This window comes from Megalobrama amblycephala, linkage group LG2 (assembly GCF_018812025.1).
Source record: "Megalobrama amblycephala isolate DHTTF-2021 linkage group LG2, ASM1881202v1, whole genome shotgun sequence".
NCBI lineage: Eukaryota > Metazoa > Chordata > Actinopteri > Cypriniformes > Xenocyprididae > Megalobrama > Megalobrama amblycephala.
This window is the reverse complement of record NC_063045.1, coordinates 58,534,928-58,607,016: the sequence shown is the minus strand read 5'-3', so window position 1 is coordinate 58,607,016 and position 72,089 is coordinate 58,534,928. Positions and strand designations below refer to the sequence as shown.

Below are 72,089 nucleotides of genomic sequence, written 5' to 3'. Positions count from 1 at the left end.
TGCTCTGTGATGTGCCACGCATTGCATAATCACGTTGGAAAGGTCACCCGTGACATGGGTGGAAGTACCGCGGTAGGGCGAAAACCTCCATCTCATTTTCTCCTCCAACTTCAAAATCGTCTGACATTGTTGTTTTACCTTTTTTTGTAAAGGGCATTTGACTTAGTCTTTGCACGTTTGCTTTGTAGACACTGGATCGGTACTTCCGCCTACATCACACGTGACCTTTCCAACACTTGAAGTCCAATATATAGAGGAAAATCCTGGAATGTTTTCCTCAAAGACCTTAATTTCTTTTCCGACTGAAGAAAGAAAGACATGAACATCTTGGATGACATGGGGGTGAGTGAATGATCAGGAAATTTTAATTCTGAAGTGAACTAATCCTTTAAGAACAAGTTTTGCATGAAAACACAAGCCAGTGGATAAATTCACAGGGGCGTGAGAGATGGAAACACAGTGCGAGTGGGAGTGAGGCAGACAGAGAAAGAGTAGGAGTGATTGAGACAGCGTGGACACCGTGAGATTGGTGTGGGGGTTTGGTGGAGGGTTGAGACCAGAGGCCTGGGATAATTACTCCAGGAGATCCTGCGATCCATCACTCCCTCCATCTCTGGGATTACACTCCGTCTAAGCTCCCTACACCTTGTTTCCCTCCAGGCTGGAGTTGTATTTAACACAGAAGAGCTTTAGACGCTGTGGATTATGGGCTTCTTAATTAACTGTTAGTTCATGAATCACACCAGTAGTGATGCAACAGAGCCTGACAATATCCTAAGGGCTCTGGGTCTTTGACTCAGAACGTTTCAATTCTTTGTTTGTTTTTATTCTTTTTTAAAGTATAGGGTGAATTCAGATTGATTGGGACACTTTTTCCAAGTCATCTCAAAGTGTCCCAATCAAACTGAATTCACCCTATATGTAGTACATAAGTGACGTTTTGAAGTGGAAATGATGAAATCCGGTCCGGTCGAGACAAGTAATCTCCCCTTCAGATTCCAGGTGGACACGTAGCTCTCACAAATGGAAAGCTTCTTCAGTTGACACAGTTTGAATCCCTGAATAAACTTCACGTCTGTCAGCATATTTGACAGAGAATCCTGTACAAACTGCTTTCTCAAAGACTGTAAATCCTCCACACATATATTTCCCAAGGCAAAGCAGATAAACATTTTTTTAATACCTTAATAAATACATATTTTAAGTGGTCTTATTATGCTTACTATTATGCATACGCCCAAGGCATGGATGAAGCGACCCCAAATAAAGTGAATTTTAGCCCCTGGAATGGGAATTTTATCTGGGGAACCCCGTCAAAAAGTGCATTTTACTCCCCGGAACGTGATTTTTACCTGGTTTTGGGCTAGTTTTGAATAGCAATTGGGCTGATTTTGTTTGAAAACCTGGCAACCCTGTGGTAGAGACCATTGGTGGCAAGGGTTCCACAATCTACTGATGATGTTTTTTGGAATTGCAGTCTACAAAATGGGAAGTGAGGTGCTGCAACAATGTAAAGTATGTGAAAAATTGGTGGTTTTGAACATTCAGGCATAAAAACCTATTATAGTAGCCCCAAAAACAAAAGCAAGACTTTAAAAAAGGGCATTTAACATTTTTTTTATTATATATTAAAATGCACACATATACAGTTTGCTCATTCATAGCTCACCAGGTTTAAAAGTGCTCTCAGTTATGTTTCATTGACATACCAACTTCTTCTGAAAGTCAGATTTCTTTTCTCTTTTTTTCATGGGGAAATGGAAGAGACTTAATATAGAGATTTAAGGAAAAGTCTCCATTTGTCCTCCGTCTAACCTCACAGCTGACATGGAGACACTTATTTTATTTATTTATGCATATATGTAGGCCTATATGTGCATTTATTTATGCATGTATGCGTGCACGCATTTATGGTTCTCTCTCAATTTGTGATTTTTCTTTCATATTGGTTTGCAAACACACATAGTCAATGTCTGGTTGTTTTCTAACTACCTCAGAGTCGATGTAGCTCATCTGTCATTAACGCACTGTGTGAGTTTGCAGGTCACAGAATCTCACCTCAACCACACGATCCCAAACCTGATCGATTCGACAGCCGCTTCCCTTCCCTGCAGCTCCGACGGGAGTTCATTAGAGCTGTTAGCAACCCAAATCTCAGCAGATTGTGAGAATCAAACATTTGTCAAACACAACAACAGCATGCGACAGCATCGAACCCGTGTCTTCAAACGGAATCTAGTTCTGTTAACGATCTTTAAGTAAAGATAAAAAGGTTTACTGATAACCACCGAGGGCTCTTTGGACTCAAGTCTCCTCTATTTTTGGAGACAGATCACTCGGTCAGCTCTGGCTGTTTCCATTTTGTCAATAAAGTCGCCGCACCGGTCTCTTTGTCTGAGCCTAATATCCACTTACCCCGAGGCGGCACGGATCTCAAGAGAACATCTCCTCAGGGGGACACGTGTCTGCGGGAGCTATGAAATTCACAACTTCTATCACTTGAACCGTACAGCATGTTATAACCAGCACACACAGAGGTACTGACACCACATTTGGTGATTTTAAACTCAACAGCGTGTCTAGAAAAGACATTTCCACTGAGCAAGAGAACAAAAACCAATGCAAAATGTGTCTACAAATAGCAGTAATCATTTATGAAGCAAGTGAGAACGAGTGCGTTCGGAATAGCATACTAACATACTATTTGTACTAGTTTGCATACTGTGCACAGTAGGCACCTTTTCTGTATGCAATGAATGCTCAAATGAACTGCTAGCCTACATCTGCCAAAATATACGACGCTGTGCATTGATGATTTCACACAGTATCACACAATGCACCCTTCTTTTACATTGTGATGAAATATGAACATTTTAACATTCTTCTCCTGCTGAATGTGAATTGGATTAAAAATGTATAATGATAACTGGATGATGACACTTGCTGAATTAAACATGCAACACAATGACATCATGCGACAAAAATGCATTTTTCATTTCATGTTACTTATACTATTTCTTGTACTGCATGAATCAGTGAGCAGTTCACTAAGTACTTCATCTAAGGGGGTTTTCAGTGGGTTTCATAAGTCTGGATGCAGTACATACCATATCGGTTTGTCATCCTGAAATGTAACACTGCCATCTAGAGGTTGGACTGAAGCGTGATTTAAGATAAGGATCGTGTTTCTGTTGGGTGTAAATGAGAACATGTCCTGTTGAATATCTGCCCGGCTGCCCTTGGCACTGCTCTGCTCTGGTTTAGCATACAGCTGGGGAGATGAATTTATGAGCGCAGGTCATGGTGACTTGCCTTTGCAGCTCTGCACATGAAGAGAAAGCAGGGGGGGAAAGAGAGCAGGAGACATCAAGAGAGTTGCTTAGTCACTTTTCCTCTGCATTTTATAGAAAAAAAAAGACCTAGAACAAGAAAATGTATAGTAAGAGAACGAGCAACCATAACTATAGAAATTTGTTTCCACCATGGAATAAAACAATAAAGGATAACTGCGACTTTTTATCTCACAATTCTGAATTTTCTCTCAGAATTGCTAATTGCGAGTTATAAAGTCAGAATTGCGAGATATACACTCAAAATTGTGAGAAAAAAAGTCAAAATTGTGAGGAAAAAAGTCAGAATTGTGAGATAAAAAGTCGCAATTACCTTTTTTATTTTTATTCAGTGGCGGAAACAAACTTCCATACATTTGTGTGATATAAAGTCAGAATTACGAGATATAAACTAACAATTCTGAGAAAAAAAAGTCAGTATATCTCGCAATTCTGACTTTATATCACGCAATTTTGACTATAACTCGCAATTGTGAGTTTATATCTCGCAATTGTGAGTTTATATCTCGCAATTCTGACTTTATATCACGCAATTCTGACTTTATAACTCAATTGTGAGTTTATATCTTGTAATTGACTTTTCTCACAATTGTGAGTTTATATCTCGCAATTCTGACTTTATATCACGCAATTCTGACTGTATAACTCGCAATTGTGAGTTTATATCATGCAATTCTGAGAAAAAAGTCAAAATTGCAAGACAAAAAGTCACAATTACCTTTTTTATTTTTATTCAGTGGCGGAAACAAACTTCCATACATTTGTGTGATATAAAGTCAGAATTACGAGATATAAACTAACAATTCTGAGAAAAAAGTCAGTATATCTCGCAATTCTGACTTTATAACACGCAATTTTGACTATAACTCGCAATTGTGAGTTTATATCTCGCAATTCTGACTTTATATCACGCAATTCTGACTTTATAACTCGCAATTGTGAGTCTATATCATGCAATTCTGAGAAAAAAGTCAAAATTGCTAGATAAAAATTACCTTTTTTATTTTTTATTCAGTGGCGGAAATAAGCTTTCATACAATTGCGAGTTATAAAGTCAGAATTGTAAGATATAAACTCGAAATTGCAAGAAAAAAAAGTCAGAATTGTGAGTTTAGCTATATCTTACAATTCTGACTTTATAACGTGCAATTGTAAATTTATATTTTGCAATTCTGACTTTACACACAATAGCTTTTGGCTACTTTGTCTATTTTTGTTCCGCCAATGAAAATAGTTACAAATGTCTCCGTGTGACACAATAGAATGATTCAGTGTTTTTGAGCAATTCAATGACTCAGTCATAAAAGCATGCAGCAACTGTGTTCTTTAACGAATCAACATCATTGAACGAATCGGTTGAGTTAATAGGTGTGTTGGACTTGAAGAGGAGCTGCGCAGATCCCCATCACTAATGGAGCATATGAGCAAATAGTTCTTTATTTCCATCCTGTTCATTTTCTTGTCATAGTGTAATTATAGTTGTGAATTAATTAAAGTTTTATAAAGTGTCTGGGCACTTTTTCTGAAAGTCTGCTGATCCCAAAAGGCTCTTCACCGCACGGATGACCATTGGATAAGCTGGACTAAAGTTTTTGTAGCTTTGGATTCAGTGGGAGCTGTTAGTTTTAAATGGGCATGAAATCTCTGCTCTTTTTATAGTGCAATGGAAGCGAGACAGATGGACAGTGATTGGCGTTTCTTTATCTTGCAATCACTCTTCCATCTCTAAGCGTGTCACAACAAGCACAACAAAATTGAAAAATGAACAGGAGTGCAGGACGGATTTGCTGCTCCGTAACACAGTTTCTTCCAGAGTAGTGTGTTCAACAGTGTGATGTGTTTGACAGCAGCCCTTACTGTCATATGAAACTCTCAAGGGAGAAATTTCAGCAAAATACTTTTCCAAGCTACTTCTGTTCCCACTTTCAGATTCGAGGTGGATTCAGCAGGCTGAGAGATGGTTGATTAATTCCTGGCAGCAATATAACCTCTCAAATGACTGGCCGAAATCTTCTAAGCATGCATATTGACTCCTCAGCTATAACATTTACTAAAGGACTTAAGGAAAATTAATTAAAAACGATATTATTTTAGGGTGGTAGGCTGAGGTTGAACCATCAAGCTTATGGACAGTTTTACGGCCAATTAAATAACACCAATTAAATCAATTATAATAAAATATGAAGACTTGATCTGTGTATATTAATATAACCTTCCCAAAGCACCTTTTCTAAAACGAGCAAATTAACAGTTTCAGCGATAAAAAAACATCTGTCTTACTCTAATTGTCTTACTCTGGTAGTATTCTTGATGCACTGCATTAGCAATAAAACTTTTGAGAGTCTCAACTTCACTCCCTGGTGTTTAAGAGAGAATTCATTTACCAAAGCACTTGAACAGTTAGGACTCTTCTCTCTTGTGTTTGATGAGTGTTATTAAAAAAAAAAAAATCTTAAAAGGTTAAAAAATTTGTGAAAAATATGTATTTTCTTATCCATCGTTTTATTTTATTTTATTTATTTTACATATAAAATTGTATCTTTCTCATGTACACTACCATTCGAAAGTTTGTGGTCAGTAACATCTTAAATAAATTAAGCAAGGACACATTAATTTGATCAAAAGTGACAGTAAAGATATAAACTCAAAACTGTGAGTTATAAAGTCAGAATTGTGAGTTATAAAGTCAGAATTATGAGTTATAAAGTCAGAATTGAGTTATAAAGTCATTATTTAGTGTTATAAAGTCAGAATTGTGAGTTATAAAGTCAGAATTGAGTTATAAAGTCAGAATTTAGTGTTATAAAGTCAGAATTGTGAGTCATAAAGTCAGAATTTAGTGTTATAAAGTCAGAATTTAGTGTTATTAAGTCAGAATTTAGTGTTATAAAGTCAGAATTGTGAGTCATAAAGTCAGAATTTAGTGTTATAAAGTCAGAATTGTGAGTCATAAAGTCAGAATTGTGAGTCATAAAGTCAGAATTTAGTGTTATAAAGTCAGAATTGTGAGTCATAAAGTCAGAATTGTGTTATAAAGTCAGAATTTAATGTTAAAAAGTCAGAATTGTGAGTCATAAAGTCAGAATTTAGTGTTATAAAGTCAGAACTGTGAGTCATAAAGTCAGAATTTAGTGTTATAAAGTCAGAACTGTGAGTCATAAAGTCAGAATTTAGTGTTATAAAGTCAGAATTGTGAGTTATAAAGTCAGAATTTAGTGTTATAAAGTCAGAATTGTGAGTCATAAAGTCAGAATTTAGTGTTATAAAGTCAGAATTGTGAGTCATAAAGTCAGAATTGTGAGTCATAAAGTCAGAATTTAGTGTTATAAAGTCAGAATTGTGAGTTATAAAGTCAGAATTGTGTTATAAAGTCAGAATTTAATGTTAAAAAGTCAGAATTGTGAGTCATAAAGTCAGAATTTAGTGTTATAAAGTCAGAACTGTGAGTCATAAAGTCAGAATTTAGTGTTATAAAGTCAGAATTGTGAGTCATAAAGTCAGAATTTAGTGTTATAAAGTCAGAATTGTGAGTTATAAAGTCAGAATTTAGTGTTATAAAGTCAGAATTGTGAGTCATAAAGTCAGAATTTAGTGTTATAAAGTCAGAATTGTGAGTCATAAAGTCAGAATTGTGAGTCATAAAGTCAGAATTTAGTGTTATAAAGTCAGAATTGTGAGTCATAAAGTCAGAATTGTGAGTTATAAAGTCAGTATTTAGTGTTATAAAGTCAGAATTGTGAGTCATAAAGTCAGAATTTAGTGTTATAAAGTCAGAATTGTGAGTCATAAAGTCAGAATTTAGTGTTATAAAGTCAGAATTGTGAGTTATAAAGTCAGAATTTAGTGTTATAAAGTCAGAATTGTGAGTCATAAAGTCAGAATTTAGTGTTATAAAGTCAGAATTGTGAGTTATAAAGTCAGAATTTAGTGTTATAAAGTCAGAATTGTGAGTTATAAAGTCAGAATTTAGTGTTATAAAGTCAGAATTGTGAGTCATAAAGTCAGAATTTAGTGTTATAAAGTCAGAATTGTGAGTTATAAAGTCAGAATTTAGTGTTATAAAGTCAGAATTGTGAGTTATAAAGTCAGAATTTAGTGTTATAAAGTCAGAATTGTGAGTCATAAAGTCAGAATTGTGAGTCATAAAGTCAGAATTTAGTGTTATAAAGTCAGAATTGTGAGTCATAAAGTCAGAATTGTGAGTTATAAAGTCAGAATTTAGTGTTATAAAGTCAGAATTGTGAGTCATAAAGTCAGAATTTAGTGTTATAAAGTCAGAATTGTGAGTCATAAAGTCAGAATTTAGTGTTATAAAGTCAGAATTGTGAGTCATAAAGTCAGAATTTAGTGTTATAAAGTCAGAATTGTGAGTTATAAAGTCAGAATTTAGTGTTATAAAGTCAGAATTGTGAGTTATAAAGTCAGAATTTAGTGTTATAAAGTCAGAATTGTGAGTCATAAAGTCAGAATTTAGTGTTATAAAGTCAGAATTGTGAGTTATAAAACCAGAAATGCATGATATAAAGTCTTATGAGATTTAATCTCACAATTGCGAGTTATAATGTCCAATTGTTAGGGAAAAAAGACTGGCGTTTTTTCTTAGAATTGCAAGTTTATATCTCACAGTTCTGACTTTATAACTTGCAATTGTGGGTTTATATCTCACAATTATGACTTTATAACACGCAATTACGAGTTTAAATCTCACGATTCTGAGAAAAGCAGAATTGTGAGATAAAAAGTTACAATTACCCGTTGTTTTTTAAATTTATTTAGTGGCAGAAACAAGCTTCCATAATAGACTTTTATTATGTTATAAAAGATTTCTATTTCACATTAGAAAAAAATGTATTCATCAAAGAGGGGGGGGGGGGGGGGGGTGATCACAGTTTCCACTATAATGTTAAGCAGCACGACTGTTTTCAACACTGATAATAATAATAAATGTTTCTTGAGCAGTAAATTGGCATTCTGGAGTAATGATGCTGAAAATTCAGCTTTGATCACAGGAATAAATTACATTTTACAATATATTAAAATAGGAAACAGTGGGAACATCAACCAAACGCCAACCATTATATCCAAGGAAAATAAGATACAGTTCACTGAACACAAGTTGACCTTTTGTGACCCAAATCAATTTAATTACTTCCAATATTGCTCTTGTTCTATGAAATAATGGACTCAGTGGACCAATAAAGGCCAATTCACACCACACAGACAAACAAACCATACCCCTTCATACCCCTTTTGGCATCTGTTGCCGTTGGTCGGGGTTTAGTTTCACCCGACTGAATATGTTCAATCAGTGATTTTGTTGGTGTCTGTTGGAACAGTGTGAACATGACAGTTATTTTTCATAAAAGTCCAACGGCCAACATGTTTGTTGGCGTTCATCTGTGCGGTGTGAATTGGCCTTATGAGAGATTAAGATCATCCACACAAAGCCTTATCAATGCAATTGATTAAACGGATCAGTCCTGAGCCGACAGACCTATACGTACTATCGATAGCACTTAATTTCCTTCATTTGCTCCTGTTTGTGACCTGATGATGGTGAAGGCTTGGCCTTTTCTCCCTCTGATTCAACACTGATGATGTCAACATTCTGTTAACCGACCTGTTTTCTCCATTCCCTGATCCGTCTCTCCAGCGGCCTCATCTTACCCTCTATTCCCAACAATCCCGCTCACTGCCGGCCCTCTCTCCTCTCATTAGCCCCTCTGACAGTCCTGATCTATGTCTGTGTTCTGTCTATCAGCTTGTGTAAAGTCCACTATTCTTAGGTCATAGTTCAGGTTTGTTATCCGCCTTACTATAGCCGCAGTTAAATTGGTAATGACCTCCCGAGCAGCAGCGGCTTCTGTTCCCTGAGGCTCCTGCAGTAATGAGCAATGGCGGCATTTTTTCCATGAGGTCATTTTCAGGGGCACTGATGCTGCCGGTCCAGACGGATTCAGCGCAGCTCATGGTTTGCTGATGGATGGGTTTAGTCAGAGACTGTGCAGAAACATTTTTCATCAAACACTTTTGGAATACATTTGCTTTGGGACACTCCTGACAGGATAGATGGTTAATAACTCTTCTTCTTGAGCAATTTTCATTATTTACACTGTAACTGTACATATGGGGTTTTTTTGTTTGTTTGTTTGTTTGTTTTTTGTAGCTATATTATCGCACAGCTTTTTATATATGTGTCGATGCGCTGCCCACAAGGCTATCGGCGCCAACAAGTCATCAAATTTTAACATTTATTTTTTGCCGTTTTTGTCTTTTTATTGAGATAGGACAGTTAGTTGACATGAAGTGAATGGGGAGAGAGAGAGGGGAAAGGGATCAGGAAAGATCCAAGATTCGGGACTTGAACTCGGGTTGCCTGAAGCGCAACCGCGCTTTGTGTCGACGCGCTGCCTACAAGGCTATCGGCGCCAACAGGTCATCAATTTTTAAGATTTATTTTTTGGTGTTTTTGTTTTTTATTGAGATAGGACAGTTAGTTGACAGGAAGGAATGGGGAGAGAGAGGGGAAAGGGATCAGGAAAGATCCAAGATTCGGGACTTGAACTCGGGTTGCCTGAAGAAAAAGAATGGCATCTACGCTAATATTAGTCTTTCTGTTTATCCCGAGGTTTACCGTAGTCAACCGGATTCGGGGCCGTTTCCAGATGAGACCGAGGACCGGTGCCTTGATACGACCACAACGCAGCCCTGAAGTATCAGCCGAGATCGAGTCGACTAGATCATCCATTGTGAAGACATCATCAACACGACAGCCAGTGCCACAGTTTCCTCAAAATTATAATCACAATTATTAATCATGTTTATTCTATCAAAAGAGTAATGAAACTATGGCTATTTTGCAAGTTCTTTACCAACCTACACTTCACCCAAAAGGCCTGTAGGTGGCGTGGCACGAAGACTTAAATTTAACCAACTATGATAACTTCGTTAGATGGTAAATCAATACAAAACATGGTTTTGGTGAGCGCTTTGTAATGTGTATTCACATTAGATTTTAAAGCAACACAATTCGTTTGCAATAAGACAAACCAGATTCAAATTGCCCGGCAAATTCGTAAAGCAAAGAAAAATCATTTCTAGCTGATCAACATTATGAAAACTGGTAAAACCTTTAGGAACTTCAAAAGATAAAACAGCGAAATTCCTAATATTACTTCCAATATTTCCAAATTATGTTCATTTTCATAGAGCGGGCCAATATCGTGACGATTATTTAAAATCAATAGAGAGAAGCAGATATCGTTATCGTGATAAAATACGATTAATCGTGCAGCCCTAATTTAATTTAATTTGACTTGACATTTGATATTCAACAGTATCCTTGACATTTATTCAACAGTGCTTTTGATCTGCCTGCATTGACACTATTCTTTAAAAGGAAAAATTATATACCAATTATCAATGTAAAGCTGCTTTGACACAATCTGCATTGTAAAAAGCGCTATATAAATAAGGGTGACTTGACTTAACTTGAAGCGCAACCGCGCTTTGTGTCGACGCACTGCCCACAAGGCTATCGGCGCCAACAGGTCATCAATTTTTATCCATTTTCTATACAGTCAATCCACATTAATAGTCCTGCAGTGTCACAATGAAACTAAATGAACGAATAAAAAGTAAAAATAGTCTAGTCTCTTAATTAATATGAGGTCATTAACATGCATGTATTGTAATTATAATAGAAAAGCCATAATCACATTAAAGGATTAGTTCACTTCAGAATTTAAATTTCCTGATAATTTTACTCACCCCCATGTCATCCAAGATGTTTATGTCTTTCTTTCTTCAGTCGAAAAGAAATTAAGATTTTTGAGGAAAACATTCCAGGATTTTTCTCCATATAATGGACTTCACTGGGGTTCAACGGGTTGAAGGTTCAAATGTCAGTTTCAGTGCAGCTTCAAAGAGCTCTACATGATCCCAGACGAGGAATAAGGGTCTTATCAAGTGAAATGATTGGTCATTTTCTTAAAAAAAAAAGTAAGTACATTTATATACTTCTTAACCACAAATGCTCATCTTGCACTGCTCTGTGATGCGCCACGCATTATGTAATCACGTTGGAAAGTGGAAAGACGAAAGTACCGCGGTAGGGTGGTCCTCAAAAACCTTAATTTCTTTTCGACTGAAGAAAGAAAGACATAAACATCTTGGATGACATGGGGGTGAGTAAATTATCAGGAATTTTGAATTCTGAAGTGAACTAATCCTTTAAATATAATGTAAAGTGTAATGTAAAGAAAGATCCATACATACACTTTTCAAGTGAAACATTTCACAAGTACAAGTCTTGCTTTCATATTTATCATATAATAAAATGAAAATCACACTATTTTTTGTCCAAACTACTTGTTATCTATGTATCTTAGATCTCAGTTTGATCTGTAATGATTCGTGTGACATCTCATATCTCACAGTCAGTTGCATATACTAGTACTCCTGTTAAATTAACGCGAGGACTGTTTATCACTTCAGTAAGTCCAGGCGTAAATCCCAGCACAGCTGACAAGTCATCCTGACTGTTCTCGTGCCAGACGTCAGAAGGGAATCTGGGAACTGTCAGTATGTGTTTGTGTTTTTGGGTGCTGGGACGTCTCATGTTGTGTGAGGGTAAGTCTTGCAAGACCCTCTTCACTGCCCTCTGTGGCAGCGTCACGTTTTATTGGACCGTAATGAAATTCCCACGCATCATAAACCCTGTGATATGGCCCTACATGAGTCCCGCAGTAAGGCGGAGATGCCCTAGAGCTGCTTGTCTATTCCAGTTTACGGCTCTTACAGATATCTGAGTTCAGACCTGACGCTTCATTTCAGAGCTTTTTAATGGTGAAGATATCAGCCTCTCTGAAGAGATGCCTTTAACACACACACCGCAAGTGTTTACTGCTTCCACAAAATTCCCAGTGACATTATTAGTGCTGCTTCCTGAGGCAAGAATCATTATTAATATTGCTCAGTTATAATTAGTGATGTGTGTGTGTGTGCATATATTTAAAATTTAATTGAAAAGTTTAATTGAAAAGTTTAATTGAAAAGTTTAATTGAAAAATGAAAAATGAAGTTGATCAATTACAAACTTTCTTCGTAATATCTTGTTCTATCATATTTGTTTTAAACCTTAAAGGGATAGTTCGCCCAAAAAGGAAAATTCTGTCATCATTTACTCACCTTCAAGTTGTTCCAATCCTGTATGAATTTCTTTCTTCTGCTGAACACAAAAGACGACATTTTGAAGAATGTTGGTAACCAAACAGTTAATGGACCCTATTGACTTGAGGTCCATCAACTGTTTTGTTTCTGACATTCTTCAAAATATTTTCTTCTGTGTTCAGCAGAAGAAAGAAGCGCATACAGGTTTGGAACAACTTGAGGGTGAATATTTTTGGTTGAACTATCCCTTTAAAGGTGATACAGAGGATCTTTTCATCGACTGAGAAACCAAAGACGGTTAGTGAGTTTTTGAAATGAGCGCATGCGTAAGAACAACCCCCCTCCTTCACAGCTCTTTTCGAAGGAACGCCTCCCAAAACTCGTGCACGAGTATTGGAACACGAGTGTTTACCACCGGCATTCGCTGTATCGTGTTAGTGGATTCATTATGTCGGACTCACCGCAGGTAACTCATAATCTGCAGTTGTTACTCCTGTCTCCTGACAAAAACATTGCATGCGGCGCCTGTAGAGTGTGGAAAGTTACTGGAGAGCGCAGCCGCGCTCGTCTCTCACAAGGAACGTCATGGCAGTGATTGACAAGCCAGAGGGCCAATCGTTTACGCGATGATCACGTAAACGATTGGCTGATGTTTTTAAGGCCCTACCTCGTGCACAGATGATGTATATTAATATTATTCCTTTCAGTGCACCTAATAAATAGTCTTTTATCAGTTAGTAAAGACAGTTTCAAGTAATATTGCAAAAATGTATAAAACAAAACATCCTCTTTAGCACCTTTAAGGCCAATAATTGCTAAAAAGCTAAAAGAAAAACCAGCCATAATCTACTGAATGTAAAATACAAATAATTAAACACCATTAAATATGACATTTCTGTAAAATTCTTCTTTATTAATATGTAATGCTTGTTTTGTATATTTTTGTATTATTAGGCAGGGTTTGTCAAATTAGGCCAATTAAAAACAATTACCTCCTTTATGTATTACATGCATAAGTAGTAAAATTCATTAAATGAATTAAAAATAAACCTACATTATAAAACTGACCCGAGATCAGTTAAAAACACTAGAGTAGACACTTGTTCATGATGTAATACTGAACTGTCCCAAACGGATCCCTAAGCCCTCGCAGTCTTCCTCTGACTCAACACTTTTGTGACATAATGCCGCTTTGACTGTTGGGTAGCAGTCTGCTGTGGAGCTTGCAGGAATTGGCAAAAGTAAATTTAGGAATGACAGATTCAGGGTTTTAGCGCTAGTTTATGATAAACATTTTGTAAGCTTTATATAACACATGCAGACACACTTTTGGCAGAGGTCTAACGTCCTTGCGTTATTCAGCCTGAGGGTGGCGCTCTAATTTTGACTGGCAGGCATGCATAGAATGCCATCTTAGTATTTCCTTAATGTGGTATTTTTTGCCTCCGAATGTTGTTTTAGAATGTTACAAATTGTGGAGGAATTCCGGTGAGGAAAAGAAAGTAAACATAAAACAATCACCACATAACTAAGGCTATTCACATTAGCACGTGTAAATTAGACACGAAGAACAGACATGTCAACTTACTGACCTGATGCAGACCAATATACTGAAGCTGCGGATTCATATTGTCTTGGTCTGGAAAAGGTTGACGTAAGGCAATGTGAAAATAAGGAGATTCAAATCAGACCTTCAGACTGACGGCAGAAGGTCTGGACTCTAGCACAGCTTTCATTGGTCAAGGACTGGCCAAGAGGATGTTTGACTGACATGTAACGTAACCAATCACAGTTCATTTTGTTCCGCGTCATGTTTAGGGGCATGAAAATGTAAAGTCGATGTCCCTACAATAACAGACCGGTGTGTGTCTAATAAACTATTAATTCAAGAACCCTGTGCAAGTTTACTGCAACAATGGTGCCATGAACTTCACAAACAGTATGTTTGAAGTTTAATCCAGAGTTTAGCTGATCCTGATTAGCGCTCATTGTCATAGTTGTACATTTTCTTCTTCCACGATGGGTTTGGCATCATTGCATTTGTTTCCAGGCGAACCAATAAAGAACCTGTAGAATTCAACCAACCAGATGACGGCTTTGAAAATCCCGAAGTGTTTCCAGTTAAGTGTGCCATATGCATCAGATGTTCAGTCAACGGTCTGTGGGCAGGAGACTAGCTGAAATCTGCCTTAAAAATTAGAGTGTGCTGCAGTTCCGTTTTTCACCACCGATTTACTTTGGGAAAACTGTGGGGCGCTGTTAGAGCTGGAGAGGGCTCTGAGACCAGCTGCCCTGCTTAGTATCATAATGCACGCCTGTCGAAGCCATACGCTAAATTTTAACATATCCTGCTCACGTTATGACTTATTAAAATAGTCTAGAAAATCTGAAAATGTTTGTTACAGAATACTGAACACATTTATTATTGATTCCGTTTATATAGAGGTCTATGTTTTGAATGAATATTTTGGACTCACTCTAAAGAAAAATGGTTCTAAACAGTACCAAATTAGGGTTCTTTGGCTTGTAACAACTTTTGGTGCTAAATAGAACCCTTTTTATAAGGTTCCATAAAGAACCATGCAATGAAAGTGCCGCGGCTGGCATCGAAGGAGCATATCAGCCTAAAAGAGGGTGCTCTCGAGCAACATTCTGAAAGCTAAGGCCCTGTCCTAAATGTCACACTTCATATGTCTTGTGGACTTACAGTGGCCACTGCGTGCATGTGATCGTGAAGTCCACAAGACCATAGGGTGTCCCATTTGTCATTTTAGTTTCCAGAAGGGTGTTCGTGAACACACCATTTGCCCTCGATGCACAATTTTGTTGAGCCCGCACTGAAGCGAGCTCTACAGCAGACTTCTTCCTGACAGTCAAAGCGGCATTATGTCACATAGTGTGCCATTTGGGACAGAGCCAGTATGAAGTAACGAAGCCTTGGAACCATTAATTTGAAACAAAAGATTTGTAAGTGTTTCCAAGCTTCATGAAGCAGGGTTTCAATCACTAAAAGAAACAAATATAGCATAACCGCACACTGCGACAGAAGCAAAACAGAGGTTAATTGAGCGACGCGCGTAAAGTACAGTGCCGCTTCCCTGAGCTTTGTCGCGTTAACAGTTCTATTTAGAACAACTTAAAAAGTGCATAGCAACACCCTGGCAACCACTCACAACACTGCATATAACAGTGCCATATGCATCTGCATCATCTTTGACCTTTTGCTCCGTGTCATCCTGGTGTATACAGTATTGTGAAGGGCACGGCGGCAGGTGTAACATGTTTTACTTCTGTGCATTCACACACTGGCTCACAAATCCTCAGTGCACGTCATGCTGGCTCAACACAACACATCTCTCACCCAGACGACTGTCCGACAAATCCCAGCAGGCAGCTGCCCAGAATGTCAGAGCAGAAGTTTGTCATGCTTACAGAGTGACTGTACGCTCTGAGATTACACAGACGAACGAGAAAATGACAGCGCTTATTAAACACGCTCCCTCGTTGCTTGACGGTTACGGATACAATGAAGAATATTTAGCACAGTTACGGCAGTAATGATGAATGTGTCTCCTGCACAAATACTGAGAGTTTCTTTTACCATATAACCATAAATCATGGAGCAAAATCTCACAGAGACTGTGGATGTGTCATAAAAATGCTTTGATGGGCAATATATGAGCAGATCCATAGATAACTGAGTGTTATAATCTGGATGAGATTTTATGGATTAAATACTGAAATGTAAGATAAAATGACATTTCAAACATTCATTTGCGTGTATATATATGGTACGAAAAGGTGATTCTCACAAATTACATTCTTTAAAATGTCACTGTCACTGTCAGATGACCTCTATGGCTATATACTGTAGTTATTTTTATTAAATATGCATAAACCCAGACAGAGGTCAAAAGAGGTAAAATCAGCAAGGAAACATCTACAGCATGGTTTAATTTTTTTTCCAGGTTTTTACAAACAAATTTTTAAGTTAATGTTTAAAATGTCCCAACATTTACTAGACAATAGTTATATCCACTACAGTCATAAACATCAAATTAATATGAATTCAATTACATTTAAATAATTTACTTATTCTGTGAGTTTCACCTAAAACGTATTCATTTTTGTTGAAATATATCTTAACTGCTTCAGATTTGTTTTTTTAAATGGCTACATTTGCATGCTAAATAAATTACTTTTTTACTAAATATAATGTACAGGAGAAACAAGTGTAAAGTAATCAATCACTGCAATATTAGCACAGCGATTTCTCATCGAGTTACACATGCATTATAGACCAATTTGGAGCAGACATCACGGTTACGTCACTTACAGCTGTGTTCAGAAAAATAGCAGTAGCAAGTGGAGGAAAATGGGCAAATCCACAGAATAAGAGAAAATGATTTGTTGTGCCTTTGGGTGTCAAAATCAGAAAGCAAAAAATATAGTCTTCACTTTTATAGAATACCGTCATAGAAGACACCCATTTGAAGCTAAACAGACGTTTATGTTGCAAGTCAGAGACGAGTCACAGATGAATCCTGCATTGATTAGTCTACTATTAAAACATGAATATTCACATATGCAGTTCATAATGGACATAAATAAACCTATAACTTTTAAACATAGCCTATAATATTTTTATCTCACAATTCTGACTTTTTTCTCGCATTTGTGTATTTATATCTCCCAATTCGGATTTTACAACTCACAAATTGTGAGTTTATATCACAATTCTGCGGGAAAAAAGTCAGAATTATGGGATATAAACAAAAAGAGTATATCTCACAACTCTGTTTTTCCCTCTAAGAATTGTGAGATATAAACTCGGATTTGCGGGAGGAAAAAGTCAGAATTGTGAGATATAAAGTTGAAATTAACTTTTTTTTTACTCCATGGTTTCCACAGACTGTCACCACAGAACTGCCATTTTCTGCCACCAAGTAGGCTCCGCCCACAAAAATAACATCCCTGCTGTTTGCAAACACAAAATAGGTCTATAGGCTTCATTACAGCCGCTCACAAAATAAACACCAAATCTCCAACTTGACAGAAGACTGAACACTAACAAGTCTTCCTTTGCTCAAAAACACAAAGAATTATACTTAATTTCAGCATTTACCCTCCCAATCCAGCCCAAGAGAAGCATGCTGGGAAATCCTACACCCAGTTTCAGTCATTGCCAACCAAATTTATTTATGTAGCTCCAACAGAAAAAGACAAACCAAACTAATTTGAGTGCATGTTTATCCGTTTATCAAACCCATGACAACACTAGCTAATCCACAAGACCAGAAGCACTTTTGACCCTGACATGGTAATTATGATCACAATGGTACATTTTGTTCGCAGCATTCTTCTAAAGAGAGCCGGTCACTGAGGAGATTGACGTGTGATGGGACTGGCCTGCTTTCCTCTAAACCCTGTAAGTCCACAAGTGCCGTTTGGTGTGGTAAGTTGCCGACTCCAATGGGAACGGTGGCATTCCTCTTGGCTTAAACACACCAATACTGCAGTTCAGAGCTCCATTTGTCTTTTGTGTTTTTGCTCCAGAAATAAACGATGATGAGACTGAAGGGAAGAGAAAGGGAGGGAAACTGCCAGATCACCCAGAGAGGCCGGGCAGGATGGCCCGTACCTGAGTGCCTACGCTTCAACCAGATCTTCTGTGAGTCATCCTTCAGTTTCGTCCTTCAGAGCAAATGTTTCTTTCAGGAATTTCTCCAGCATTCTGATGTTTTCTCTTCACAGAAAGTGCAGGACTGAAGCTTGTTTGGAGGTTAAATGGTCAACACCTGCACAAAAGGTACTTCCAATGAGTTTTATGTTGCATGCAAGTCATATCAGAATGATCATATTTAGGAAATGAGTGGATTTTCTTTTCAATTTGAGGGCTTGCCAAGTAAAGAATCGGTAACTCTTTAGTTTAAGGTCCAATTCTCACTATTAGGTTGTTTATTTGCATGCATATTACTAGGAAATAGGCTGTTTATTAATACTTATAAAGCACATATTATTGCCTTATTCTGCATGACCATATTCTACATCCCATAATGAATACCTAAACTTTCTTAACAACCTTACTAACTATTAATAAGCAGTAATTAGGAGTTTATTGAGGCAAAAGTCGTAGTTAATAGTGAGAATTAGACCCTAATCTAAAATGTGACCAAAGAATCACATTGGAAGTTAATTGGTACTGATTGTAATAAACTCTGATTGTACATTTGCACTAGATAATGTAGTTTGCATGCATTTTGTGTACTTATGAAGAAGAATAGCAATAAAGCTTACCAGAAAATGCTATCATCTGTGCTAAAAAGGTAAAAACTTGTAAGTAGGAATTTGCCAGAAGAGGCAGAAATTGTGCTGCATGTGCATTTAGTAACATCTAAAATTTAATGCAAAGTGTCGTGGAAATGTTCTCATTTATCTTGATTATGAATTACGTGTCAAGAGCAGTTGCTTTGTTTTGTCTTAGTTTGCTTGGAATACAATCATTCCCTGTAAAAAATGGTTTGTCCATGTTTAATAAGGATCTACAGATATTGCATGCTCCAATGAAAAATTGTGATTCGTTTTAGTTTGGAGGAATACCAGAAGCACTGATGCACAGCTATCAGTCACCTTAAGACATTCTGGTTTCATTGTTTCAGATGATTAATTTGGCACGCATTCATGATAAATACGGGCTGAAGAAGTTTTGGGAGGAGAAGATTGAAAGCCACGTTCAGAGGACGGGAAATGAGGACTCAAGAATGAAGAACAGCGCTTTATCAAAGTGTGTAGTCAGTCACGGGAAGTCAAAGCTCTCCTCAGATGTACTGCTGCTACAGAATAACTTTATCCAATGTGTTGCTTTTCTTTCCATTTCGAGGTTATTTTCTGGAGCAGTAATTGCAAAGAAAGATTAGGTCGAATAATCTGAAATGAAAAGATAATTTTGATAAACGACCACAAGTCACAAAATCAAACTTGCAAGAATGGACCTCTGGGAGAAAACAGAAGAAACTCATAATTGTTTTTTCTGACCTGGTTTAGGATCCATAAACAGTGTCTTGCTTTTGGAAATGAAAAGCATCCAAAGGTTCTTGGGTAATTCCAGACAGGCTTCTGTTGCTTGTTTTTGCTGCCCTCTAGTGTTTCCTCACTGTCACTTCAGGAAGGTCAGGGTGGATTAGCACAGAACATGGGTACAAATCTCCAGGCTTTGGACCTCGTTCAAATCAATGTGAGTGCGCTGCGGTAGAGACAGCTGTAGAGACGAGTGCGGCTTTCTGAGTGCGTAATGAATATATAGATTGTTGGTACAGATGAACCGCAACAGGCTTCAAAGCCAAGAGTTTATTAATACAGGCGCCAAACTCTGATCAAATACCTGGAGAAGCTACTTTGAACCTGCAGTTTGCTGGTGTTAAAAGTCATAATTTACAGCAGTGTCAACATTTTATGAAAAATTTAGTTAGTTACACAACAGTTGCTACCTCAAAGACCAGAAAGGGAAATGCTCATTAAAAGTTACACTCTAAAAAATGCTGGGTTAAAAACAACCCAAGTTGAGTTGAAAATGGACAAACCCAGTGATTGGGTTAAATGTTTGACCAACGTGATGGTTAGTTTTATTGAACTCAACTATTGTTTAAAAATGACTGAGTTAAAATGAACCCAAAACAGGTTAGAAATTAAAAAGCAGACACATAATTACTAGAGGCAACAATAATAATCAAAAGGTGAAACATTAATTAATAAGCAATTTAATAAATGTTTATTGTTTAATTATTATTCATTAAACATTAAAGGGTTAGTTCACTTTCAAATTAAAATTTCCTGATAATTTACTCACCCTCATGTCATCCAAGATGTTCATGTCTTTCTTTCTTCAGCTGAAAAGAAATTAAGGTTTTTGAGGAAAACATTTCAGGATTTTTCTCCATATAGTGGACCTCAATGGACCCCAAACGGTTGAAGGTCAAAATTACAGTTCCAGTGCAGCTTCAAAGGGATCTACATGATCTCAGACAAGGAATAAGGGTCTTATCTAGAGAAACCATCGCTCATTTTCTTTATAAAAAAAAAAAGAAAGAAAGAAAATGAGCAATGGTTTCTCTAGATAAGACCCTCATTTCTCATCTGGGATTGTGTAGAGCTCTTTAAAGCTGCAATGAAACTGTAATTTTGATCTTCAACCATTTGGGGTCCATTGAAGTCCACTATATATGGAGAAAAATCCAGGAATGTTTTCCTCAAAAACCTTAATTTCATTTTGACTGAAGAAAGAAAGACATGAACATCTTGGATGACATGGGGGTGAGTAAATTATCAGGAAATTTTAATTTAAAAGTGAACTAATCCTTTAATAAATATTTGTTTATTAAACATATTATTAAATGTTAATTTCCAACATACTTTGGGTTCATTTTAAATAAGCAATACAGTCATTTTTAAACAATAGTTGAGTTAAATAAAACTACCCAGCAGGTTGGTCAAACATTTAACCCAACTGCTGGGTTAAAACAACACAATCACTGGGTTTGTCCATTTTCAACCCCACTTGGGTTGTTTTTAACCCAGTATTTGTAGTGTGTTACTAAATGGATTAATCACATAGCCTTTATACAACACTCAAAAAAAAATGCTGGGTTAAAAACAAGCCAATTTGGGGTAAATATGGACAAACCTGTTGGGTTAAATGTTTGACCCAACCTGCTGGGTATTTTTATTTAACTCAACTATTGTTTAAAAATGACTATATGGCTGGTCTTAAAATGAACCCAAAAGACACACAATTAATAGAGGCAACAATAAAAATTAAAAGGTGAACATTTATTAATAAGCAATTTAATAAATGTTTATTATTTAATTATTAATTATTAAACTTCTTAATAAATGTTCATTTGTTAAACATATTAATTAATGTTATTATGTAATGTATTCCGAGCAATACAGTAATTTTTAAACAATAGTTGAGTTGAATAAAACTGCCCAGCAGGTTGGGTCAAACATTTAACCCAACTGCTGAGTCAAAACAACCCAATCGCTGGGTTTGTCAATTTTTTAACCCAGCATTTTTTTTTTAGAGTGTATATATATATCAGACTCGCCAATGTAAAGTCTGCATGAAAATACAGCAGTAAAGCACTTTTATCATAAAGACTCAATGTTTTCCTTCAGGTTACGTGAAGAGTGGGTCCAGAGGCTTCAATTCCGGAACCAACACGTGATCGAGACCATGAGAGAGGAACAAATAAGAAGAGCTCAGAGGGTTCAAGGGATTTTAAGAGTTTAGACGTCAGCATGAAAACTAAAAGCACTTCTCTAAAGCATTTTACATTCATTATACAAAAGCTGTCACTGGAACGGTTACCCTTTAAAAAGGTTCTAATATTTACACTTTTGTTATATACTTTTGATGTACTAATAATATGCACTCTTTAGGTACAAAGGTATACCTTTTGAAAAGGTACCACCCCAGTGACAGCTTTTACCTTTTTTCTGAGATTTATATCTGTATAAAAGTCGGTCTATTTCTTTAACTTAACTAAATAGTTTTCTGATGTAGTGTTTGAGTCAGAAAGATGCTGTTGCAGACATGCAGGTACCATACCACTAAATGTGATCTTTCCTTCCGGCGTCTGTCTTTCATATAAGGCTCATTGGGTTACATAATACATTCTTACCGATTTTTATTTTTATTAAAATGTAAGTATAATTATCATATTTTCACTGTGTAGTTTTTTTTTTTTTGCTTTTACTGAGAAAGAGCACATGCATAATGTCATGGTCGCTCACTTTCTGTTCAACTCTGTTATAACATTTCCCTTTTTGAAAATAAGCTTGCTTTTTCTGACATCATATGAGATTTGACGTCAAACACGTGTAAGTTTTCAGTATTTTGTTATGTTAAGACTTACATTGGTCTTGTCAAGCTCAATATAATTACACCAACACTATTTATACTACAAAAGGTCATGTGCAAATGTAAAGAGAGAGAGAGAACATCAAGATAACATTTTCCATTTTCACTTTTTTCATTTACATTCACAATAATTCATTAGGCATGCAAACCTTAAAATCTGCCAGCTGTCTTTTCTATTGTGATGAAAAAGAGGAACTTGTTTAAGTTGCAGTGGTCAGTTTTCTTAGTAATTGCCAGGAAACTTGTCTAAATATGGGGGGGGGGGTTTACCAGTTGCAAGTCTGTTGTTTATAGAGGCTATTGCTTTTCACAATATAATATTGTTTCAAAAAAACCTTTAAATAATATTATAATGTTGATGTTTTATATCCATATTTACCAGTTTAGAAATGGGCGACAATTAAATGATCAATCAGTGGAGATTTTTCATATAGTATTGCTTTATGAGAATATATGTAAGCAGTAAAGTTGGATATACAGGTGCTGGTCATATAATTAGAATATCATCAAAAAGTTAATTTATTTCACTAATTACATTCAAAAAGTGAAACTTGTATATTATAGTCATTCATTACACACAGACTGATATATTTCAAATGTTTATTTCTTTTAATTTTGAAGATTATAACTGACAACTAAGGAAAATCCCAAATTCAGTATCTCAGAAAACTAGAATATTGTGAAAAGGTTCAATATTGAAGACACCTGGTGCCTACAACTCTAATCAGCTAATTAACTCAAAACACCTGCAAAGGCCTTTAAATGGTCTCTCAGTCTAGTTCTGTAGGCTACACAATCATGGGGAAGACTGCTGACTTGACAGTTGTCCAAAAGATGACCATTGACACCTTGCACAAGGAGGGCAAGACACAAAAGGTCATTGCAAAAGAGGCTGGCTGTTCAGAGAGCTCTGTGTCCAAGCACATTAATAGAGAGGTGAAGGGAAGGAAAAGATGTGGTAGAAAAAAAGTGTACAAGCAATAGGGATAACCGCACCCTGGAGAGGATTGTGAAACAAAACCCATTCAAAAATCTGGGGGAGATTCACAAAGAGTGGACTGCAGCTGGAGTCAGTGCTTCAAGAACCACTACGCACAGACGTATGCAAGACATGGGTTTCAGCTGTCGCATTCCTTGTGTCAAGCCACTCTTGAACAACAGACAGCGTCAGAAGCGTCTCGCCTGGGCTAAAGACAAAAAGGACTAGAAGTGGTCCAAAGTTATGTTCTCTGATGAAAGTAAATTTTGCATTTCCTTTGGAAATCAGGGTCCCAGAGTCTGGAGGAAGAGAGGAGAGGCACACAATCCACGTTGCTTGAGGTCCAGAGTAAAGTTTCCACGGTCAGTGATGGTTTGGGGTGCCATGTCATCTGTGTTTTCTGAGGTCCAAGGTCAACGCAGCCGTATACCAGGAAGTTTTAGAGCACTTCATGCTTCCTGCTGCTGACCAACTTTATGGAGATGCAGATTTCATTTTCCAACAGGACTTGGCACCTGCACACAGTGCCAAAGCTACCAGTACCTGGTTTAAGGACCATGGTATCCCTGTTCTTAATTAGCCAGCAAACTCGCCTGACCTTAACCCCATAGAAAATCTATGGGGTATTGTGAAGAGGAAGATGCGATATGCCAGACCCAACAATGCAGAAGAGCTGAAGGCCACTATCAGAGCAACCTGGGCTCTCATAACACCTGAGCAGTGCCACAGACGGATCGACTCCATGCCACGCCACATTGCTGCAGTAATTCAGGCAAAAGGAGCCCCAACTAAGTATTGAGTGCTGTACATGCTCATACGTTTCATGTTCATACTTTTCAGTTGGCCAAGATTTCTAAAAATCCTTTCTTTGTATTATTCTATAAGTAATAAGTAATATTCTAATTTTCTGAGATACTGAATTTGGGATTTTCCTTAGTTGTGAGTTATAATCATCAAAATTAAAACAAATAAACATTTGAAATATAGCAGTCTGTGCGTAATGAATGAATATAATATATACAAGTTTCACTTTTTGAATGGAATTGGTGAAATAAATCAACTTTTTGATGATATTCTAATTATATGACCAGCACCTGTATGTGTCAGTTGAAGATATCAATTCATGATATTGTGGATTATGAAAAAAAATAATTTTGAATTTCAGGTTCATTATGCAAAATAGATCAACATTGTTGGTAGTTTGAGTTAAAATGGCTTTTAATAATGTGAGTCACTTAAAGATTTTCAAACATTATTATTTTTAAATACTTTTATCCAAATCTCTTCTGCCATTTTCAAAACAAATAAAAATTCCTGTGATGTCACTATGGGTAAAGAGATTACATGGTGAGAAAGCTACTTGTGTGAGGGATGAAATATCTTGAGCGACAGAGAAACACATCCAGCTGACTAAGGGAATGTCTCAATCAGCTTCCTAGTTCATTAGTTCAGTTCAATTTATTTATATAGCACGTTTAAAAACAACCATGGTTGACCAAAGTGCTTAACAATGTCCAGAAAATAAAAATAAAGAGTCACACACAAATAAAACAAATACAATAAAAAAACATCACAATGTCACCGCTCGGCTAGATATAAAAGCCAATGAATACAAATGTGTCTTAAATAATGACTTAAAAATTCCAACAGTCTGAGCAGTTCTTATGTGTACAGGTAAACTATTCCACAAATTAGGTGCCACCACTGAAAAAGCTCGGTCACCTTTATTTTTTAACCTAGTTCTTGGAACATTGAAGAGCACCTGATTGGATGACCTCAATGCTTTACCGGGAGCGTGGACATGTAAAAGCTCTGATAAATACTCAGGTGCCAACCCATTTAAAATCTTAAAACAAACAATAAAATCTTGAAATCAATCCTGAAGCGGACAGGAATTACACTTTCAAACTCCTTACGTGGCAGGATAGGGCTTGACTTTAGCCAACAGTCTCATTTGAAAGAAACTGGCTTTTACAACAGAACTAATCTGTTTTTCAAATTTAAAAGCACTGTCAAAAATCACACCGAGATTCTTGGTAAATGGACGAACATATGAACCTAAATTACCAAGTGCATCTACATAAGCACTTAAATCCCCAGGACGACCAAACACAACAATCTCAGTCTTATTTTCATTAAGACAAAGAAAGTTCTGATCCAACCATACTTTTAAATCTCTCAGGCAATTAAATAATGACAAAAATGAAGCTTTGTCATTAGTTTTGACAGGCAAATAAATCTGAACATCATCTGCATAACAGTGGAAGGTAATATTCTGCTTTCTAAAAATATACCCCAAGGGCAGCATATACAAAGAAAACAACATGGGGCCCAATACTGAACCTTGAGGGACGCCACAAAAAAGAGGGGCAGCAGATGACGAAAATTCACCAAGGTGAACAGAAAAACTTCTGTCAGTCAAATATGATTGAAACCATTTAAGGGCTATGCCCTTAATGCCGACACACTGTTCAAGTCTAGATAAAAGAATAGAATGGTCGACCGTATCAAAGGCCGCAGTCAAATCCAAAAGGACTAAAACAGCAGAGTTACCAGAGTCCACAGTTAAAAGAAGATCATTAAAAACTCTTGAAAGAGCAGTTTCTGTACTGTGACAGGGCTTAAAACCAGACTGAAAAATTTCATTAATTCTAAATTCATCGATAAATGACTGAAGTTGATTAAAAACAACTCTCTCCAAGACTTTCGATAAAAAAGAGAGTTTAGATATAGGTCTGAAATTAGACAAAATGGAAGGATCCAAGTTATTCTTTTTTAGTAGTGGTTGCACCACGGCATGTTTAAAAACAGCTGGTACACACCCTGAGCTGAGAGATACATTGACCAAAGATACAATGCTTGGCCCAACAGTGTCAAAGACATCTTTAGCCAAACGTGCAGGAATACTGTCAAGGGGGCAGTTTGTGAGACGTAGCTGTTTAACTATGTCAAAAAGATAGGAGAATGTAACCGGCTCAAACTGCTGAAAGACAGCTGGGCAAAAGGAAAAATCAGGGGAGTTACTAATAACCGTAAAGGGTGGAAAACTGAGACCAGCAATTTTGTCCACAAAATGCTTCAAAAAGTTTTCACATAATATTAATGATGGCACAATACAATCAGAATCACATGGGTTAACAAGAGAATTAAATACATTAAAAAGAACCTGAGGCCGCTGGCTGTTACTGGCTACAAGGTCAGAAAAAAATTGTTTTAGCCGATTTAACTGCTCTCTGGTATTTACATAATGTGTCCTGCATCATTTCGAACGAGATTTTAAGTTTATCTTTTTTCCACTTTCTCTCAGCTACTCTGCAGGCACGTCTGAGAGAGCGGGTGATGTCATTTAACCAGGGTTCTGTCCGAACTTTAGGACGTTTTTTCCTCAACGGAGCAAGAGAGTCTAAAGGCATCTCTACACAGCCGATTTATGGCTGCTCTGAAGCGGGTCTGTATCTGCTCAGAATTCAGTGTAAAGACGCAATGCCATGTTAAAGAAGACCTAAAATACGCCGGGTCTGACCCACTTCAGCCCCTAGTATCAAAGGCGAGTCTGATACTGTTCTGGTTCAGTGTAAATGAACGCGAAGTATAGCCGCTCTAAACTACGTCATTGTCATGACAACCAAAAGCATTCCAGTCAGCTTAGGCGGCGCGAGATTCAAGAAGCAGGAGACGAAACATATAACTTAGGGCAAATAATAAAAATAATGTCTTCCAACAAGGGGCATTGAAGTAAAAGAGTCCTGTACTCACATCGTGAAGCAAACCACCAAAATAACAGCAGAGAATCGTCGTGTGTCATAAATTGGCTTTTGCCGTTTGTAATCTTCCTATGAAGAGACTGTCAGATCAAAGCGCTGCTACATTTCTCTCAGATAAGGTAAATGCTTAACACAATCGGCGTCACTTTGATTGTGTACTGTTATATTATCTTCCAAAAATCATCTCCTTGAGGACGATATTTCACCCACACACGACGGTCTGGTGATCTGCTGCTGCCTGATACATGCAAATGCTAACATCATTTGTTGTTTCTGTCTCTTTGGAAAAAAAAAAAAAATAAAAAAAAAAAAATAAATAAATTGTTCGACCTCTTTTAATCCCGTTGTGAACTACCCGGTGTAATAATGAATAATTTTTTGTTGCATGTTCCAACTGTAACAATTTTTATTATGACAAACATCAAAGCGTGAGATATAGCACGCAGTTTAGCCTACTACTTTAAATTTTCGTTTTTTTTTTTTTTTTATTTCGAGTTATATTTCATATATTTAATTATTTTTAAATTAATTTTGTTAAAACTGTTAGTTTTGAAATACTTATGTTCAAATGTTATGGTTAATTCCTGTGTAAATGCATTTATGCCGCTTCAGAGGAGCATTAAACAGTCTGTGTAAATGCACATTTTTGTGATTTTATTCCACTTCAGAGTTGGTTTCTGTGCCGCTTTTTCTGTGTAAAGATGCCTTTAAAATCTCAGTACAAGTAGAGTTAAATAAGACCGTGAATTCTTCTACACTGAGATTACAGTCATCAAGATTGTACAACAACGAGTCTTTAAAAACACTAGAAAACTGTGAAGCAGTTAAAGGGTTAATTGCTCGCACACTGGGTTGCGCAGAAGCACAGGTTGAAATCTCAGAATTGGGAACAACCAGAGTAAATAAAACAGGCAGGTGGTCTGAAATACATGTGTCACATATTTCACTGATAGTAATACATAAACCATACGACAACACAAGGTCCAAAGTATGCCCTTTTTCATGGGTCGGACCAGTGACTGACTGCGTTAGATTAATTGAATCAATTAGACGGAGAAAATCTTTAACCAGAGGTTTGGATTCACAGCACACATGTATGTTAAAATCACCAATAATTAAAAAACGATCATATTTCAATGCAATCCCCGCCACAAATTCTGCAAAATCCTGGATAAAATTCTTATTATACTTTGGAGGTCGATATACCACCGCACATAACACAGTTGTGGGAAAACTGGTCTCAAAAAGCTGCAATTCAAAACTGTTGCAGGCGTCCACCCCGACAGTGAAAAACTGATTTAAATACAGTAGCCAGTCCTCCAACTTTACCGGTGGTTCGAGGGGAGCTAAGAAAGTCACAGCGGGGAGGAAGAAGTTCGGAGAAAGAAATTAACTCACCAGCATTAAGCCAGGTTTCTGTCAAAAACATGAAATCCAGCTCACGTGAAGTGAAAAAATCATTCAGCAAAAAAGTCTTATTAGCTAGTGATTAGCATTTATCAGAGCCAAACGAAGGGTGTAATTCTCTCTGGCCGACCGCACCGCACGGTTCAGCGGGCGAAAGTTCGAAGAATCCACACCACTTCTGCGGACCCGGACCCGAACTCGCATAGGAGGAGAAGACACAGGTGACAGGTCGGCCTCGGAAGTCACCGTCGGGAAGACAGGACGGAGCCACCTCCCTCTCATTTCCAGCGAACACCGAGCAGCAGGAACGTAAGATCCATCATGACGTGCCGTCACAGATGTGGACACCAGGTAAGCCTTGAATCTGACAAGGACACCTCCACGCTTCCCCCGTCGTCTCCAACGCTTCTTGCGAGGAATAACATATGGTGATCCGCGTAAAAACGCCGGTATATCTGCCAGGAAGGGTGGAAGGCCCGTAGTCTGGTGGTTTCCCGACACATATCTTCCAGACATGGTATCATTACTCAGAGCACTGATCAGGGACTCGGCCATTGTCTCAGTGGCAAAATCTTTCCAGTGGAAAGAACTGAAATGTTCGCTCCCTAAAAAGTTCCACAATGTTAAGTGAAAACCAGGGAACACTGAAGCTTACTATGTTCCCTTAATGGATGTTCTGATGCAAGAAACATAAATTGCACAAGCCAACTCATACTAATTAACAGCCTAATAACACGCAAAAGATGTTTTGAAAACGAAAACAGTTGTTTAATGTTATTTCAGCATAAACTGTAGTGATGTTTCAGGATTGGGCGCTACACGATATACTGATTAACGACCAAAGGAGTTAATTGAAATGCACCCATATGGAAAAGGTGATGCACATTAAAGTTCATGTCAGCAGGTACGAGATACTGACCTCTGGTGGTGAAAGGATGGTACAGCAGCATGTGTTAGGCCCTATATTGAGGAGAAATTACAACTCATAATGGTGAGATTTGTACAAAGTGGTCAGAGAAAAATTTTATTTTTATATAAAATTGTTTTATGTTAAGTTATACCAACAGATTAGGCACATTTGTCAACTGCAAAGAAAATCAAATCAAGTCCCCAAGTCTCTTAAAGGGATAGTTCATAGTTATAAGAACAGAGTAAAGGGATAGTTCTGTCATCATTTTCTCACCCCCAAGTTGTTCCTGTAAGAATTTCTTTCTTCTGCTGAACACAAAACAAGATATTTTGAAGAATGTTGGTAACCAGTTGATTGGCCACATTGACTTCCATTTTATTTTATTTATTTTTTCTATTTGGTTACCCATATTCTTCAAAATATCTTTTTTGTTCAGCAGAAGAAAGAAATTCTTACAGGTTTGGAACAACTTGAGGGTGAGAAAATGATGACAGAATTTTCATTTTTGGGTGAACTATCCCTTTAAGCTTGATTTTTGGATAGTTTTACTTTTGCAAATGTTGACATATCCTGAAATGCTAAATCTATCTAACCATCTAAAACTATTTTAAACAGCTAATCCCTGGGTGGGGAACGTTGTTCCTAGAGGGCCATTGTCCTGCAGAGTTTAGCTCCAAGCCTGAAAAAAAAAAAACACTCACCTGCCTGTAACTTTAGTAATCCTGGAGACCTTGATTAGCTTCAGGTGTGTTTAATTAGGGTTGGAGCTAAACTCTGCAGGACAATGGCCCTCCAGGATAAACGTTACCCACCCCTGATTTATAGCCTAAATATCATGCATTTATGAGCTCATATTGAGAGACTTTGAAATATTAGTACACTGCAGGATGACTGTTAAGATGGTAAATGGTTTTAAAATGGTGAATTTATTACAAATGGTGACCAGTCGCAGGACCTGAGATAGCCTACTTTCCATATAGGCTATGCTCATAAAAACCTATAATCTTGATGTTGATAAAAGAAAAGGCCATTATGAATAAACTGGTCTTTTACTTATGAGAGTGCGATGACATAATGCATTGAAAGAAGAGGAACATGTTTATGGCAATTATCACTGAGATCAGCTTCTTCTTCTGAGAAATAGTCAGTAAATATGTATCTTAGAAGTGATCGCTTATTTTAGCTTTTATTCTCTAAATGTCTAGTAGCTACTGAAAGCAGTGACGAAAACGACTTACCGTTTGATGAAATTCACGGTCTGAATACAAAAAACTTCATGAGGGTTTTTATTAATTTACACTGATAGTAGCGGATGTCCAGTCTCATAATAGTTAGTTATAATCAACATAAGACCCGTTTCCCCCCACTTTTGAGCATTTACTAGTAATTTCAACGAAAAATAACCACAGTTCTTGTAGTTATTTCATGGTAACCACGAATCACAGTGTCAACATTTTTATGAAAAATTAGTTAGTTCCACGACAACTCATAGACCAGAAAGGAAAATGCTAATTAAAATATAAATGTAAAGTCTGCATGAGAATACAGCAGTAAAGCGCTTTTATCATAAAGACTCAATGTTTTTCTTCAGGTTACGTGAAGAGTGGGTCCAGAGGCTTCAATTCCAGAACCAACACGTGATCGAGACCATGAGAGAGGAACAAATAAGAAGAGCTCAGAGGGTTCAAGGGATTTTAAGAGTTTAGACGTCAGCATGAAAACTAAAAGCACTTCTCTAAAGCATTTTACATTCATTATACAAAAGCTGTCACTGGAAGGGTTCCCTTTAAAAAGGTTTTAATATTTACACTTTTCTTATATACCTTTGTTGTACTAATATATGCACTCTTTAGGTACAAAGGTATAGCTGTTGAAAGGGTACCACCCCAGTGACAGCTTTTTACCTTTTTTCTGAGATTTATATCTGTATAAAAGTCAGTCTATTTCTTTAACTTGACTAAATAGTTTTTTGATGTATGTTTGAGGCAGAAAGGCATATAAGGCTCATTGGGTTACATAGAATACATTCTTACCGAGTTTTATTTTTATTCAAATTTAAGTATCATTATCACACTTTCACTGTGTAGTTTATGTTTTTACTGAGAAAGAACATATGAGTAATGTCATGATCGCTCGCTTTCTGTTCAACTCCGTTATAACATTTCCCTTTTTAAAAATAAGCTTGCTCTTTCTGACATCATATGAGATTTGACGTAACGTTTTCAGTATTTCGTTATGTTAAGACTTATATTGGTCTTGTCAAGCTCAATATAATTACACCAACACTATTTATACTACAAAAGGGCATGTGCAGATGTAAAGAGAGAGAGAACATCAAGATAACATTTTCCATTTTCACTTTATTTCATTTACATTCACAATATAGGCATGTAAACCTTAAAATCTGCCAGCTGTCTTTTCTATTGTGATGAAAAAGAGGAACTTGTTTAAGTTGCAGTGGTCAGTTTTCTTAGTAATTGCCAGCAAATGTGTCAAAATGTGGGTTTTTTACCAGTTGCAACTTGCAAGTCTATTGTTTAAAGAGGCTATTGCTTTTCACAATATAAATTGTTTAAACAACAATGTCTGCCTGGTTAATCTACCAACAGGAATGGAAGGGGATGATCCTGTCGGCTTTCTACAGAAAATGCTACCTAAATGGATCCCCGACCTCACGGCGCGCTCAAGCCTGATCGAGATCGATAGAGCTCATCGTGTTTGCTCGAAAAGCAACTCACCTAAACCACGATCGTTGATATTCCGGCTCCTTCGCTATCCTGACAGGCAGGCCATCCTCCAAGGAGCAGAAAAAAAAAACTTTAAATAATATTATAACGTTGATGTTTTATATCCATATTTACCAATTTAGAAATGGGCGACAATTAAATGATCAACCAGTGGAGATTTTTCATATTTCATATTTATGAGAATACACTCACCTAAAGGATTATTAGGAACACCATACTTAAGACTGTGTTTGACCCCCTTTCGCCTTCAGAACTGTCTTAATTCTACGTGGCATTGATTCAACAAGGTGCTGAAAGCATTCTTTAGAAATTTTGGCCCATATTGATAGGATAGCATCTTGCAGTTGATGGAGATTTGTGGGATGCACATCCAGGGCACGAAGCTCCCGTTCCACCACATCCCAAAGATGATCTATTGGGTTGAGATCTGGTGACTGTGGGGGCCATTTCAGTACAGTGAACTCATTGTCATGTTCAAGAAACTAATTTGAAATTATTCAAGCTTTGTGACATGGTGCATTATCCTGCTGGAAGTAGCCATCAGAGGATGGGTACATGGTGGTCATAAAGGGATGGACATGGTCAGAAACAATGCTCAGGTAGGCCGTGGCATTTAAACGATGCCCAATTGGCACTAAGGGGCCTAAAGTGTGCCAAGAAAACATCCCCCACACCATTACACCACCACCACCAGCCTGCACAGTGGTAACAAGGCATGATGGATCCATGTTCTGATTCTGTTTATGCCAAATTCTGACTCTGCCATCTGAATGTCTCAACAGAAATCGAGACTCATCAGACCAGGCAACATTTTTCCAGTCTTCAACTGTCCAATTTTGGCGAGCTCGTGCAAATTGTAGCCTCTTTTTCCCATTTGTAGTGGAGATGAGTGGTACCCGGTGGGGTCTTCTGCTGTTGTAGCCCATCCGCCTCAAGGTTGTGCATGTTGTGGAGACTTCCGGTGGCGCGCGCTGCAAGATGGCTGCACAGCACTATACTCCTGATTAAAACCTCCTAATTGAAAGTATTTTTTCACATTGAGGAAAGATAACGTCATTGTTTTACAACTTGACAAGTCCAATTCTAGAATGGCAACTAGTAAAAAAAAAAAAAAAAAATATTCGATGTCTCCCCTAAAATTGGCTGTTGGTGACAAACGAAAAACGCGAAATGGTCTCCTGCATGCTGACAGAGGCAATAAAATCCGCTCTTAATCCCTTTAATGACTTTATCAATGAAAACAGGGCTGTTCTTCGTTCTTTGAAAGAAGAAATGGATTCATTGAGTAAAGGTATGGCGTCGATTACAACAAAAGTGGACGATCTCCAAGGCAGTTTACGCAAAACAAAAAAGGATACGAACTTTTGTCTCCTGTCTCAGCTTGACCAGATGCAGCGAAAATGTAACGATCTCGAAGACCGGTCACGACGCAACAATGTCTGCCTGGTTAATCTACCAACAGGAATGGAAGGGGATGATCCTGTCGGCTTTCTACAGAAAATGCTACCTAAATGGATCCCCGACCTCACGGCGCGCTCAAGCCTGATCGAGATCGATAGAGCTCATCGTGTTTGCTCGAAAAGCAACTCACCTAAACCACGATCATTGATATTCCGGCTCCTTCGCTATCCTGACAGGCAGGCCATCCTCCAAGGAGCACGGAAAGCGAAACCCACTCTGCCCGGAGGAGCACGCCTGGAATTCTATGCTGATTACAGTCATGAGACGGCGCAAAAGAGGAAGGCGTTTTCGGCCGTAAGATTCAAGCTTCACCAGAAAGGCGCCGAATCTTTCCTGATCTACCCAGCATCGCTGCGAGTCACACATAAGGGTCAGAAATACTCGTTTAAATCTCCGGAGGACGCTGAAAAATATCTCGTGGGTCTTGATGCCGTTACAGCACCTGCTGCCCGAAGATCTTTAAACTTCCCGCTTCTAGAGGAAATGGAAGAGGCCGACTAAAGAGACTTGCAAGTTCTTTGCTGATAAACCTGTGCAATACACTGACCAAAGACTCTTTCAGCATACAATTGTGTTTCAGTTCACCAAAGTGAAATGGTAACTACTTTTTATTTCTATACAATTGCATTTTGTTTCAAAATCTCGTTCTAGACGGGTTCTAGATCTCTTACACAGGAAAAAAATTGATGTAGCGTTTCTTCAGGAAACCCACCTTACCGCCAGAGACGATTCTTTTCAAACGCAACTCTAACTTTATTATTGAGCACTCAGGGTCTGATGATGACGGTAGAGTAGTATATTGCTGTACGTCAATAGAAGGAAAGAAGTTTGCATTTGTCAATATATATGCTCCAAACTCATATGACGCTTCCTTTTTTCCAAATGTTTTAAAAACCCTACTACCTCTCCAAGGCTATTCAATTATCATTGGATCTGACATGAATGCCGTGCTTGACACAGTTTTGGATCGTTCCAATCCTGCAGTTTCAGTAGCGCAATCTCAGTCTTCTTCCGCACTAAGGTTGTTCACTAAAGATTTAGATGTGTGTGATGCTTGGCGAATATATATAATCCAACAGCTAAGGATTACACCTATTTTTCCCCAAATCACAAATCATTCTCAAGAATTGATTATATTTTAATTTCATCTTCACTACTTTCAGGTCTTATCAATATTGAATTTCTACCACAAAGTGTTTTGGATCATAATGCTGTATTAGCACACTTTCAGATAAATACACCCTGTAAACCATCCAGATGGAGATTTAATACTTTTTTGCTGCAAAATGAAGACTTTCTTAAGCAACTGAGAGCAGGATTGATTGAATTTATTAGTTTGAACCAGGACTCTGTTTCCAATCTTGAAATGTTATGGATGTCCATCAAAGGGTTAAGGAACAATTCTATCTCCTTTTCCGCTAAACTTAAAAAGAATTATCTTGAGCAATTATTAGTATTAGAGAGAAGATGTGGGGAACTAGAAAAGGAATTAGGGCATCAATTTTCCAATGACACGCAACAAAAATTAAACGTTGAAAGGGCTGCTCTTAATGATTTACTTCGAAGAAGAGCAGAATATTTAATGCACATTACAAAACATAAATATTACATAGATGGAAGCAGACCAAGCCGACTCCTTGCGCTTACTTTGAAAAAACATGAGCGACGTTTTAACATCCAGGCAATTAAAAGTTCAAAAGGCGGTCTCACCTCAAACCCCACAGATATCAATAAAACATTCTTGTTATTTTTTGAAAGATTATATACTTCAGAAAGGCAACCCAGTACTGACAATTTAAATACGTTTTTTGACCAGTTGAATTTAAATAGACTTTCCAAGGAGGAAGCTGACAGCCTCGACTCTGAAATTACTTTAGAAGAACTGCATAAGGCAGTGTTATGTTCAAATAAAGGAAAGTCCCCGGGAATCGATGGCCTTCCAATAGATTTATACCTGGCGTTGTGGTATCAACTTGGCCACATTTGGTTACATACTATCAATGAGGCCATATCCAAAGGCCGTTTTCACAAAGATCTCAATACAGCTCTAATTACGGTTTTACCTAAACCCGGCAAAAACCATTCAGACTGTTCTAACTACAGGCCCATCTCCTTGATTAACGACGACGTTAAAATCTATGCTAAACTTGTTGCCAAACGTCTACAGTCAGTAATACATAAATTAATTGACCCAGATCAATCAGGATTTATTACGGGTCGTATGGCTTCAGATAACGTTCGTCGAGTACTACACATCATTGCCGAATCCGGGAAATTAGAATCACCCAGTGGCCTGCTATTTATTGATGCCGAAAAGGCCTTTGATCGGTTGGAATGGAGCTATTTATGGTATACATTATAAAAGTTCAATTTTGGTGACCAGTTTATTAGTATGATAAAAACACTATACAATAACCCTATGGCCAGAGTATCTACTGGTGGACTCATCTCGGACACTTTTAATATCTGTAGAGGCACGAGACAGGGTTGTCCGCTTTCCCCCCTCATGTTCAACTTATCAATAGAACCGCTGGCGCAGTTCGTTAGACAGTGTAAACGTATTACCCCAATTTGGTTAGGCTCATCAATCCATTCTATTTTTCTATATGCAGATGATACTTTATTATTTCTATCTGATATACAACACTCACTTCCTATTGCTCTCCAAATCATAGATGAATTTGGCGCACTATCTGGATTTAAAGTTAATCACTCGAAAACAATTTTGATGCCTCTCAACTCGAATGGTTTTAATTTTTCTATTCCAAATAATATTCAAATATCAACACAAGTCAAATATTTAGGGATTGAGCTGAGACCCACTTTACCCCTCATTTCAAAAGTTAATTACATGTCAATTTTTGGAAAGGTTGAGTCTGATATTCAAAGATGGATGTGTCTGCCTTCATCACCATCTGCCCGAATATCAACAATCAAAATGAATATTCTACCCCGTATTAATTTTATTAGCTCTATGCTTCCTCTCCCCCCACCAGTAAACTATTGGAAAAAGCTAGATTCTTTATTGATAAAATATATTTGGAATGGAAAACGTCCCCGCATCAAGTGGCCTACACTTCAAAGAAGTAAGACAAAAGGTGGATTGGGCTGCCCTAATTTTAAATTGTATCATTGGTCCTTTATCCTGCTCTCAGTTACAAAATGGTTTGATCCTAGTTCACAGTCTTCATGGAGTCTAGGAGTCTTAATTGAAAGATTTAACATTTCACTTAACACTTTATTTCTATATTTTAAATTGCGTGCCGTGTTAAAAGCCCATAAGGTACCATGGGGTAAAAACCTTCAAACCCACCCAGTGGTGAACTGGATTTGGAATGCACCAAGCACAGGAATTGTTTCATATTTTTATTTTTGCTTTTTAAATCTTAACACAGATAAGGTCCCTAAAGCTAGAGCTTGGTTATCGGATCTGAACATTTCTAATAGAATCATCGAATGGGATACAGTGTGGGATAATACTTTCCATGCATCCACAAACCCTAATCACCAATTCATTCATTTTAAGGTTATTCACAGGGCATATTTAACTACACGTATACGGCATGTCATGGGCCTATCACCCCACCCGTATTGTAATTTTTGTGGACCTGGTTGCCTGGATACTTTGATGCATATGCTTTGGGACTGTCCTGATGTGCAAAAATTTTGGGATATGGTGGTTGACGTGTTGTACAAAGTGAGAAAGTACGGAAATTTTGGCTGGCTGCCATGACTGTTGCAAAAAAAAACTACTTGTTCAACGTTGGAAACCACCTCATGACCTTTCCTCTAAGCATTGGATGCATTCTTTACTGGAGATACTATATCTGGAACTGTCATCTGCACGGACAAATCATGCTAAAACTGTAACTTTGTCTAGCTGGAAGAATTGGATATCTACAGTCAAAGAATTGTTAGATACTTAATTTGCAGCTACTGCTTTTGTTGTTATCTTGTATTAGGTTTATTCATCCAAGTCCTGAGTGCAATGGGATGGGTGAGGGGAAGGGGGGAGGGTATAGGGGTAATAGGGGTTTAATAAGTTTTCTTTATAATATTGCAAAAAAGTTCTGTATGTTTTCTCAAAAATAATAAACACTGAACTACAAAAAAAAAAAAGGTTGTGCGTGTTGTGGCTTCACAAATGCTTTGCTGCATACCTCGGTTGTAACGAGTGGTTATTTCACTCAAAGTTGCTCTTCTATCAGCTTGAATCAGTCGGCCCATTCTCCTCTGACCTCTAGCATCAACAAGGCATTTTCGCCCACAGGACTGCCGCATACTGGACGTTTTTCCCTTTTCACACCATTCTTTGTAAACCCTAGAAATGGTTGTGCGTGAAAATCCCAGTAACTGAGCAGATTGTGAAATACTCAGACCGGCCCGTCTGGCACCAACAACCATGCCACACTCAAAATTGCTTAAATCACCTTTCTTTCCCATTCTGACATTCAGTTTGGAGTTCAGGAGATTGTCTTGACCAGGACCACACCCCTAAATGCATTGAAGCAACTGCCATGTGATTGGTTGATTAGATAATTGCATTAATAAGAAATTGAACAGGTGTTCCTAATAATCCTTTAGGTGAGTGTATATGTAAGCAGTAAAGTTGGATATATGTGTCAATTGAAGATATCAATTCATTTTGAGCTGATATTGTGGATTGTGAAATAAATTCATTTTGAATTTCAGGTTCATTATGCAAAATAGATCGACATTGTTGGTAGTTTGAGTTCAGTAGTCACTAGGAGATTTTCAAACATAATTATTTTTAAATATTTTTATCTAAATCTCTTCTGCCATTTTCAAAACAAATAAAAATTCCTGTGATGTCACTGTGGGTAAAGAGATGACATGGTGAGAAAGCTACTTGTGTGAGGGATGAAATGTCTTGAGTGACAGAGAAACACATCCAGCTGACTAAGGGAATGTCTCAATCAGCTCCCTAGTTCATTACTCAGAGCACTGATCAGGGACTCGGCCATTGTCTCAGTGGCAAAATCTTTCCAGTGGACTGAAATGTTCACTGCCTAAAAAGTTTCACAATGTTAAGTGAAAACCAGGGAACACTGGTGTTCCCTTAATACAGGTGTGGCGAATGTTGATCCTGGAGGGCCATTGTCCTGCAGAGTTTAGCTCCAACTCTGAAAAAAACACTCACCTGCCTGTAACTTTAGTAATCCTGGAGACCTTGATTAGCTTCCGGTGTGTTTAATTAGGGTTGGAGCTAAACTCTGCAGGACAATGGCCCTCCAGGATAAACGTTAACCACCCCTGCTTTATAGCTTAAATATCATGCATTTATGAGCTCATATTGAAATCAACTGGTCTTTTACTTATGAGTGCGGTGACATAAAAAGAGGAACGTGTTTACGGCAGTTATCACCGAGATCAGTTGCTTCTTCTGAGAAACAGTCAACAAAAATGTATCTTAAAAGTGATCACTTATTTTAGCTTTTGTTCTCTAAAGTCTAGTACCGAAAGCAGTGACGAAAACGACTTACCGTTTGGTGAAATTCACAAAAATCGCATAATACATGAGGGTTTTTATTTATTTATGGTGATAGTAGCGGATGTCCAGTCTCATAATAAAGTTAGTTAATCAACATAAGACACGTTTCCCTCCACTTTTGAGCATTTACTAGTAATTTCAACAAAAAATAACCATGGTTCCTGTAGTTATTTCATGGTAACTATCCACGCATAATGGACAAAAACCATAGTATATGATTTTGTTGTGGTTATATAGTGGTCAATACGCCAAAAATCATGGTTAATTTTCGTAAGGAGTGTCAAAAGTTTTTCAAGAGTTTTAGTATAAGTGCTTCGCCTCAGAAATTCGCGCCCTTCCCTGCTTTTAGCTTGACGCCCTGCGCGCAAGTAGTTGTGTTTCATATTTAATCTCCATCCTATTTATCATTTACTCTCAAAATTAACCTTATGTTATTTGAAGTGAAAGCAATTTCTGCCCTGCATTTGTAGAGGAAACTATCAGGCATTGAAGTAAAAGTATTATTTGCACAAATCAGGACAAGGTACAGTCAATCAGTCATCTTCACAAAGTAAATTCCAACGGGATGATCAGGACCCCAATACAAGCTATTTGGTTTATAATGGTTTTATTAGGCTATGTGGGAAGAAAGAGAGTGTCGATTGATAGCTTACATGAAACTAGACATGAAAACATTTGACTGAGACAATGATAGCCTACCGTTTAGTCTCATTAATATTTGGCCAAAGAATGACACCATTAACCAGTCAAAAGTATTCTATACAGCCCAAATATAACACTGTATAATCTTTTTATCCAAATTAAAAATCTGTTTGAATGTTTAATAATAATTATTTATTTATATGAATTAATAATTCATATAAATAAAGACAAAACGATGCAACAAAAACTGAGCATTGCTAAGAATGGCAAAAACTCATTGAAACATAAAACATCATTTTTTTTAATTGCAGATGTTTTAGATGCACTGAATAAGAGTTTCATAACTTCTTGACAAAAGAAAAAAAAACAGTAGACACTTCTTCTGAAAAAAAAGATAGAATAAGCTACTTGTGCTCTTTTGCATATCTTAAGTTTAATTTTTTTAAGAGAAATAAAGGCAAAATATTTTTGTCAAGATACTTTACAAGAGTATTTTGGTAAAGAAAATTATTCTGAAAAAATACATATAAATATATCAAAGCAAGTGAAAAGCAAGTGAAAAGAGTCTTATAAGATTTGGTATTGAAAAATGACATAAACAGATAAAACTCTTAGTTCATATCTTCACTACACCGGGTGCATTTGCTGTGACTGGGTGGATCGTGGCATTTGCGTTCCTTCCTCAGAGAAAGCCCTTTCAAAAACACGTCTTAGAGAAAGTTTAACTTTGTTCTTAAAATCCTGCCCCATGAAAACATACAGAATGGGGTTCAAGCAGCTGTTGAAATACGCTAAAGAGATGGCCAATGGACCCACTGCCGAAGCCGCTAGGACACTTGATTTCTCTCCATACCATTTTATTAAGGACACCATGTGATACGGCAACCAGCACAAAATAAGTGCCACAATAACAGCCAACATGATGCGAAACGCTCGGCCAGAGTGAAAATGACTCCTGCCTAACTTGCGTGCGATGATTCCATAGCATGATGTGATGCATATGAGAGGTATCAAAAAGCCAAACACAAATCTGATGATACGCAACAATCCAAGTGTTGTGGAGTCATATTTATAATAGACGCAATATGTGGTGTCCGAATACTTAGTGAAAGTTTGTCTTAATATCATAAAGGGCAAGCTGAGCACCAAAGCCAGAACCCAGGCCACTACACAGGACAGCCGTGCAAGGAACAAGTTGCGATGATTTTGAGCCCAAACCGGTGTGATCACCTGGGTGAACCTATCTAGACTAATCAAGTTCAAGGTGAAAACACTGGCAAACATGTTAACAGCTTTAACAAAGGGGAGAATCTTGCACATGACGGATCCATACGGCCAGTGACGGCCAAGAAGGATCTCAGCCATACTGAACGGTATAGAAAGGCAGCACAGGAGGTCAGCTGTTGCTAGATTGAGAAACCATGTTGTATTAACGGTCCTCTTAATCTTCGCTCCAGCAATATACACAACAAAGATGTTTCCAGGAACTCCGAGGAGAAACGTCAGGCTGTAGACGACCAGAGAAATCACCCTCATAGACTTCCTCACCTCTGGAGACACTGAGTATGTCTTGTTGAAATCAAATCCACTTGCGTTCATGTTGTTACTGTAATAAGACTCATTCATTTTGCTTGAGTTGATGTTGTCCAAAGTGCTCTGTTTATCCTGTAAATATCATGTATTATTAGTCAAACATTTATTCATTAAGCAGATGCTTCTATCCAAAGTGACTTATAAATGAGGAAAATAAGACAATATTGACTTACAAAACCGTACTCACCTCACCAGATGCTCTGTACATGTTAGCGATTCTTCACCCTTTTCACCACTTTAAGGCAGAACCACAGGAAATGGCTCCGTGTAACATGTCACAATTCAGTTTTCAGACCATACAATGCAAATGCAAAAATGAAAAATTGAAAGCAGACGTTCATTTTTCTTGTTTTTCGTGTACTTCTTTAATAGATACTTTTGCTAAATTATGACTTTGGAAACAATCATTTAAATAAATGAAATCTAACCGATTTTCTATTTTTCCATTTTTTGTCTTGTAATTTGTGCCGTGGGCTGTACCATTAGCAGGGGGGTGTGGCCGCGGACTACTATCATCTCATTAATGTAACTGCTTTATTTACTGCATGCATGTTGAGGAGTTTAAAAGACTGAACACAGAGGATGACCTTTTCCACCCAAAGTGCATCATTTTTATTATTAATATAATAACTGTGCTAAATATAAGGCAGTCTCGGACCGGCCATCGCAAGCAGCCGGGAAAAGTGAAATCCCGGTGGCTTGGCTGATTTGGTCCAGCTTGTTTGCATTCGTTATTACTTTATGCTATTAATATACATTATACCCTTGGTCAGGGGGTGCATTTTACTTGGTAGGCTACAGTACAACCACGAGATCCCCGTTCATTTGGGTACACCACAGGCAATAAAGTAATAACGAGTCAATAAATAACTACAAACAAGATGGGCAATGTGCCTAATCAAAGTATTTGTATTTATATATTGAAATTAATAATTGAAAATAAATAAATCATAGTGCTCTTGACTTGCAGCATATAGATATATCAGATTTGCCTCATCTTCGGCGAACTGCCACAACTGTAATGAACAGAGTTAATAGGCTTCCTGCTCGATTTAAGGGTATTTTAAGGTAACGAGAAGCGTGTGAAGTGCGGAAGTTGGTTGCCGTAGTAACGAATAATGCCCGCTAAAGAACATTGTATTACAAACAAGAGATAAAAACTTAACAAAATTAAAAACTTAACTAGATTATGCTCAATTTTCTGTATATTTTCACTTGGTAGTATTTTTATCTTTCATATTGACGTGAAGGATCTTGGCAAGCGCTGCTGCTTGAGCTGCCCTCCGTCTGCTGCCTATCCCTCTGAAAATGAACGGGATCTCGTGGTTGTACTGTAGCCTACCAAGTAAAATGCACCCCCTGACCAAGGGTATAATGTATATTATAGTAAAATAAAGTAATAACAAATAAGTAAATACAAACAAGATGGACAATGTGCCAAAACAGCCAAGCCACCGGAATTTCACTTGTCCTGGCTGCTCGTGATGGCCAGTCCGAGACTGCCTTATATTTAGCACAGTTATTATATTAATAATAAAAATAATGCACTTTGGGTGGAAAAGGTCATCCTCTGTGCTCAGTCTTTTAAACTCCTCGACATGCATGCAGTAAATAAAGCAGTTACATTAATGAGATGATAGTAGTCCGCGGCCACACCCCCCTGCTAATGGTACAGCCCACGGCACAAATTACAAGACAAAAAATGGAAAAATAGAAAATTGGTTAGATTTCATTTATTCAAATGATTGTTTCCAAAGTCAAAATTTAGCAAAAGTAACTATTAAAGAAGTACACGAAAAACCACAAAAATGAACGCCTGGTTTCAATTTTTCATTTTTGCATTTATAGTCTGAAAATTTAATGATTGGATGAAAGGACTACAGAACTCTTGGGGTGATTGCATGAATACATTTCTTTTTTAAACAATTTCATTTTCACTATTCTATCTAATGTTGTTCTTCTGGGACAAACTAAAGGAGTTCTGAGAAAACCCAATCTTTCACGTTCTTGGTTTCCTCTTTTAAAGAGTGGTAACAAAACCACAGAGAAGCACAGAGAAGTTACAGCTGTGGATATCAACAACTTGTTATACTGTAAAAGTAACATTATGACCAGCCATTATTTGCTGCAGAAAAGGCTGTAACCACCAGACATCCCCCCAAATGAACATAAACTAGTTCAACAAGACAATATAATTAAACTCACACTATATAAGGCAATAGGATCATAATGTGGAATCCATTTACAAAACAATAGCTGATTATAATCAGCATGACTATTCATGAGTAATACATTCTGACTACATGTGAATCAGGAAGGAACATGTGAATTCCAGACAGGCTTCTGTTGCTTGTTTTTGCTGCCCTCTAGTGTTTCCTCACTGTCACTTCAGGAAGGTCAGGGTGAATTAGCACAGAACATGGGTACAAATCTCCAGGCTTTGGACCTTGTTCAAATCAATGTGAGTAGGGATGGGCGATACCATTTTTTTCTTTCCGATCCGATACCAAGTACTTTCAAGGCAAGTATCGTCGATATCGATACCGATACCCATACTCCAATGAAATATTTTTATATTGTTTTTTGATAGCCATCATTATTAATATTAAATAAACTGCAATGGACATTATTCTTTTTTCTTTTTTTTTATTAAAAAATACTGAACATTATTAATTAAATGAACAAAGATATCACTGTAGGCTAACAACAAAATATAAAAAATATAACAAAAATGTAAATGTGTCTCACAAACCTTTTCTCAATAATTGTCACATAATGTTTCTACATTTCTTCCCTTTATATGCTTTTGAGATGAAACAAAGTGAATGTTGACATTCTCCTCTTCAGCCTGTTTTTCTTTGACTGATCAAAATCTCTTGCTTTTGAAAAAAGTGTGCCGTATTGTTTTTTGACAAACGTCACACGAAGCTTCGTCATTCTTAACTGGAGTGTAATAACTCCAGATTAAACTTCTTTTTCTTCCAGTCATGACTGCAGCCACGCACTCGACTCCGTTTAAAATCCTGCGCTGTGCGTGCTTGCTTGTCTTTGACAGAGTGAGCGTGAGCGAATATTGTCTCGACAAGCGGAGATACAGCGGAAGAAGATGTAGTTCCCATTGCCGTTCCTATTTAAGTTAGCCTGACGTGGTCATACTCAATTCTAGTTCGAATATGAGTCTGATACTGCTCCATTGGGCTTTGATTATGGGGGCGTATTTCAACCGATCCAGGAAAGACCTCAATTGGATAGACCTACAACCAATCAGAGCTACAGAGTAAGTGACGTATGTTGAGCGACGCATAGTTGTCAACAGAACTCTTCTTAGCGGCCATCGGGGCCAGCTGATAAATCAAACTTTTGCCGAATCCCGTAGGAAGGACGGCAAAGACATCTTTCCCATCGACAAATGCCTTGATCGCAGTCCTCTGTTCCTTTTTTAAAATTAATGCGCTGTCTATATCTTCTATAACGGACGCGATGGCGGAATCTACACATCTCAGTTCTTCAACAGCCATCATTGTTGTAAACTAATTGACCTTTCGCAAAGACCCGCCCCCCTTAGTCACTGTTGCTTTGTCCGACAAGCCGTGGCGCTTTCACGCCACACAGAGTGGAAAATACATCGCGGAGCAAAGAGGAAACTGACAACACATCGACAGACAGACAGAGCAGGTTACTTATGATATTAAACAAAGTCCCAGCTTTCAAACTGTGTAGTTATTAAAAAAATTCAAACAATAAAAACCGTTTTGTGGCTCTTTAATGGGTTGTGACCATGATCGTGACAGATTGCTGTAGCGCCTCAGCTCAAGAGGCTTGTGAACCGATCATCTCTTCCTACTAGTCCATTTATAGCATCAAATATACATGAATGAACATGAGAATGAATGTTGTTTCAAACGCGGAAAGACGTCAATATGCACAATTTTTCAAGTTTAACTCCACCGAGGTTAATCTTCTAACTCCTGACTGCTTTGTCGGACAAAATGTTGGATGCGGCGTTCTGATTGGTTAGATCGCTTGTCAATCAAACTCCCCAAGCGCTCTTTGATGACGTGGCTGATTACGTTTCTGGTGATAATCTGTCAATCATCGCCCTGACAATGTGATTGGTCCGAACAGTTTCTGTTCGGGCATAATTACTCCTCTACAGATCGAGTCCAGACCGAACTCCCCGACCTCAAAATGTTGTGGGCGGGGCTAAGTTCGGCTGGCATCCAGGCTATATTTAAGTAAATATTGCAATAATATACGCCGTATTATTATTAAATATACCATAATCACAAAAAAAAAAAGATAGGATCGATACTTCTATTTGAGAATCGATCTTTTTGATACAAAGCCAGTATCGAAAGTATCGATACTTTAGGATCGATCCGCCCATCCCTAAATGTGAGCGTGCTGCGGTAGAGACAGCTGTAGAGATGAGTGCGGCTTTCTGAGTGTGTAATGAATATATAGATTGTTGGTACAGATGAACCGCAACTGGCTTCAAAGCCAAGGGTTTATTAATACAGCCAAACTCAGATCAAATACCTGGAGAAGCTACTTTGAACCAGTTTGCTGTGTTAAAAGTCGTAATTTACAGCAGTGCCAACATTTTTATGAAAAATCATTATGTTTGACCCAACCAGCTGGGTATTTTTATTTCGATTATTATCTGGGTATTTTAACTCGATTATTTTAGCTTTTGTTCTCTAAAAGTCTAGTACCGAAAGCAGTGACGAAAACGACTTACCATTTGGTGAAATTCACAAAAAAAAAAAAAAAAAAAAAAAAAATCGCATGCATGAGGGTTTTTATTTATTTACACTTAGCGGATGTCCAGTCTCATAATAAAGTTAGTTAATCAACATAAGAACTGTTTCCCCTGACTTTTGAGCATTTACCTGTAATTTCAACACGGCCCCTTACGATAAATAACCACGTGTCTTGTAGTTATTTCATGGTAACCACGAATAATAGTGGTTTTGCTACAAAAAACATAGTAGCCTATATGGTTTTGTTGTGGTTATACAGTGGTCAATACACCAAAAAATCATGGTTAATTTTCGTAAGGGGTGTCAAAAGTCTATCAAGAGTTTTAGCATAATGCTGCGTTCCAGGCAGGTTTTTGAGCTAAGTCATGACTTAAAATTACGACTCACGACTTTGTAGCGTTCCAGCAAAGTCACGCAAAACTGCATCAAAGTGTAAACAAACCAACATGGCGTACCGTAGGGCTTATGCTCATTAACAATTATTTCTATCGCCAAAGGTGCTTACTCCTTGCTTATTTGAGGGAAACAGAGGAGGAAAACGGTGCATAAGGCAAGAGAAGCTGTTACCTTTTATTTTACCGTGCACTTGCATAAACACAGCATCCGTAGGGGCTGCCATTGTTGTTTCGCGGGCTATTTGACGTCAGAACCCGTAACTGGGAGTACATCAATCTAGTACGAGTTCACGGGTGGGAAGTCACGGCTTTGACTGCTGTTCCAGTGCATTTTCACGGGTAGAAGGTTGGAAAAACACGGGTTACGGGTTGCCTGGAATGCGGCAGAAGTGCCTCACCTCAGAAATTCGCGCCCTTCTGTCTTTAGGTTGACGCCCTGCGCATGACAACAGCGCGCGCGGCCACGATAAAAACAGGGAATGACGCGATTATTTGAGGTGAGGTAATTGTTACCTATGTTATGCTTGACGAAAAAATATATAAATGACTTAGTAATAATAACATTAAATTAAGTAACCTAAGAGCTAGGGGTTAACGTTTAAATTGGAAGAAAAGAAGAAGAAAAAATGATTGTATGTCGACTACGTAAAACTGCTAGCGCAGCATGTAATAATCCAAATGGATTTAAGATGGAGAATTAGAAAAAAAGTAACGTATAAAGAAAAGAATTGTTTCATATTTAATCTCCATTCTATTTATCATTTACTCTCAAAATTAACCTTATGTTATTTGAAGTGAAAGCAATTTCTGCTGCCCTGCATTGTAGAGGAAACTATCAGGCATTGAAGTAAAAGTATTATTGCACAATTTAGGACAAGGTACAGTCAATCAGTCATCTTCACAAAGTAAATTCCAACGGGATGATCAGGACCCCATTACAAGCTATTTGGTTTTATAATGGTTTTATTAGGCTATGTGGGAAGAAAGAGAATGTAGATTGATAGCTTACATGAAACTAGACATGAAAACATTTGACTGAGACAATGATAGCCTACCGTTTAGTCTCATTAATATTTGTCCAAAGAATGACACCATTAAGCAGTCAAAAGTATTCCATACAGCCCAAATATAACACTGTATAATATTTTTTGTCCAAATTAAAAATCAGTTTGAATGTTTATTAATAAAACAGTAATTTTATCTTAACACACTGTATAATATATTTTCGAGATTACAATGCAATTATGTGATATGTGGCTTAACATTAGCAAAACTAAAATGATTGAAGACAATGTGATAAAAAGTAATCTTGACCAATGTTACATCAATGGTATAGCATATGTATATGCAGACACTAGAACATTTCATTTATGACAGAATATTCATGTACATTTTTAATCATGACAAGTGTGCAGCTGTATCATTTAACATGAAGTTAACATCTGATCAGCAGACATGCCATTAACTTCCTTAAACACTGCATCTGTCTAATAATAGCTTCAGTATTGCAATCGCAAGCGACTTTTGAACTTTCAGCATGCAAACATAAACCTGTTCAACAAAAACCCTGTTAATTCATATAAATAAAGATAAAACAATGCAACAAAAACTGAGCATTGCTAAGAATGGCAAAAACTCACTGTAACAAAGCAATATTCCTTCTCTATCTTATCTGTTTCATTGCAGATGTTTTAGATGCAGTAAATAAGAGTTTCATAACTTCCTGACAAAAGAAAAAAAAAACCCAGAGTGGACACTTCCTACTGAAAAGAGCTATAAGAAGCTACTTGTGCTCTTTTGCATATCTTAAGTTTCATTTTTTATGAGAAATAACAGGCAAAATATTTGTCAAGATACTTTACAAGAGTATTTCAGTCAAGAAAATGATTCTGAGAATACTAAAATCTAAAAAAAGACACCAAAAAGTATTTGGACATGTTTAGTCGCACTCAAAAATGTCTGTATGTCATTGCATTGGATGCAAAATATCAAAGCAAGTGAAAAGAGTCTTGTTTGAATTTGAAATTGCATAGATTTGGTATTGAAAAATGACCTAAAACTCTGAGTTCATATCTTCACTGCATTGAGTGCATTTGCTGTGACTGGGTGGATCGTGACATTTGCGTTCCTTCCTCAGAGAAAGCCCTTTCAAAAACACGTCTTAGAGAAAGTTTAACTCTGTTCTTAAAATCCTGCCCCATGAAAACATACAGAATGGGGTTCAGGCAGCTGTTGAAATACGCTAAAGAGATGGCCAATGGACCCACTGCGAAAGCCGTTAAGGAACTTGATTCATCTCCGTACCATATTATTAAGTACACTATGTGATACGGCAGCCAGCACAGAAAAAATGCCACAATAACAGCCAACATGATGCGAAACGCTCGGCCAGAGTGAAAATGACTGCTGCCTAACTTGTGTGCGATGATTCCATAGCATGATGTGATGCATATGAGAGGTATCAAAAAGCCAAACAAAAATCTGATGATAATCAACAATCCAGATATAGACTCATCTTCTTCATCAGCAACAATCGTGCAATGTGTGGTGTTTGAATACTCAGAGGTGAAAGTATGTCCTAATATCATAAAGGGCAAGCTGAGCACCAAAGCCAGAACCCAGGCCACTACACAGGACAGCCGTGCAAGGAACAAGTTGCGATGATTTTGAGCCCAAACCGGTGTGATCATCTGGGTGAACCTATCTAGACTAATCAAGTTCAAGGTGAAAACACTGGCAAACATGTTACTAACTATAACAGTGGGGAGAATCTTGCACATGACGGATCCATACGGCCAGTGATGGTCAAGAAGGATCTGCACCATACTGAACGGTATAGAAAGGCAGCACAGGAGGTCAGCTGTCGCTAGATTGAGAAACCATGTTGTATTAACGGTCCTCTTCATCTTCATTCCAGCAATATACACAACAAAGATGTTTCCAGGAACTCCGAGGAGAAACGTCAGGCTGTAGACGACCAGAGAAATCACCCTCATAGAATTCCTCACTTCTGGAGACACTGAGTATGTCTCGCTGAAATCAAATCCACTTGAGTTCATGTCTTTATTGTAATAAGACTCATTCATTTTGCTTGAGTTGATGCTGTCCAAAGTGCTCTGTTTATCCTGTAAATATCATGTATTTTTAGTCAAACATTTATTCATTAAGCAGATGCTTCTATCCAAAGTGACTTATAAATTAGGAAAATAAGACAATATTTCAGTATTATTAAACAATAAAGTTTATATTTTATTAAATATAGTACTCAATATATTTAATACAAATCATATACTTATATGTAAACTTATATGCTCATATAGATTAGAGTTTAACAGATCAGATATTATTGCCTTACAAAACCGTACTCACCAGCTGCTCTGTACTTGCTAGCGATTCTTCACCCTTTTCACCACTTTAAGGCAGAACCAAAGGAAATGGAAGGAAGTCCTAATGATTTGATGAAAGGACTACAGAAGAACTCTTGGGGTGATTGCATGAATAGCCTACATTTCTTTTTTTAATAGACAATTTCATTTTCATTATTCTATCTAGAATGTTGTTCTTGTGGCACAAACTAAAGGAGTTCTGAGAAAACATTTGATGATAATACAGTCTTTCACGTTCTTGGTTTCCACTTTTAAAGAGTGGTAACAAACCAAAGAGAAGCACAGATAAGCTGTGGAAATCAACAACTTGTTGTACAGCAAAAGTAACATTATGAACAGCCATTATTTGCTGTAGAAAAGGCTGTAAGCACCAGACATCCCCCCAAATTAATTATATTGTCTTGTTGAACTAGTTTAACTCATAGTAGTTAAGGCAATATGATCATAATGTGGAATCCATTTACAAAACGATGGCTAATAATCAGCATGATTGTTTGTGAGTAATGCATTCCTAAGAGCTGACTACAAGTGAATCGGGAAGGAATTTAGGGTGCGTTCACACTTTTAGTTCGGTTCGTTTGATTCATTTGGTCCGGACCAAAAAAAAAAAAAAAAAAAAACATTTAGTCCGTTCAGATTGACAATTTTTTCACCGAACCAAAAGATACCGAACCTTAAGGCATAGGGATACATTGGTCGGATTTTATGACGTATTGCCTATTTTGAGACGGAACTTACCGAACATCCAAAACAATGCTGTGTGCTGAGGTAAATGCGCTAGTTGTATCTGTGTAGCCTGCATATGATGGTATTTTGGCCAGCTGGGAACTCGTGAAGAGCTTATAAAATGTGTAAAGTAGTTAAAACAACGGCGGGAATCCCTCCGTCACAAACAAACGATCTGCTGCGTGAGACTCGCGTCTGATGCCTGTCATGGGCAAACTCGCGACTATGACGAGAAAAACCGACATGCGTGAGGATTCTGTCCCTTTTAGGGTCTCGTCTTCCTGTTTTTGGTTCGTTTACATGTCTTTGGTCCGTGTTGCGTTCATATATCATTCAAACCGCACCAGAGTTCGTTTGGAAGCGGACCGAGACCCATCTTTTCAGCGGTCTCGGTCCGCTTGTTTGGTGCGCACCAGGGTTCGGATTGCAGCGTTCACATGTTCTAAATGAACCGCACTAACCGAGCAATCGCACCATCGCACCAGGTGTGACAAACATGACAATTTACTCCTGAGTAAATTCAGATTTGTTTCTGAACCCAGGTGGGCCACAGCTGCATTCTCACTTGCTAGTGGCTGTTTTGAATGTGATTCACTCGAGTCCCTGTCACAAGGAAGCCCTTTACTTGATGTCAATAACAGGAGGTGTGTTTGCATAGTAGTAATTGTCAAGAAAGATTAGGTCGAATAATCTGAAATGAAAAGATAATTTTGATAAATTACCACAAGTCACAAAATCAAACTTGCAGGAATGGACCTTATGGGAGAAAACAGAAGAAACTCATAATTGTTTTTTCTGACCTAGTTTAGGATCCATAAACAGTGTCTTGCTTTTGGAAATGAAAAGCATCTAATGGTTCTTGGGTCATTCCAGACAGGCTTCTGTTGCTTGTTTTTGCTGCCCTCTAGTGTTTCCTCACTGTCACTTCAGGAAGGTCAGGGTGGATTAGCACAGAACATGGGTACAAATCTCCAGGCTTTGGACCTCGTTCAAATCAATGTTAGCGTGCTGCAGTAGAGACGGCTGTAGAGACGAGTGCGGCTTTCTGAGTGTGTAATGAATATATAGATTGTTGGAACAGATGAACCGCAACAGGCTTCAAAGCCAAGGGTTTATTAATACAGGCCCCAAACTCTGATCAAATACCTAGAGAAGCTACTTTTAACCTGTAGTTTGCTGTGTTAAAAGTCATAATTTACAGCAGTGTAAAACATTTTATAAAAAATTAGTTACACAACAACTCTACCTCAAAGACCAGAAAGGAAAATGCTAATTAAAACACTCTAAAAAATGCTGGGTTAAAAACAACCAAAGTTGGGCTGAAAATGGACAAACCCAGCAGCTGGGTTAAATGTTTGACCAATCTGCTGGTTAGTTTTATTTAACTCAACTATTGTTTAAAAATGACTATGACTGGCTTAAATTGAACCCGAAACAGGTTAGAAACTAAAAAACAGACATAATTACTAAAGGAAACAATAATAATCAAAAGGTGAACATTAATTAATAAGCAATTTCATAAATACTTATTGTTTAATTATTATTCATTAAACATATTAATAAATGTTCATTTATTATAAACATATTAATACATGTTCATTTCCAACATACTTTGGTTCATTTTAAGTAAGCAATACAGTAAACAATAGCTGAGTTCAATAAAACTACCCAGCAGGTTGGGCAAACATTTAACCCAATTGCTGGGTTAAAACAACTCAACCACTGGGTTTGTCCATTTTAAACCCAACTTTGGTAGCATTTGTAGCGTGTAACTAATGCCAATGTAAAGTCTGCATGCATGAGAATACAGCAGTAAAGAGCTTTTATCATAAAGACTCAATGTTTTCCTTCAGGTTACGTGAAGAGTGGGTCCAGAGGCTTCAATTCCGGAACCAACACGTGATCGAGACCATGAGAGAGGAACAAATAAGAAGAGCTCAGAGGGTTCAAGGGATTTTAAGAGTTTAGACATCAGCATGAAAACTAAAAGCACTTCTCTAAAGCATTTTACATTCATTATACAAAAGCTGCACTGGAACGGTTCCCTTTAAAAAGGTTCTAATATTTACACTTTTCTTATGTACCTTTGATGTACTAATATATGCACTCTTTAGGTACAAAGGTATAGCTTTTGAAAGGGTACCACCCCAGTGACAGCTTTTACCTTTTTTCTGAGATTTATATCTGTATAAAAGTCAGCCTATTTCTTTAACTTAACTAAATAGTTTTCTGATGTAGTGTTTGAGTCAGAAAGATGCTGTTGCGGACATGCAGGTACACTAAATGTGATCTTTCCTTCCAGCGTCTGTCTTTCATATAAGGCTTATTGGGTTACATAATACATTCTTACCGATTTTTATTTTTATTAAAATGTAAGTATAATTATCATATTTTCACTGTGTAGTTTTTTTTTTTTTTTGCTTTTACTGAGAAAGAGCACATGCATAATGTCATGGTCGCTCGCTTTCTGTTCAACTCTGTTGTAACATTTCCCTCTGAAAATAAGCTTGCTTTTTCTGACATCATATGAGATTTGAACGTCAAACACGTGTAAGTTTTCAGTATTTTGTTATGTTAAGACTTACATTGGTCTTGTCAAGCTCAATATAATTACAGCCACACTATTTATAAAAGGTCATGTGCAAATGTAAAGAGAGAGAGAACATCAAGATAACATTTTCCATTTTCACTTTCATTTCATTTACATTCACAATAATTCATTAGGCATGCAAACCTTAAAACCTTAAAAAACAGTTAAAAAACAGTCTGACATTAAATATTGATTTGGGTTTAAATGGTTTTATTAGGCTATGTGGGAAGAAAGAGAGTGTAGATTGATAGCCTACATGATAGCCGACATGAAAACATTTGACTGAGACAATGATAGCCTACAGTTTATTCTCATTAATATTTGGCCAAAGAATGACACCATTAACCAGTCAAAAGTATTCAGCCCAAATATAACACTGTATAATCTTTTTGTACAAATTAAAAATGTTTGAATCTTTAATAATAATTATTATTTATTTAAATGAATTAATACTTCATTTAAATATAGAAAAAACAACGATGCAAAGATGAAACATAATAAAAAGATGCAACATAATTGTAACATAAAACAATATTCCTTTGCTATCATATTTTTTCATTGCAGATGTTTTCGATACACTGAATAAGTTTTATAAGTTCCTGACAAATGAAAAAACACTTCCAACTGAAAAGAGCTATAAAAAGCTACTTGTGCTTTTTTGCATGTCTTAAGTTTCTTTTTTATTTAAAGAGAAATAACAAAGGCAAAATATTTTTGTCAAGATACTTTACATGAGTATTTTGTTAAAGAAAATGATTCTGAGAATAATACTATATATATATATATATATATATATATATATATATATATATATATATATATATATATATATATATATATATATCAAAGCAAGTGAAAAGAGTCTTGTTAGAAATTGCACAGATTTGGTATAGAGAAATGACCTAAACAGATAAAACTCTGAGTTCATATCTTCACTACACTGAGTGCATTTGCTGGGTGGATTGCGACATCTGCGTTCCCTCTTCAGAAAAAGCCCTTTCAAAAACACGTCTTAGAGAAAGTTTAACTTTGTTCTTAAAATCCTGCCCCATGAAAACATACAGAATGGGGTTCAGGCAGCTGTTGATATACACCAAAGAGATGGCCAATGGACCACTGCCGAAGTTGTTAAAAAAATTGATTTATCTCCGTACCATTTTATTAAGTCCACCATGTGATACGGCAGCCAGCACAGAAAAAATGCCACAATAACAGCCAACATGATGCGAAACGCTCTGCCAGAGCGAAAATGACTGCTGCCTAACTTGCGTGCGATGATTCCATAGCATGATGTGATGCATATGAGAGGTATCAAAAAGCCAAACACAAATCTGATGATACTCAACAATCCAGATGTTGTAGAGTCTTCTTCATCAGCATGAAACGTGCAATGTGTGGTGTTGAAATCCTCATCAGTGAAAGTATGTCTTAATATCATAAAGGGCAAGCTGAGCACCAAAGCCAGAACCCAGGCCACTACACAGGACAGCCGTGCAAGGAACAAATTGCGATGATTTTGAGCCCAAACTGGTGTGATCACCTGGGTGAACCTATCTAGACTAATCAAGTTCAAGGTGAAAACACTGGCAAACATGTTAATAACTACAACAGAGGGGAGAATCTTGCACATGACGGATCCATACGGCCAGTGATGGTCAAGAAGGATCTCAGCCATACTGAACGGTACGGAAAGGCAACACAGGAGGTCAGCTGTCGCTAGATTGAGAAACCATGTTGTATTAACGGTCTTCTTCATCTTCATTCCAGCAATATACACAACAAAGATGTTTCCAGGAACTCCGAGGAGAAACGTCAGGCTGTAGACGACCAGAGAAATCACACTCATAGAATTCCTCACCTCTGGAGACACTGAGTATGTCTTGCTCAGATCAAATTCATTGAAATTGTAATAATCAGCATTCATTTTGTTTAAGTTGTTGACGTAATTGTAATAATCATCATAAGACTCGTTCAGTTTGTTTGTGTTGATGCTGTAGTTGTAATAATCATCATAAGACTCGTTCATTTTGTTTGAGTTGATGCTGTAATTGTAATAATCATCAAAAGACTCATTCATTTTGTTTGAGTTCTTGTCATAATAATTGTAATAATCATCAAAAGACATTTTGCTTGAGTTGATGTTGTCCAAAGTGCTCTGTTTATCCTGTAAATATCATGTATTATTAGTCAAACATTTATTCATTTAGCAGATGCTTCTATCCAAAGTGACTTATAAATGACAAAAATAAGACAATATTCAGTATTATTAAACAATTACATTTATATTTTATTAAATATAATACTCAGCATATTTAATACAAATCAGATACTTATATGTAAAGTTATATGCTCATATAGTTTTAATTGTACTAGTTTTACAGATCAGATATTACTGACTTACAAAACCGTACTCACCTCACCAGCTGCTCTGTACTTGCTAGCGATTCTTCACCCCTTTCACCACTTTAAGGCAGAACCACAGGAAATCCTAAGGAAGGAAGTCCTAATTATTTGATAAAAGGACTACAGAACTTTTAGGGTAATTGCATGAATACATTAACCCATTTGTGCCCAAATTTTTCTGAATGGTTTCATGCATATAGTCGTGTTAATAGTGTCCTATGTGAACATGTTCTGCATTTATTTTCCCCAAGTTTTTTTTTTTTTTTTTCTTTCTTGAAAATCATATTTGAATGTGTGGCAACTATAGTTGCCAGTAGGCAAATATGTTGTATGCATCCCCTCAATGTAAAATTTAAATAAGAGGGGGAAATTTGGGATCTAACTCAAAATAACTGCTTTCAACTGATCAACCTTTATTCATAAACAGATTTATTATGTTTAAAAGTCGAAGAACATTTGATGTGAACACAAAGAATCTGCATCTCTCTTATAATATCTTGAATATGAAAAAACAACAAACAACAAATCCATTTGTTCTAAAGTGGTGGAACATAGTGCAGAACAAAGTGCAGCCATTAAGTTGCCCCAGCAGGGCAATGAAAATAAATAAATAAAAAATAAACAGAATTAAGAAAAACTTACACGAGAAATGGGGGTGGGACAGCAGAGCTGTGGAAAAAATTGCACTCTCATCTCCAATTTTTGACAGATTTATTCATTTTATTCTATTTATAGAGATGTCAGTTAAAGGGTGAAGTTACACTCTTAAAAACAACCCAAAAAGTTGGGTTGAAAATGGACAAACCCAGCAGTTGGGTTAAATGTTTGCCCAACCTGCTGGGCAGATTAATTTAACTCAACAATTATTTAAAAATGACTGTATTGCTCACTTAAAATGAACCCAAAGTATGTTGGAAATTAACCTTTATTTAATGTTTTATAAATGAACATTTATTAGTAAGTGTAATGAACAATAATTAATCAATAAACATTTATTAAATTGCTTATTAATAAATGTTCACCTTTTGACCTGATAAATGTTCACCAACTCTAGTAATTATGTGTCGGATTTTTAATTTCCAACTTATTTTGGGTTCATTTTAAGCCAATAAATATAGTCATTTTTAAACAATAGTTGAGTTAAATAAAACTGCTCAGCAGGTTGGACAAACATTTAACCCAACCACTGGGTTTGTTCATTTTGAACCCAACTTGGGTTGTTTTTAACCCAGCATTTTTTAGAGTGTATGTTTTAGGTGGAATATTATGAAAGCAAGAAACACTAAACAAGACCAATAACCTTGATTTATTAATCTATCCACAGCATACCCCATTTGGCCATGATATATAATTTGCCCACCAGCAACTATAGTTGCCGCTTGCCTTCGACTTTTGACTAAGTGTGCCAAAAACTATAGACCTATTGTAAGATTTGTCTGAAAGTTTATTAAAGTATCACTCCACAATACAATAGCAAAATATATAAGTATAGTATTTTTATGTTACATTAATCAGTGTCTAGCACACCTTCCTAAGGGAATGGACCAGAAGACAATTTCTAAATGATTTAGACAGAATTTAAAGAAGTTTCAGATCTATACTTGTGCTCTTTTTATTTAAGTTATTTTGCCATTAATGTAAATAAACGTGCAAACAATATACTCCCAGCTAACAGGGAACGTTCCCAGAACATTCACTAACGTTCTTTAAAAGTTGTGTGAATGTTAGTACAAAACGTTATTAAAATAATGTTTTTGGAACGTTCTTATAACGTTTATAGAAAACGTTCTGGGAACAACGTTCTTGGAACATCTTTAGGACGTTATTTGTACTTGATGAACGTTCGCATAATGTTGATTGGAAACGTTATTAGAACAACATTCTCAGAACGTCCTTATAACGTTATTAGTATTTTCTTAATGTTATCATGTTATCATAAAACGTTTTGGGAACAACGTTCTTGGAACATCTTTAGGACGTTATTTGTACTTGATGAACGTTCGCATAATGTTGATTGGAAACGTTATTAGAACAACATTCTCAGAACGTCCTTATAACGTTATTGTATTTTCTGAATGTTATCATGTTATCATAAAACGTTTTGGGAACAACGTTCTTGGAACATCCTTAGGACGTTATTTGTACTTGATGAACGTTCGCATAATGTTGATAGAAAACGTTATTAGAACAACATTCTCAGAACGTCCTTATAACGTTATTAGTATTTTCTGAATGTTATCATAATGTTATTATAAAACGTTCTGGGAACAACGTTCTTGGAACATCTTTAGGACGTTATTTGTACTTGAACGTTCGCATAATGTTGATAGAAAACGTTCTAAGAACAACATTCTCAGAACGTCCTTATGTTATTAGTATGTTCTGAATGTTTTCATAATGTTATCATAAAACGTTTTGGGAACAATGTTCTTGGAACATCCTTAGGACGTTATTTGTACTTGATGAACGTTCTCATAATGTTGATAGAAAACGTTCTTAGAACAACATACTCAGAACGTCCATATAATGTTATTAGTATTTATGTTCTCATAATATATCACGCACGGACGTTTCAGGACTCGCATTTTGAGCTGAATGACTCTCAATTCCTGACGCCACTGAATCGAATCTTTTTGGAATCGTTTACTGTCTTGATTCTCGAGTCTGTTCCGGTCTGTTCTTTCCCCTCCCCCACTGCCTCACAGCAGCTCTTCTCTTGCGCGCGCAGCAGCAGAGAGCGTCCGTTATTTTCTGAGGCTGAGAAAACGTAAATGGTAAGCTTGAATTCATAATACTATTTTAAATAACATATATGCCAGAACATAACATCAGAATTTCAAAGTTGTATATTTTTTTATTCTTTTTCCAAACTGTTTATTTTTTAGCCTGACGTTGCGAGCCGTTCGTTCCCGCTCCTGTTCCATTCAAATCTTGCGCGCGCTGACAGGGTCCGGTATTTTCATCATAGAGACATTTACACATAGGATTTACATCACAAGAAGGTAAGTGTGGATCCACAAAAGAATTGTAAATAACATGTTTACACAACACAACATCAAAAGTTTTTCGTTATATAATTTTCTTGCTCTTATGAATTTATTTTGATGTTAAATACATTTACGAACTGTTTCTTTAATACCGCGTGGTATACATGTCGATGCTGATTGGGCTAACATTTTCGACACACCCACCAAACAAGAGAATCTCAAACCCGTTGCACACCGTTTCCAGGAAACGTCGTTCAACCCGGAAACCCGTAGCAAAACGTTGCGCACCGGTTTGAGCTTGAACGACATGAACTTGCCCTGTGTCTCAATCAGCTCCCTAGTTCAGTAGTCAGGGCACTGACCAGGGAGTCGGCCATTTTAAGGGCTGTCTCAATCGCAGAATCCTTCCAGGGCACTGAAACGTTCGCTCCCTGAAAAGTCCCACAATGCACCGTGAAAACCAGGGAGCATCGATGCTCACTATGCTCCCTTAACGGAAGTTCTGAAGCGCGAAACTTGAATCACGTGAGCCAACTCATTACACATAACGATATGCGATAGATGTTTTTAAAAATACTAACCGTTATTTTATTATATTTTAGCATAAACATACATCGCTAGACAGGTAATGAACATAATCTAGCTAACATTTATAATTTATTCACGGCTGAAATGTTGCACGTATATGTAACAAGCAAATAATTAATCATAATGTACTTTAAATAACATTACAAGTAATGTCAGAAAAATATCAGCTCTGTTGTTGTTCATAAATACCAGTAGTGATGTTGTACAATGAGGACATTGTCACGTCGCCGGAAATAGAGTCATAAGTGTCCCAATGTGTAGTGAACCAGCATCTTTTACTGTCCTTATCAGTGCCCGAATTCGTGTACACGATGTACTGATTCACGAGCTCGGGAGCTAGGGAACTGATTGAGACACACCCCCAGTGCCCAAGGAAGTCGACCGGAAGTTGAAGTCGGCCGCGTGCCGCCATCTTGAAGCAGAACTTCACTTGCGTTAGCATCCCATTGACTCCCATTCATTTTGGCGTCACTTTGACAGCGAATAACTTTACATCTGAGGCGTTTAAAGACTCCATTTGTCCATTATTTATTTCTAAAGATACACGACAATGTATAAAGGTCTCCATTACATTCTATGTTACATTATGGCCCCGTAGAAACAGTTTTTGTAAAAATAGGCTAACGATTGCGTCATAACCACTCGACTCTCTGTCGCACAGTAGAGAAATTACCGTACAGACAGGAGGAGAAGCTCGCAGGCAATAGTATGCATTAACTTAATATGGCGTACTGGCGTTACATTTTAAAATACTATACAAAATAATTAATCAGAATACTTACTCCTGCTCACTCACGCCAAAGAACTCCCCGCTCAAGCTCGCCGTCTCTGCAAGATTAACGATGGCAGTTAGCACGCACAGCTACTAGAAGATTTACATCTGTCAGACAGGTTGCTGACGTCATCAAGCTTAGTTTGAGTCTGCGCGTCAGAAACGGAAGTGCTAAAAATCGCTAAAAATGGGCTTCACTTGTCTCAATTGAGTTCCAATGGGGTCGCTGTGTCCATTTCTTTTACTGTCTATGCATGAACCCAAGAGGCGACACTTTGATACTTTTTGGCTAACAGCCACTAGATGGCGCTCCATTATGGGGTGAAAATACTAATTGGACCGTAGAATCCTTCACATCTTACGCACTCAAAATTGGCGAATTTCACTGCCAAATCAGAAGCGCAATAGAACAGTTTTTTTAATTATGTCACCAGTAAATTGGCTTCCACAGTAAATGTTGTATTGTCTTTATATGTTGTGGACAGTTGTGGAATCCAACCATTCATGCATCTGAGGTAACGTAGTTAGCCTTCTTTATTGAGTATTTCCTGTTTATGCAACTTTACACATTTAATAGTAAATTAATAATTAATACATTTAAGATCATCATGTTTGCAGCGAACAATATATTTCAGACCTAGTGGAGTAATAGTACTAATAGTATCTAGGTCTGAATTGAAATAGGCTATATTGTACGTTTTAATGGTTCACACTACAAACATAATGATCTTATAACACATGATGCATTGCTGTGTCCGTTATCACATAATTTACACTTTTGGACACTTTTTGCTTTAACGGACATTAGACAAAACTGCAAAATCAAGCTGTTATATTCGTATATTTATTGTCCAACATTCCCAATTTTTCTGATGCATGTCGTTAATTTAACTCCATATGTTGGTAATAATTCAGTGTTTATAAGCCTTTTAAAGAAATTTAACCCAACTGACTGGGCCGCATTAATGCACGGGCTTACCTGGTCTTAAGCCCAGGGCCCCGGGCTGAGGGAGGGCCCCGGTGATGCCGGAAAAAAAATAACCGCATTTTATAATGGGATGACTGTCCCTTTAACATCGCTTTGCTTTGAATACTTGAGCAAAGTTTTTGTGAAAAAAGTGGAAGACAAACACAAAGTGTGTAAAATAAACTGTAAAAAGGATTTGATGATCACTAGTGATAGTATTTTATTCTGTGTTGTCATCATTCAGGTTGGATTTCAGCTTTAATGTACGTTTTATTTTAACAAAGCAGCTGATATTGCCATAGAAACCAGTGGACTGCCGACTCGCTTTCACCCCAAAATGGCGGAAACGCAGGGCTGCTGCTGGGCGCCGGTGTTTCAATCAAAGAATATACACTAACAAGAAACACCGGCACCCAGCAGCAGCCCTGCGTTTCCGCCATTTTGGGGTGAAAGCGAGTGTTTGGGGTGAATTACGTTTGACCCCATTGTGTGCACACATATACTTTCATATGGCCATTGTAATGTTGCAACAACATATTCCAGTCGATCAGTCCTGGCAAGACGAGCGTACATTGTAAATCCAGCAGCAAGTGAGAAAAAAGTAGGGTTGCCACCCGTCCAGTGAAATACGGAATCGTATTTACAGGCACAATGACCCGTATTTTACATAGGTCCACATTATGCAGCATCCCATGCAAATCACCCCATCCGCATTGTGTGAAGACACGTCCTATTCTGCCCCTGATTGGGTAATACTCGCTGCCATCATTGGTTTGATTGGTTTGTTTCAGGTTCACGAGCCGTGAATCACGGCCAATCAGAGTCAGAGGAGGGCGGGACGCCGCCTCGCCGGTTCTTTTAAAGCCCCGGGTATACTTCACTTTCCGCGCCCGGACACCTCACGCGCATCTTTCAAAGTATACTACACCACAGATGTGCGCGGATGACCGCGTTCGTCACATGCGCAGTACAGCTTTTTTCTATGCTTTACTTGTCATCAACATGACATTCACTGGGCATGATCGGAGAAGAAAAGAAGTGCATCCTTTCCCATATTTTACTTATCCCCCTCCATGAATTTGCCACCTTAAACAAGTCTTTGTACTCTTTAAACATGCATTGTACAAATGTGGTTACTTTCTAATCTCTTCGCACAAACGCTCGTCAAGTTCGCTGTCCATTGTCGTGTTTTTCTCTTTTGAAGCGTGTTGTTTTTAAAACAGTCTTTTCACACTCTTCTTTGACGGCTGAACACTGTGCTCAATGCTGTGCGTATTGCCACCTAGTGGACTCTTCTATAGCCTACTGCTTGCGCATGCGCTGTTGCACACGGACTGTCCGCGTAGGTCTCGAAATTTGGCCTGCACGCGGCCAGGGTGTGCGGAGGCAGGTCCAAAGTTTTCCAACAAACTCTGATGTAATCTGACCTGGCCAAGCACCGTTGCCATGACGATGAGGCAAGTCCCCTGCAAAGACTGCTGATCGTGCCCACGTCTCACGCAACAAAGCACTGGAAACGCAACATTGCAGCTTATATAAGCAGCTTAAATAAAATACACTTTAAAAAATATATAAAAGTTACAATAATCTGTATTGTATGACGTTATTTTACTGTCAATTGTCGAGAGCACATTATTGTGACGCGAGAGCATATCAATGTAATGCGCGAGCGCAAATCTGGACGCGCGCGCTCAAATATACAGTGCTCTCTTATGAACTGCCTCTCCTCTCGCTCAGATATTGCGTGTGCACGCTCAAACTGTTTCCTGCGTGCTCAGACGTGTCCTGCGCGCTCAAACGTGTCCTGCGCGCTCAAACTGCACATGTGCGCTCACGAATCTCTCCGTGCTCTTGCAGAAATTTATTTGCTTTTGGATTAAACACTGTCAAAAGTTATAAACCAATCAGAAGAGACGACTGATCCATGAAAATGCTACATGGAATCTTATTGGCTGAGATTGAACTGCGCCTGGAATTCTTTCGACAAAGATATGTATTTTATTTATTCACAATTTAATAATATTTATCAAATGTAACCTAGTCTAACTGCATCACATTACAGGTCAAACCCCTATTTATCTAAACAAACAAACAAAAAATGTTTCTTAAAGTTATTGTGGTCATACGTTTTGTGTTGAAATTAAAAAAAAAAAAATAGGTAACATTTTACAATAAGGTTTTTATTTGTTAACATTAGTTAATGTATTATCTAACATGAACTAACAATGTGCAGTACATTACTGTAATTATTAATCTTTGTTAAAGTTAAAAATACAGCTGTTTGTTGGTTGTTTACTTCACAGTGCATTTAATAATGTTAACAAATACAACATTTGATTTTAATAACGTATTAGTAAATGTTGAAATTAACATTAACAAATATTAATAAATGCTGAAGAAGAGCAATTCATTATTAGTTAATGTTAACTAATGCAGTTAAATAATGTTAACGCAACCTTATTGTAAAGTATTACCAACAAATATCTTCTGATTTAAGACCGAACAAGATCAGGGTCAAATCGTCATTCCCTTAATACTTAATGTGGAGATCACATATACCACTATAGTCAATTTCTTTTGAGGTCTGGAATTAATGATTCTGATACATCAAATACATTTTAACAGTCACTGGTCACCACCTACTGGCAGAACAGTGTAACAACATTAGTTTCAACATTCATTTAGCTACTTATTTTAATTGCTGAAATCAGTGTATATTCAGACTATAAATTGTTATTGCAATACTTGCATTATTATTTAATGTTTGCAACACAGATGTAGCAATAGTATGTTGTTGAAAACACTTTGTGAAGCTGTTTAAAACATATAGCTTACATGACCACTGCTTTCAGCAGCAATGCAAAAGCAGGTTTAAATATTCTGGTATGATTGTAATTTCAAAAGGTTTAATAGACATAACCGAATCGTTGTCATTTAGGAATAAGATCGCGTTCTTTTGCTTAATCGTGCATACACAAGAGCTTAGGTATTTTTGTATGTCATTTTTATACCAGACCTCAAAAGAAATTGACTATGGTGGTATGTGATCTCCACATTAAGTATTAAGGGAATGACGATTTGACCCTGATCTTGTTCGGTCTTAAATCAGATGTTTGTTGGTAATACTTTACAATAAGGTTGCGTTAACATTATTTAACTGCATTAGTTAACATTAACTAATAATGAATTGCTCTTCTTCAGCATTTATTAATATTTGTTAATGTTAATTTCAACATTTACTAATACGTTATTAAAATCAAATGTTGTATTTGTTAACATTATTAAATGCACTGTGAAGTAAACAACCAACAAACAGCTGTATTTTTAACTTTAACAAAGATTAATAATTACAGTAATGTATTGCACATTGTTAGTTCATGTTAGATAATACATTAACTAATGTTAACAAATAAAAACCTTATTGTAAAATGTTAACACAAAACGTATGACCACAATAACTTTAAGAAACATTTTTTGTTTGTTTGTTTAGATAAATAGGGGTTTGACCTGTAATGTGATGCAGTTAGACTAGGTTACATTTGATAAATATTATTAAATTGTGAATAAATAAAATACATGTCTTTGTCGAAAGAATTCCAGGCGCAGTTCACTCTCAGCCAATAAGATTCCATGTAGCATTTTCATGGATCAGTCGTCTCTTCTGATTGGTTTATAACTTTTGACAGCGTTTAATCCAAAAGCAAATTAATTTCTGCAAGAGCACAGAGAGATTCGTGAGCGCACATGTGCAGTTTGAGCGCGCAGGACACGTTTGAGCATGCAGGAAACAGTTTGAGCGTGCACACGCAATATCTGAGCGAGAGGAGAGGCAGTTCATAAGAGAGCACTGTATATTTGAGCGCGCACGTCCAAATTTGCGTGAAAGCAGAGGAAATCCGCGCGCGAGCGGACAGATTTGCGCTCGCGCATTACATTGATATGCTCTCGCATCACAATAATGTGCTCTCGACAATTGACAGTAAAATAACGCCATAGTATTGCAATCCGTGCCATTCAGCAAGAGCACTGCTCGATTTCACCGAAAGAGAGAGGTATAACCACCATGAAAGCAACAAAGGTTTACCTTCAGTTTTGTTTTAAATTCATTTGTTTTGGCTTTAGCTACATGGTTGTATAGGCCTATGGGTCACATAAATAAAAAGGGTCGTGCTAAAAAAAAGTTTAAAAAACAGTGTAGCGTAGCCTATAGGCCTACCAACCGCAACGCAATAGGTTGCGATCAGATGCCTACAGCGCTTCAGATTTCAGCTTAGTACTTTTGTTTGCTGGGGCAGTGTGAACATGACAGGTTTTTTTCCTCATAGAATTCTTAATCCAACGGCCAACTTGTTCGTTGGTGTTTGTTGGCGTTTGTCACCGCGGTGTGAATTGGCCTTTATACCAACTTGAAGCAGAGCAAAGTGGCACACAGCACAGCAGTGCTCCGTAGATCCACCCTCAGTTCTTTGAAACTTAGATGTGTCATGCACATTATTTCTTTTTCCATACACCAGCAACACTCAATCTTGCTTGTTTACTATAGCAGTTAAAGACAGGAAGGAAACCGGAAACCGGTATGCCGACTTCTGGCGCTAGCGGAAGTTTGTCACTACGCTTGTACACATAGCTTTGTTCATTTTGGCCAGGGGTGCCTGAATGATTTTATCCTACATAGAACTAGCACCCACCCCAACTGACTTTTTCCTGTTCATGCACTTATAACTGCTCCCTGATATGCTTGTGTAGGCGGATGTTGTTGCTGAGCGGCTTTGCTTGGAATGTGCATATTGTTTTCAGAGAAATGAGATTAACGAAAAACGAAGCCTCCCTTTCTTTCCAGTCACGTGAATTCCTCACTTTGGGTGTCGGAATCAGACATTATACAGTAGACACCCTATTAGCTGCTTTGGACTGTTGCTGCGATATGTCAACGAGTCCGCCATATTGTGCGGGGCAAGACTGCGCTGTTAACAAACAAGTAAACGGACGAGCTGTGGTTTTTCAAGCAGCACACGGAGCAGGCATTTTTCTTAATCCCAGTTATGAGCATTATGGGAACGTTGCCCCGCACAATATGGCGGCGCCGTTGACATATGATCCAGTGGCCAATGGGGCGTCTAGTGTTTATTATAATGTCTATGGTTGGAATGTTTTAACACATAGGTTTTCTATCCACCTTATTCCTGACTAGCCTACTGCGTTTCAAATTATTGTTGTTTGGGGAACTTCCATTTAAAAAGACTAAAATTAATCGTTTCAAATCATAAGGTTGCCCTACAAATAAAGCTTATCCGTCAGTTTCACTGAATGAGCTGTCAATTTTTCTTTCTTGTTTTATTTTTTAGACATCATGAGAATAACGTAACGCTTGGTATTTTAACGTAACATGTTATAGCAAGAATATCTATGTAGACCTCTTTTCAGTCGCTGCTTTCTATCCTCGTGATTATTTTCTTTTGTCTCTTTCATTCCACTGTAATAGTATTAAAAAGGACAATATATAATGGACATTTGTGTCTGTTCTCCCGATATAATTTACGATAGGCTATATCCCATTAATAATTCACTGGAATGCATGAAGAATCTCTCGTTTTTCTCCTCAAAGCCTCACGTCTCTTTCCAGGTTTGTTTTCACAGGTAAATACAATTTATTATCTGTAAAAATGACGGAAATCACTTTGAAATAATATCACGCAATGCTGAAGTTCATGAACATTTTTTATAAGGCAACGTATATTACATAATACAGATATATCACTATAGGTTAACCCGTCAGTTATTGCTGTGGAAGAATAGCGCTTTTTGATGGCCTGTTGGTTTGACGTTAGACGTTTAATATTTGCAAATTTAGGGACCGTCTCTAAAGTTACATCCGAAATTGGTATGCACGATTCTACCTTCAATAACATTTGAAGGGAATAATTTACAGTCATAAAACCAACTGTAAAGTTGGTTTCATAATATAAATGTTGGTTTTATTATATAAATGTTCTATTCATAAAACCAACTGTAAAGTGTCCATGTACATGTCAGCTATGATGCACACCTTTTATATTTGCCATCATTTAAGGCTAAATAACATTGACTCTAAATTATTCCCTTCAAATGTTATTGAGCTTTAAATTATGGCATATTTATGTATGAGTGTATATACAGTAGTGAAAAATAGATTTGACAGTTTATTTTAATAAATATAAAAAAAATATAAAGGGAGTGTATCATAGCCGACATGTAGATGAACACTTTACAGTTGGGTTTATGACTGTAAATTATTCCCTTCAAATGTTATTGAAGGTAGAATCGTGCATACCAATTTCGGGTGTAACTTTAAAGACGGTCCTTAAATTTGCGAATATCAAAAGTCTAACTTCAAACTAACTTTATGCCAGTATTCAAATGTCCTTTTAATGTTCGTTGGTTAAAGAGTAGAATAATGTCTTTGTACCCAGTTTAAAAATAAAACGCATTATTGCGTTCATGGGGCAAGTCTTTCACTGACTGTTTACAGCTATCAGTACAGGTCATATTTCCACAGAAATGTTTATCTTGATAGGAAATACCAACTGAATCGGTTCATGCAAGGACAAAATCCATTATGTAACGTACAATATGCAACAGTAAGAATGAGTTTTAACATTTGAATTAATACAGGTTTACAGCTTTTGATTTCAAATGCATTAGTATTGAATTCCACCAGAAGTTTAACAGCATCCTAAATATTCCACCATTAGCCGTAAATCCAGGAATCAGCCGGCGAGAATAAGTTGCCTAATGCAGGGTGCAACAACAAGTTCTAAGAAAGTGTCCTTTTGTCTCCACAAAAACACAAAGCAAATCATAAACAAGGCCAGAGTCTGCAATAAAGTGTTTTCTGGCTGTCATAATAAAGATCTATGAGTAAGTCCAAACTTACACAGAGGTGACAATGTAAGACCCGCTTTCAGTCGTGTCTCCTTTAGTGTCTCCTTTTTTTTTGCATTGCTTGTAATTGGCTGTTGGGATCTGAGAAGGCCTAGGAGTTGTGCTGTCAGCACCACTCTTTCTGGGGCTTGGTGTGTAATTAAAAGGACTTACCCTAGCAGCCACGGCACCACTAGGGGAGCTGTGTTTGCTAAAAAAATGTTTGCTCAAAAAGTTAGTCGAGCTAAATGGTGTGCGTTCAGCAGCTGGGAATTCATGGACCTCTGTGCCAATGTTTGGATTACTTGGTGCAGGCTTGATGTCAGTGACTTTATCAAGAGACTCGCTACTCCTGAGTAAATTCAGATTTGTTTCTGAACCCAGGTGGGCCACAGCTGCATTCTCACTTGCTAGTGGCTGTTTTGAATGTGAGTCCCTGTCACAAGGAAGCCCTTTAATTGATTGACTGTCAATAACATAAGGTGTGTTTGCAAAGAAAGATTAGGTTGACTAATCTGAAATGAAAATATAATTTTGATAAACGACCACAAGTCACAAAATCAAACTTACAGGACAGAAGAAACTCATAATTGTTTTTTCTGACCTAGTTTAGGATCCATGAACAGTGTCTTACTTTTGGAAATGAAAAGCATCCAAAGGTTCTTGGGTAATTCCAGACAGGCTTCTGTTGCTTGTTTTTGCTGCCCTCTAGTGTTTCCTCACTGTCACTTCAGGAAGGTCAGGGTGGATTAGTATACAACATGGGTACAAATCTCCAGGCTTTGGACCTCGTTCAAATCAATGTTAGCGTGCTGCGGTAGAGACAGCTGTAGAGACGAGTGCGGCTTTCTGAGTGTGTAATGAATATATAGATTGTTGGTACAGATGAACCGCAACAGGCTTCAAAGCCAAGGGTTTATTAATACAGGCGCCAAACTCTGATCAAATACCTGGAGAAGCTACTTTGAACCTGCAGTTTGCTGTGTTAAAAGTCATAATTTACAGCAGTGGCAACATTGTTATGAAAAAACTGTTAATTACACAACAACTCTACCTCAAAGACCAGAAAGGGAAAATGCTAATTAAAAGTTCACTCTAAAAAATGCTGGAGTTAAAAACAACCCAAGTTGGGTTGAAAGTGGACAATCCCAGTGATTGGGTTGTTTTGACCAATGTACTGGGCAGTTTTATTTAACTCAACTATTGTTTAAAAATGACTATATGGCTGGCTTAAAATTAACCCAAAAGACACACAATTAATAGAGGCAACAGTAATAATCAAAAGGTGAACATTTATTAATAAGCAATAAAAACATTTTAATTTTTATTGCTTAATAAACATGTTAACTTCCAACTGTATTCCGAGCAATACAGTCATTTTTAAACAATAGTTGAGTTGAATAAAACTACCCATTTGTGGGTCAAATGGGTCAAACATTTAACCCAACTGCTAAGTCAAAACAACCCAATCGCTGGGTTTGTCAATTTTTTAACCCAGCATTTTTTTAGAGTGTATATATATCAGACTCGCCAATGTAAAGTCTATGTGAGAATACAGCAGTAAAGCGCTTTTATCATAAAGACTCAATGTTTTCCTTCAGGTTACGTGAAGAGTGGGTCCAGAGGCTTCAATTCCGGAACCAACACGTGATCGAGACCATGAGAGAGGAACAAATAAGAAGAGCTCAGAGGATTCAAGAGATTTTAAGATTTTAGACGTCAGCATGAAAACTAAAAGCACTTCTCTAAAGCATTTTACATTCATTATACAAAAGCTGTCACTGGAACGGGACCCTTTAAAAAGGTTCTAATATTTACACTTTTGTTATATACTTTTGATGTACTAATAATATGCACTCTTTTGGTACAAAGATATACCTTTTGAAAGGGTACCACCCCAGTGACAGCTTTTACCTTTAATCTGAGATTTATATCTATAAAAGTCAGTCTATTTCTTTAACTTAACTAAATAGTTTTCTGATGTAGTGTTTGAGTCAGAAAGATGCTGTTGCAGACATGTAGGCTTAAAACTTGCGTGAAGTTGGCCCCCCACCCAACGCAAAATGTCTGCAAAATAGTCTCAATCGTTTGTGCTGGTTTGTGCCGTAAAAATTTTCGTTTCTGCTGCTTCAGTTTTTTAGGTATTAAAATAATATTTATAGGTCATTCTGAGGTCACCCAGCCCCCCACATGTTCTAAATTCACCGAAAATAGTCTCAAATGTTTGTGCTGGTTTGTGCCGGTAAAAGTTTCGTTTGTGCCGCTTTCGATTTTAAAATATTAGACTTTGAATTATAGGCGATGACGTCACTCAGCCCCCCCACATGCTCCAAATTCGCCCAAAATAGTCTCGTTTGTTTGTGCTCCGTTTGTGCTGGTGAAATTTCCGTTTGTGCTGCTTGTGCTGGTTTTTAAAATATGAAAATAACTTTTATAGGTCATTCTGAGGTCACCCAGCCCCCCACATGTTCCAAATTCACCAAAAATAGTCTCAAACGTTTGTTTCGTTTGTGCTGCTTTCGATTTTAAAATATTAGACTTTGAATTATAGGCGATGACGTCACTCAGCCCCCCACATGCTCCAAATTCACCCAAAATAGTCTCGTTTGTTTGTGCTCCGTTTGTGCTGGTGAAATTTCCATTTGTGCTGCTTTGGTTTTTAAAATATTAAAAGAATTGGGTATTCATTCTCAGGTCCCTCAGCCCCCCACATGCTCCAAATTTGCTCAAAATAGTCTCAAACGTTTGTGCTTCATTTGTGCTGGTAAAAGTTTCGTTTGTGCTGCTTCGTTTTTTTAGATATGTCTATTAAAATAATATTTATAAAATCTCAGGTCAATCAGCCCCCCACATGCTCCAAATTCACCACAAACAGTCGCAATCGTTTGTGCCGATAAACGTTTCATTTGTGCTGCCTCGCTTTATAAATATTAGACATTGATTGCATTGAAATGAATGACACTGAACGGCTGCAAATGCAAATCGCATAAGAGCATATTATAGTGACTATTAGGCTATATACCAAAGCATAGACATTTAACAGAAATAGTAGGAGCAATGTGATTTCAAATTAAAAGTAAAATAAAATTAAACGAATGCCTATATTTGTTTTTTCGATTTGGTTTAGTTAGACAATTAAATAAGTCGTTTTTTCTTGACGTAGGCTAATTAAATGAAGGAATTACACGGACCGATGCAGCTTTTTTGATGCAACAACTTTCCGTTTCTGACACGCGCTTGTCACTGAAAAGGAGGAAAGCAAACAGAGACTTAATTTGAAAACTTTTATCGGCACAAACGATTGCGACCGTTTGTGGTGAATTTGGAGCATGTGAGGGGCTGATTGACCTGAGATTTTATAAATATTCTTTTAATAGATATATCTAAAAAACAAAGCAGCACAAACGGAGCACAAACGATTGAGACTATTTTGCAGACGTTTTGCGTTGGGTGGGGGGCCAACTTCACGCAGGTACCATACCACTAAATGTGATCTTTCCTTCCAGCATCTGTCTTTCATATAAGGCTCATAGGGTTACATAATACATTCTTAACGATTTTTATTTTTATTAAAATGTAAGTATAATTATCATATTTTCACTGTGTAGTTTTTTTTTTGCTTTTACTGAGAAAGAGCACATGCATAATGTCATGGTCGCTCGCTTTCTGTTCAATTCTGTTATAACATTTCCCTCTTTGAAAATAAGCTTGCTCTTTCTGACATCATATGAGATTTGAAGTCAAACACGTGTAAGTTTTCAGTATTTCGTTATGTTAAGACTTACATTGGTCTTGTCAAGCTCAATATAATTACAGCCAACACTATTTATACTACAAAAGGGCCATGTGCAGATGTAAAGAGAGAGAGAGAGAGAGAACATCAAGATAACATTTTCCATTTTCACTTTTATTTCATTTACATTCACAATAATTCATTAGGCATGCAAACCTTAAAATCTGCCAGCTGTCTTTTCTATTGTGATGAAAAAGAGGAATTGTTTAAGTTGCAGTGGTTCAGTTTTCTTAGTAACTGCCAGCAAATGTGTCTAAATGTGGGTTTTTTTTACCAGTTGCAAATCTTGATTTATAGAGGCTAGTGCTTTTCACAATATAAATTGTTTCAAAAAACCTTTAAATAATATTATAATGTTGATGTT

At 37.2% G+C, this 72,089-nt stretch overlaps 2 protein-coding genes, 2 long non-coding RNA genes and 1 pseudogene across 5 annotated transcripts; 3 read left to right on the top strand and 2 right to left on the bottom strand.

Annotated features, from left to right (window-relative positions):
* Positions 1–17,516: 17,516 nt before the first annotated feature.
* LOC125262991 (protein FAM240B-like) lies at positions 17,517–22,237 on the top strand. Its single transcript, XM_048181827.1, has 3 exons — positions 17,517–18,330; positions 19,181–19,305; positions 21,696–22,237. The coding sequence occupies exons 1-3, from the start codon at positions 18,259–18,261 to the stop codon at positions 21,808–21,810; spliced, it is 312 nt and encodes a 103-aa protein (XP_048037784.1). The 5' UTR covers positions 17,517–18,258; the 3' UTR covers positions 21,811–22,237.
* Positions 22,238–40,264: 18,027 nt separating this feature from the next.
* Positions 40,265–41,767, bottom strand: LOC125262990 (C3a anaphylatoxin chemotactic receptor-like). Its single transcript, XM_048181826.1, has one exon. It carries the CDS (start codon positions 41,486–41,488, stop codon positions 40,490–40,492), a length of 999 nt encoding a protein of 332 aa, XP_048037783.1. The 5' UTR covers positions 41,489–41,767; the 3' UTR covers positions 40,265–40,489.
* A 7,741-nt stretch (positions 41,768–49,508) lies between these two features.
* Positions 49,509–53,111, top strand: LOC125262460. Of its 2 annotated transcripts, none has more exons than XR_007183566.1 (2): positions 49,509–49,636; positions 52,579–53,111. It is a non-coding gene; the product is annotated as an uncharacterized LOC125262460 (long non-coding RNA). The 2 variants fall into 2 exon arrangements; XR_007183565.1 differs by lacking the exon at positions 49,509–49,636 and adding an exon at positions 51,053–51,724.
* Positions 53,112–54,145: 1,034 nt separating this feature from the next.
* LOC125262457 lies at positions 54,146–68,021 on the bottom strand (annotated as a pseudogene).
* Positions 58,411–71,471, top strand: LOC125262459. The gene is made up of 3 exons (XR_007183564.1): positions 58,411–58,492; positions 58,604–58,720; positions 69,534–71,471. It is a non-coding gene; the product is annotated as an uncharacterized LOC125262459 (long non-coding RNA).
* The last annotated feature ends 618 nt before the right edge of the window (positions 71,472–72,089 follow it).

Bases quoted from the DNA above. Each gene is read 5' to 3' on its own strand.
- LOC125262991 (XM_048181827.1), top strand. From the start codon at position 18,259: ATGTTTTCTCTTCACAGAAAGTGCAGGACTGAAGCTTGTTTGGAGGTT. The intron at 18,331-19,180 runs GTACTTCCAATG...TCATTGTTTCAG, and splicing joins GGTCAACACCTGCACAAAAG to ATGATTAATTTGGCACGCAT. The intron at 19,306-21,695 runs GTGTGTAGTCAG...GTTTTCCTTCAG, and splicing joins AAGAACAGCGCTTTATCAAA to GTTACGTGAAGAGTGGGTCC.
- LOC125262990 (XM_048181826.1), bottom strand. From the start codon at position 41,488: ATGAATGAGTCTTATTACAGTAACAACATGAACGCAAGTGGATTTGAT.